A 72,089-nucleotide genomic window follows, 5' to 3' on the forward strand; every position below is an offset into this window, starting at 1 on the left:
ATATTAAAGAACAGCCTGCTGAATCCTCTGGTACTTTCTGCAATATTCCAAAGGGAATTCAAGTTTTCAAAGTTAAATATCTTAGGGGGAGGCTAAACTGTGGGAAAAGAAACACTGTGAGTAAACTGTTATTTGCACATCTTAAGTATATTTTGTATACCTGCTGTGTAAGTTATTATGGGAGATGAACTGCCACTTCTGTCCATAACAGTGGATCCAAAATTTAGGAACACAATTAAAATGGTATCTTTAAAATAAAAATTGACTGACTACTGAGTTAGAAAGAGAGAATGGCGATAGCAAATGAGCAATTGTCCACAAACCTTCTTTGGAGCACAAAATAATGCCAAGACTGTTCCAGTAATATTGCACCAATAACAAAGACTATGATTTGAAAATAAACAGAAGGCTCTGATGTAAGAATCGAGAAAGCATATCCTTCCTCAGTTTAGAGAGACGAAAGAGTGGCTTGGTTGTAAGGATGAAATTATCCACTGTTTGTGAAACTTTGGCACCGTGGCTTCAGAGAAGTTTAAATTCTGGCCTGAGGTGATACAGAGAGCTTTCAAGTGGTGACATGTTTATCTCAATCTTCAGAGAGTATTATTCAGGAAATCAAACTAGTAATCCCATCAGATGAATCTTTTGAAAACTTTTAAATACTTATGCTTCTTGCTGGAAAGAAAGCCATGGGTGGATCCAAAGCCCAAAGCAATAATTGGGAACCACTGTTTATGAATGACTTCAAAGGACTTTGGATGAAACTCATTGTGACAGCAGGCTTTCCCTTGGTATTTTAATACTTCCATACCCAGCTTTATCCAAAGCAGGCAGTGAACTGAAAGGCAAAAGTAAAGAAAATGTTTTTCTGGTCATGAAGGGAATCTGAAGAACAGTGTAATTATCAAAGAGAATGACTTTTGACATGAATAGGCATGAGAAAAGAGAAGCTGTAAAAGGAACTGATGCATGATCAGTAGAAAGTGAATAGTAATAAGAATGAGGTGCCTATGCTGCAGGTCAAACTCTCGAGACAATGGCAGTTCCGCATCTGTTCCTTTCTGTGTCTGGAAGTAATTCTGGAAAGTGAAACCATATGGGGCCTTACGATGTGCAAGCCCAAAGGTGTCTGTGGAGTGGTTGTGTGATTCCCTGATCAAAAAAGACAAAAGCAAAAACTAAAAAAGGAACCTCCAAGCCAATATTATTTATTTTAATCATTTTTATAATCCTCACCTGTCAGTGGAGGAAAATAAATTATCTATAAGTATTACATGAAGTCTTCAGAGCAGTTCTGTAGTACTAAGCTCATTTATAAACGTATAAACTATAAACATTTATAAACGTCCCAAGAAAGACGTTCATTGCTGAAAATTCTTGAAGTTGAGTAAAAAAATGCATAATTTTGACAGATTTTTTTATTCTGCAGAAACGTTACGTGTCTTTTCCATAATTCATAAAGGTTTTGAGAAACCACATAATGTGTTTCCTTTGCTTTCTATCTATTCAGCACAAATGCGGTTGTATATTCAGTTCTAGTTAGCCACCTTCTTGGAAACCTTCTGTGGAAAGCAAAAATAGTATGTAATCGATAGCCTCATGTTCTGAATCTTCAGAGACTTTACTGAGAAATACCCTTAGCTAATCCACAGTTGAGGCATTTAATATATGTTCTGAAGCTGACTCTCTTTTGGAGTTGCAGTAGGAAGAGAAAACCCTTTGAGACCTAATTACTGTAAGGACTATTTAGCTCTTCTGATTTCAGATAGATGCTTAACAACCACAATTATAGTTGCTAGTCAGACAAATGTTGCCATGTATCATTATGAAACTCGGGTCCTTTTTCAAGGAACCATTATAGCAGCACAAAGGCATGAGTAGATACTGCAAAGGCAATGAGATGGTTGTTGCTTCAAAGGGTATGCAGCATCTCCTTTTTCTTCTTAGCCCTCGTGCTATTTATGAGGCAGGGGAAATTACTGTGGGAAATGGAGCCCCCACCACAGGCTCTGAAAAGTTAGAGGTGGAGAAGGTTAATTTGATGATCAGCCACATAAAAAGGTTGTGCTGGACTAGGAATGGGAATTTTATTACCAACACGTGTATTGTCATAAAGGAACAGGCAGCGTGTTGTCCACCATGGAGGGGCAAGCAGTGAGATGAAAACAAGTCAGCCTGACAGATTAAGAGCTACTCCTAGTATTTTTGTTTGCTGGAGGCAAAATACATGCTGATGGCCTTGATAACTGATGGGCACATCAGTCAGAAGGCAGAGAGTGAAAGTAATATATGTGTAATCCGAACTAGCTCTAGATTTATTGCTCCTTTGAGGGAATTGACCTAATAACACTGAGCCAAAAACTGCACATGTACAGGAAAATGGCCAGGACTAGCCTTCTCTTTCTTCCTTCCACACATTTTAGCATTATATTCTTTAAAAAAAGAAAGGAAAGGAAAAAGTGAGCTGGAAATCAGAAACGATGTTGCATCTGAAACTGTCTCTTCCTGTCCCGCATATGAATTTTGAGTCTTTCAGAGTGGAAGACACTGTAATTGACATTCACCAAGTCACCTGAATGCAATAAACACAGTGAAAATTTCTTGGTTATGTCTGTGCCTAAGAGCTGGAAGAACCTGGGCTCCAAATCTACTGAAGGTAAATCACTTAAGCATCTTGTTTCTCCAGTTGTGAAGCATGGATGATAATAGTGTATCTGTGGAAAAAGAAGGCTACAGGACTCTATTTTTGCTTCTGAAGACTCTGTACATTTATTAAGCTTCAGTTCCTGTGCAATCTCATTAGTCTTGGCTGGAACTGCAGTCCTTACCTCTTCACCCCACACACCTCCTCCTCACTTATGTTAAGATCCTTTCCCAGTCTTTGTGCCTGTTCCTCCCAAACCAGGATTTCTCGTGTCAGTAGTGAGTGTGTTTTTCATTTCTACACTCTCCCCCCTTTTCTCATGTACTCTGTGCATTTCATTTTGCATCTTGCTTTGCTTTGATTACCTTTGGGGACCCCCAGACTTGTCACTTGTGGAAAATGGATTGCACTGCAAATAGAGCACAGGCTGGGATAGGCAGCAAAGGAAAGATACATCTGGTGAGGTAAATGCTGGCTCAGAGTCCAGAGGAAACCGCAGAGTAGCATTCACATTTCCAGGCAGCTGGCTCAGCAGTGATGTGTGCTCCTACTGGTTCTGCAGTGATTGTTGTTGGTGCTCTCAGAATGCGGCTCTCCTCAGGAATGAAGGGAATAGCAGGCTGGCGGGGCTATGAAAAACATGTGTTTGCTTTGCTTGTGGCTGGGACAGGATGCACAAAGCATGGCTCCCAGCACCTCTTCAGCAGCACCGTCTCCTGCTCCATCTACAGAAGCAACCACAGCTCAGAACAGCCCGTCCTCCTGTTCTCTCTCCAGAGGCAAAGAACATGATTGCTGCTCTCAGGCCTGTATCACAACCAGCAGCCTTGTGAAGGCGAATGTTCAGCAGCAATTGTGCTATACAAACCTCTTCAAACAAAGCGTGTTGCCATGATGAACACCAGCTGAAGTCAAGTTTAAGTGCTGACAAAGGCAACCTTGTAACTGTAGTTTACAGCCATGAAAAAATGATAGCGTAGACAAACTGAATGACTTTTTCTCACTTGGTATGTTAAATTCAGCAGTGTTACGCTGCTATAAAGGAAAGAATAGCTAAATCTGTGAGGTCTATTCAAGTTTAATTGAGGACACTCTTTTTAAAGGGCAGCAGGCCAGCTCATGGCTTAGACTCCATGCCTGTGTGGGGCAAATGAGGTTGCAAGACACTCCTTGCCTGCACACTCTGTCCTCTCTACATGCTTCTTGACCTTATGTCCAGGCATGGCAAATGGGCAAAGGCAGCTTCCCAGTACTCGATCTCTCCCAGTTCAAAGCCCATCGGGACTGGATTCAGTCACGCTTTTAATGGGGAACAGACAATGCCTGTCATGCTTTACAAAACATCCACTGTACTGGGCAGTGACAATAGGAGGATGCAACTCATTTGTCTTCTTTCTTCCAGAGAGTAAAATCCCTGAATCTTTTTAGGGGAACAGCACAAAGAATAACCATCTGCTGCTGAAGAGTCACAGGAGAAGAAGCAGAGGAAGCTGAGGGTAGTCTGCACTGCTACCAGCTAAATCTGGGTGAGAGCAGTGATGGACATCGGATGGTACTCTGCAGCATGTGCACTGAAGTATGGCTGACAACTTATACCCACTACCTCAATACTGTAGTGTATTTTTTTTCAGGAAAAAAATCCTCGTATTCAATACCATGGAGATCTTGTTGCTTTGCAGGATATTTTGTACCATTTGTCATATTTCTTACATTTCACCTCTTGCTGCGGCATGGGAAGTGACAAAGGAAACAAGCACCTTTGCTGCTGCCTCTTAATCCTGGCAGGGTTTCAAATGCAGCATCTATTTAAAGTTGTATCAGTGCTGCCTGAAAGGAAACCCTCCGGCAGGAGTGAGGCTAAATGTATATGAGCTTATCTGGTTTATGTTCTTTTCTCTTAGTAGGGCTTTTCCTACAAGTGTCTATATTCTCATTGATTGCAGCATACCATAAAAGCCTACAAGTGATCCAAAAGCTTGAAATGTAGGCTTTTCAGGGATAGAGTTTAATTGCTTATAAAACCTCCATGCACGCATTGAGCTTCAGGAGGATTCCTGCAGACACACCATCAAAAACTTGTTTGACTTTTATTTGCCAGCTTTCCTGAAAATACCACATTCCCACATTAATTACCTTCTTAGAGGACCAAACAAGAACTTACAAGAGAAGTGAAGACATATTCTTCAAGCTTTTTAAACATGAGTCATTTATAGAGGAAAATGTCACAGAGCAAATTGTGAACATGCAGACGTGCAACTAGTTATCTTATGGAAAATCAGCACTGATGTTTCATAGCTTCTATTTTCATAATTATTTAACTTTTAGATTGTTGAGGACAAACTATTCTCACACAGCTGTCAGCATCTGTGAAAAGTTTTCTTTAAAGGACTAGTGATATCATGTCAATGCTCTTTGTATTTTTGGTTTCATTTTTTGTGAAACAAACTTTCTAAGCAGACAACGCAACACTGCCAGATACATGTTTTCATGATTTAAAGGAATGCTCAAGCAAACTATTTTGACCCTGTTTTCTAGAGTTCTTGTGTTCAGAGAGGCAAGGAGTTATCTGGCAATTGCAAATGATGAACATCAAATTATCGTAAAAATGATTTACTACTGGTGTAGAGAAGACATAGAACTGAAATGTACCTATTAGGTTTGGAGTGAATATGTTCATAATTGGGAAGAAATAATTGCTTAGATGAAATAGAAGGTATGGGGATCAGATTTTGGCTTCTGTACTGGGACAATAGATGTTATCCTGTAGGATTGATAATATCCAGAATACTTTATTGTTTAATGCTCTGGAGATTGAACGATCTCTATAATTCCTCCTTAACATCCAACAGTGAGTACAGCTCAGCCTGCAAAACCTCATGTCACCCAATTCTGGGGATTACTGTCTGAAATCATTACAGCAAGTTGTTCTTCATTAGGAAACTTGACTACACACACTGATTTTTAATTTTAATTTCATTCTCTTGTCCAGCTGAGAGAAATGTCACATCTAAATAATCTATTAAGCCACAATATAGAATGTACCAACTCAGTTGTAACCCTACACTTTGTGTTCAGAAACACCTCTAAATTTCTGGAGTTCCTCACGATGCTGTTGGGTTTTGGACTGGAGACAGTCGGATATAAAACTAAAAAGACCCAGGAGAAAAAAATGAAGATATTTTTCTCTCTTTCTTCTCCCCATTTAGAAGCTTTAGATACAAAGAGTGACTTGCGTACAGAACTCCATTTCTAACCTCTCTCAGTTGCTTGATCTCCAACTTAATCTCCCATCCAGTGCTTGTATCTCATGCTCCCCCTGGGCCATGGCATCCACTTGAGAGAGGTCTAAGGACATTCCTACACTCAGTTGCTGCATCTGCCATGTTTGGAGGCAGTAGCCTTCATACAGCTCAGTGCTTGATGATGATGTATGACCTTCTTCACAGTGATTTGCTGATCTTCACCACCTGATCAAGGAAGCTTTCTGTGAGGGACAGTTTCAAATGTGCAAGGTACAAGAATTGTTGATGTTTGTTCAACTTGTACATTTTGCATATGTTTATAGATTATATTATATCTTAGTCTTGAATGGCACTGTTGGAAAATGCCTAATACACTTTATTAGAGAAAATAATGATGTGAGAGGATAAAAAGGAGACGTTTCAAATACCACATAAGCTCTTTTGCTTAGAGCTGTATTCCAAAGGCTAAAAAAGGTACAAAACTATGTTCAGGTTGCTGATGAAGCTGCAACATGAGACAAACTCTTAAAAGCCAGAGAGAGCAAGAAACAGAGAGACAGAGAAAGTGAGAAGGAGATTTAAACTCCCATGTCAGTTAACAAACTCCTGCTCTCCAGACTGAACATGGCAGTCCCGTCCATTTCTTCAGCAGTCCCATCAGTTTTCATGTGAGCATAAACCAGCAGACACTGCTCACAACAAGAGAAGAAAGCTTGATCAGAAGAGGGGGGAAAGACTTCCCAAATGTTAGCACACTCATTTTCAGTGTTGAGAAACCTGGCAGAGGTCCCTACACAGCCCCTAGTGATCTCAGTGGAACCCATCATCGATTTCCCTGCCATCTGAACTGAGACAATAGAGGAGAACTGGTGTAGTCAACATGGAAAGTAGGGTGAAATCTAAATTCCTGTAATCTGCAGTATTTTGGGGAGTCTTGGATAAAGTCTGTACCCTTCCACTCATATACGCACTGCACAGACAGGATAGTCAGACTTACCGACTTTCTAAATATTTCTCAAAACCTCTGGAATGTTTTGGGCAAGGCCCAGGAACTGGAAAAATATAACTTGGGAGCTTCTTAAAAAAAAAATAAATAGTACTGGTAGTCATGTGAAAGAGCATTAATTCAAAGTGACTGAGGGAACCCGAAAATTGCTGAATGGGCAGAACAGCTGCATAGGATTCCCAGCATAGAGACTTGTGCTGGGAATTAAAGCTGAGATGGGAGCTGCTGGTCTCATGCTATCCCTCAGGTTTGTAAGGGCTGGTAACAGCCATACACAGTGCCATCTAGTGGGTTTGGGGGCAAATATGAACCGTTAGTTTGGGGTCCCAGAATAACTCTGAGGTTGTCTGTCCAAAACTTACACTAATGCTTTCGCAGCTGAGAGGTATAGCATCTTGATTTTCTCATTGGCACTGTGAAATGTAGTGATAAAGACTGGGCAACACATACAACATCACAGCTTACTGAGGACTGCACAAAGCTCAGAAATAGCGGAGAACTGTAGCAAACAGTCTTAATAGGGAGGGAATGTAAGTTTTGTTTTTTTTTTTCTCTCCCAAAATGACAAAAAGGCAAAAAGTATGTGCCTCTCTCACCTCCCTACCACACCTTGTGGGTGGAAGGACAGATTTCTTTTATCTCCTTTGCCTCTCATTTCCTCACACTGTGACTATCTGTCAGTGAGGGCTGAAGAAATTTCTCTCCTCCCTGTCTGCTCTTTCTAGCTCCTGAAACAAGAAACATGCTGACCAGTGTGATGGATTCTGGAAGGAATTTCCCCCAGGTCAGATTAGGAATGCTCTTTGTGTTTTTTTTTTCTGAAAGTACAAAACCTCTAATGTAGGGAGATGCCAAAAATATTGTTTTCAGCTAGTAAAAGTCTGAAAATTATTATGAGATGTTGGGAAATACTCTGAGGGTTTCGCAGTGTGGGAAAGAGTAAAGTTCTTTGATCCAGCAGTAAGTTACCTGGTTGTGGACAGGGTACGCACTTGATGATTCATGTAATCTCTTCTAGTCCTTTGTTCCTCTCTGGCAGCTTCCTCTGCCTTTTTTTTTTCTTTCTTTTTTTTTTTTTTTCCCAAGGAAAGGAGTGTAAGATTTAATCCCTTGGGTTACTGCATTCTATTTCCTCATGTAGTTTAACAATATGGATAACTGTACAGTCTATGAGATAGCTCAGCCATGTGAATTGGCCAGGAGATGCAAAGCCTGGTCTTGCTGTGCAATATGTGCTTTGGAGCAGGCTTTCAAACCATCAGGGAGGGCTTGTTCACTCTAAATCATCATTTGCATCTTGAGTCTGGTGGGCTGTGAGAGTTCATGTTCCTGATATGTAATGAAATGTTGCTTGATATGTAAGAACACAGTTTCCATAGTTTCCTTAATATATGCATACAGGATCCTTCAAAACATGAAACAAACACCAATGGTAAATCAAATGTACCCAGAAGAGCAAAATGCTGCAAGGAATCGGTGAAAAAACTCAGATTAGTAAACACTGAATATTTTGAGTTTCAGGAGAGCACATGAATCTGACAAGGGACATCAAAGGCAAAAAGAAGGATTTCTGTGAGTAGGTAAATGACAAAAGGAAGGCAAGGGAAAATGTGAGCCTGTGATTCATTTTCTTCTCTAGAGAAATATGACATGGAAAAAAATGAGTTACTTAATGAATGCCTTCTTCACCTCAGTTTTACTAGCAAGGCTGGCCTTCAGAAATCTCAGGTCCTAATGACCAGTCTGTGATTCTGTGAAAGAAAGCTGTTTTCATCCTTAGGCTGAAAGTAAAGTTTTGGCTACTTTCCAGGATTCTGCCTGGCAGATACACTTTTTTCATTGCTGTCTTGAAATATAGTAAGATATTTTGAGGGACTAACCTAGCACTATATTTTTATATAAACTCCAAAATCAGGAGCTCATGTTGACTTGATCCTGTCATAAGCCTGTACCTTCAGTTTGCTTTCTAAATACTGAAGAAACTAAGAAAAGATGGTCATCACACATGCACACTTTGTTCTTAATAGAGCTACACATTGAAGAACATCTTCCAAAGAACATGCAAGTTCTGCAAGATTCACAGTATCCAGCATGACTTGACTTTCATTTCTATGTTTTTTGGTTTCAGTTTTGTTAGAGTGGTATTTTAAATACTCATAACTTGGATTGATTTCGTGAAGGACCTTGAAGCAAGTGCATAATGACTGCTAAAGGGAAAGAGGATAAAGTTATGACTGAAATAAATATTTTTGCTCTTTATCAGGCTCTCCAAATCTTGTACAAATATGCACATGCAAAAGCATTTATTTCATTTTTTCATTTAGCAAAAAAAGTCAGAAGATATATAAAACCTTATAAATATATATAAAACTTATAATATTACTAGAAACAAACAAACAACAACAAAAAACAAACAAACAAAAAACAGACCCACAAGACACAAGAACTTTTTTTGTCTTCTCATGGTAGTAATTCCCTGTATACTAATACGAATTCTCTAAAGTCCTAAGAGAAGCCTGATTTACTGCACTGAGGACTTCAAATGGTTAAGGAGACATTATGACCTTTATAACAAGAATTTCAGTAAAGTCTTTCAGCTATGGAAAGAACAAATCTGAGAGTCAGAAAGGAATGTTAATAGCATATGGGACTGAATGTACAAGATTCTACTAGCCAGTAAATGAGCCAATAATTAAAGAACACAGTATAGTGAGTTATAAACACCTATTAAACATTTAGTTCTTTGAATCCTGATCCAGGAAAACAGTTCAGCCTTTGCTTAACTCCAAGCGTGTGACTGGTTCCTTTGAAGTAAATAGAATAATGCAAAGTGGGATTAGAGCCTTAACATCGGGGTTCTCCATTTGTTTGCTTGAGGATCTCCAACACAGCTTTTGACTCTGCTGCTTCCCCTTCTCTCCCTTGGCACAACAGACTTCACTTCTTTGTCTCACTTTCTGCTTTCCTAAACCAGAGTTTATCTCCTCTCACTTCTTCCCCGGTCTGAATTATCATGGGGTTACCTGCACGCAGGCAAATACCACCCATCAGCAACCCAGAGATTTAATTGGTCTGTGGCTTTTGCAGCTACCTCCACATTTCTATGTGCAACCAACTGTAGGGTGCTTGCTTTAGCAGGGGCCTTGGACTTGATATTCTCTTGAGGTCTCTTCCAACCTCTGTGATTCTGTGATTGGCAATTAGTAACGATCAGCTGGTAAATGCTTGTGTGTACGTGTTTCCATAGACAGTCTTGGTATAGACAGAGTTAGATCTTCTCCCTTGGCTGCCACCAGCAAGCTGTACTGAATCCATCTCAAGCAGGATTCCACAGTTGATTGATTTGGGGATCATCATGAGCAGAGCCAGTCTGAAATTGTTCCAACACCACTAGCAGTATATACAGCACAGTCTGGGATCTTCAGTCTGGAAAGATGGACATTTTACTGGAGAAAACCACGATCCCTGAATATTGCATACCTTCCATCATGAGCCATCAGACATATCTTTCATTTAGGCAGGCACAGAATCAATAATTATTCCAGTAACTGATAATGACTAATAAGTCAGAAATGTCTAGGTATGACTCATTCACTACTATAATTTCTTCTGTTAGTTGATGGTCCAAAAAATTGTGAAATATACACTGGAAAGAAAAAAAAAAAAAGAATGTAAATATGCACACTGTGTGTAGGAAATCTTTGATGACTCTATGTGTTTGAAAACCTTCATGCCTGTTTTCTCCAGGACATACTCCAAATATGTTTCATTGCTTCTAGTTTCAAATACAATTTCACTGTAGAGCTATACATTTTTTTCTTAACTTCTTGTATTTTCTTGACTTCTTTCCATGTAATTTTCCTCTTTTTGCCTTTGGCTACGCACAGCTTTTTCTGAAAGAACAGCTTGTTCTTTCCCAGTCTCTAAGCAGGTAGTTTCATGTGCATGGCTGCTGATAGTGCTGAGACTGACAGCCCCAGCTCATGGGATTTGTAGATCCTCTCACACTGCTTTTTGAAAATTTGGATTGGGGTAGTTTATTCCTATCTAATTTCTATGAATATGAGTCATGCTGCCAATTTGTACTTGCTGTGCTGGAAATGTGCTGATAGAAAACTTATCCAGTAATTGCTAGTCACAAAAATTATTTTGAATCACTTGCCTGTATTTTTTCTGTTTTCCACAACACATCCAGAACTGTTCAGACAGGTGTCCAGTTCCTTCTTACTGTTCTCAAGAGAGCAACTCCAGCCAAAACAGTGTTAGTTAATGGCTGATTTCCATTACCAGCATCACACTGTGCATCCCTGGAAACATTTTCTTAAAAGTGTGCCTATACTGCCCTGGTAACTAGCCTGGGCACTCTTACTCCTCATGGAATCATAGATCAGATGCACAGCTGTGACTGGGTGTCAACGGTTTACGGGCTGGTTCGGTCCGGTTCCGTGACTAGAAGGGCGGAGGGATCCACAGATCCGCGCCCCCGGAAAAGGAAAATAGGGGACCCCAAAATAATTGAAAACAGCGGCAACAATCTGAGGTGAAACAAACTAATTTACTAAATATAGTATCAGCAGAATATAAGGAGAGAGAGAGAGTGTGTGTCTGGAAGGTGGATCGGCCTCACCACAACGCTGAGATGAGAAGTGCAGTCCAGTTGAGCCGATGAAGAAGCGCAGGCGAAGAAGCGCAGGCAGAGAAGCGCAGGCAGAGAAGCGCAGACAGACAAGCGCAGATGGAGAAGCGGAAGCGAAGAAGCGCAGGCAAAGAAGAGAACATCAGGTGACCTTGCCAGGAGTTACATCTCCTCACTGACTGCAAAGCCCCCTGAGGAAATGTAGCTCTTCTTCTCCTCCGGACAGGAACTTGAGCATCAGCAGTCAAACCCCTAGTGCATTACATGATGTTATGATGTGGAATACTGATAACCAAAAGTCATGAAACCATGACACTGGGCTGATCTGCAATGGAACAGAGGGCATGTGAACTCAGGTTTTTCACTGATGATTCCTTTGTCATTCTTTTCCACTTAATTTACCAAAAGTGATCAAACAGCCTATTATCTGATCCTGATATATCCCAAAGAGGCCGAGATGCAATTCTATGATTTTATGATTCTATGATTTAGTTCTCCTTATTCTTTGATAGGAAAACTTGGCTTATGTTATCTAGACACTGCTCCATATTAAAATATATGCTGCAGATTTCTATCTGTTATATGCCTTGTTTCTATCTTTCTATTGTACACTTTTCAGGAAAAGAAAAAAGAAAAAAAGACCAAAAAGAAGAAAAATCAAAATGCTCAACATTTTCATCTGAAAGAATGCCAGATCTGAGGAATTAATTCATGAAAAGGAAAATCATAGATTGACTCTATGATATTCACATACAGAATCACAGAACGGCCCAGGTTGGAAGGGACCTCAAGGATCATAAATCTCCAACCCCCTGCCACAGGCAAGGCCACCAACCTGCCAATTTAATACTAGACCAGGCTGCACAGGGCCCCATCCAACCTGGACTTGAACACCTCCAGAGATGGGGCATCCACAACCTCTTTGGGCAACCTGTTCCAGCACCTCACCACTCTCTCTGTAAAGAACTTCCCTTTGACATCCAACCTAAATCTTCCCTCTTTCAACTTAAAACCATTTCCCCTTGTCCTGCTGTTATCTACCCTTTCAAAGAGATGTCTGCCCTCCTTTAGGTACTGAAAGGCTGCAATGAGGTCACCATGCAGCTTTCTCTTCTCCAGGCTGAACAAGCCCAGCTTCCTCATCCTGTCTTCGTAGGGGAGGTGCTCCAGCCCTCTGATAATCTTTGTGGCCCTCCTCTCGACCCTCTCCAACAGCTCTCTGTCTTTCTTGTATTGGGGCTCCAGACCTGTACACAGTACTCCAGACAAGGCCTCACAAGAGCAGACTAGAGAGGGACAATCACCTTCCTGCTCCTGCTGGCCACCCCTCTTCTGATGGAGCCCAGGATACTATTTGCTTTCTGAGCTGCAAGAGCACACTGCTGGCTCATGTTAAGTTTTTCATCTACCAGAGCCCCTTGGTCCTTCTCTGCAGGGCTACTCTCAAGGACTGCTCTTTCCAGTCTGTATAAATGCCTGGGATTCTTCCAGCCCAAGTGCAAAACTTTGCACTTCGCTGTGTTGAATCTCATTAGAATCACCCAGACTCACCTTTCGAGTCTGCTGAAGTACCTCTGAATGGTCCCAAGACAGACCTCGGGGGGACACTGCTCATTACTGGCTTCCATTAAGCACCACCTTCTGCCTTTGGCCTTTCAACCAATTCCTTATCCATTGGGTGGTCACCCATCAAATCTACATCCCTCCAATTTGGAGATAAGGATGTGGTACGGGATCATGTCAAAGGCCTTGCTCAAGTCCAGGTAAATGATGTTGGTGACCTTCCCTTTGTCCACCAATGCCGTTACTCCATCATAGAAGGCCAGATTGGTTAGGCATGATCTTTCGCTGATGAAGCTGTTCTGGCTGTCTCAGATTATGTGCTCATTCCTCATGTGATCAAGCATGTAGTCCAGGAGGATTTGTTCCATGATCTTCCCAGGTATAGAGGTAAGACTCATCAGCCTATAGTTCCTTGGGTCCACCTTGCTCCCTTTCTTATAAATGGGAGTGAGGTGACCCTTCCACCAGTCATTTGAGACCTCACCTGACAACCACAACTTTTCAAATATGATGGAGAATGACTCAAGAACCATGTCAGCCAGCTCCTTCAGAGCCCTGTATGCATTCAAAAAATGAGGCAGTCTCGAACTTTTCCTCATACTTTTCCTTCTCATAAATTAATTCTTGTGATTTTTTTTTCCTTCTTCTTCTCTTATATAACAATATTTTTATGAGACATTTAGGAGAATTTATAGCCTTGTTCTGCACTCCTAACTGACTGGTAAATACAATAGTGGAGAAGTGTACGATAAAAAACAGAGTATTAAGACCTAGAAGATTATCTAATTTTTATCTTTCCCAGTACATTGATTTCTGTATTTGATACGAAATAACACAGTCCTTTTTGTCTGACTAGTTTCTAGAATTAATAACTTAAGGTGTGTTCTGAGCTTTCTATTTTCTTTTCTTTTTCCTGGAAACTACTTTTCAGATCACTCTTTAGTAATGCTAGAATTCTAATACTATAGGTCATCATTTATCACTGAAGAGAAAACAGCTGTATATTAATCAATGGGTTTTTTTGACTTGCTTGCTGGGTAAATGGAAATGTTTAAGACACTCTAGTGTACAAATCACATTCTCTTTCTGAAATGCCTCATTGTTTGCATTTGGCTCACAAGCAGAGTGATGGAATGACTGGGATTTAGGAAATCACCCATGCTTGAACAGTGCTGATAGGAAGATGGGAAAGGGGGGCCAGGTCTGAAACTTTCCCATGAAACGGCAAATGTGGAAAAAAAAAAGATTCATAAATATCTGTCAGGTGAACATGCCTTAGTTAAACTATGGATACCAATGAAATTTTTGTCGACATCTACAGAGATGAAGTTTTAATAATTTAATTGAATCACTACCTTATATAATTAAATTGAATCACTGCCTTATTTGTGTACTTATTTACAGTATTTAAAAAGTCAAACACATCATGTAGTGAAACAGATAAATATACATAGCACAATTTAAGATCATCTTACATCATGGCTGTTTGCCAGTGTGTTGTTTTCTCCTCCCAAGAGAAGACAGACTGAGAAAAAATTCCAAGGCAATTAATTTTCCTTCTGCAGCCCAACCTTAATTCTCTGCAATAAAGATTCAATAAAATTTTTGAATATGAAGATTCACAGCAGAGAGAAGCACCATTATCTTATCTGTCTTACTTAAGACACCTACTGATGATCCTTGGGTATTTTGCTTGCAACTGCCATGCAATCAATTTTTTTGTTAGCCAAGCTGTGCATGTAAATATTGATCTTATTTACAATAACACATCATAAATAACACATGATAAAGCATAATACTTTCTGATTTTATTTATATTACAGATTATGGAAACTTAATAATGAGATTTTACTTAGGTGGAGACTTTTTTTAGATCATACTGGATAATTAAATTTGGTTTCATAGTGAGCCCTTGATAACTAATATTTTGATTTAGTATTTCAGCTGCTTATTCATTCAATCTATGATGACTTCATTTTGACTAGCAAAGTACCAGTGACCAGACTTACTTTGGCTGCAAGAGACTACTCACAGACTGGTAATTTTTTGAAACTCAAACACTTTAAAAACAACTGCATTGGGGTTAGGTTTTTAGTCCAATTAATGACTATCATGACCTGAAGTCAGGTTGTGGCTCTGGTTTTGGAACAGCTTCTCTAGTCTGTATTTTCCCTTTTTGTTTATGAGGCTGTTACCTGAGGCACTATCAGAAGCTTAATAAATTCAGGTGTCATCATACCATATCATATCAATCTTCAGCTTCCTGTCTACCTCGTAAGCCAGTTATCCTGTCAGAGAAGAAAATTTGATTGACCTGACAAATGTTTCTGGTTGGCATCCTACTAATTATTGGTGGGGCTTGCCAAGATTAGTCTCATTAGCCTCTCCCATTGTATGAAAGCTGGTGTGCACAGAAAAGCAGATGGTGTGTTTACTGTAAGAAGTTATTTATAATGACATTATGCGTTATGCAAGACTGGAGGAAGGATTTTGTGACACTTTTCTTCAAGGAAAGAAATGCAGGAAACAAACACACACACACACACACACACAAACCAAACACCAAAGAACCTCAGATCTGTCATATTTTATCATTGTGAATTTTGAACACTTTGGATCTAGTTTTTCAAATGCAAGTGAAATCTGTATCAATTAAGGAAAATCTTTATTAAAGAAATTCAGGAGATTTTTACTTTCAAAATGTGGAAAATGATTTCTTACCTTTGTTCTAGAGCTGATTAGTCAGTTATATTTGAAGATATACAAAGAGAGGTATCATAGGAAAGCTGGTTTCCATTTTGGGTTGATACTGTCATTAAGAATTTTGCCAGATAGATAGACAGATAGATATAAGTTGAAATGATTAATGAAATGATCTTCTTCCATTATTGTACTGCACCACAGTGTTCTTAATTACAGAGTCCCACAGCCTAACAACCACTTTTTAATATCTATAATAATAAATAATTAATGGGCCTCAGTTCTTCAAACAAAACAAACTGAATTGAGTTTTACAAGAAAATATCACCATTCCAAAATTTATTATTATTATTATTATTATTTTGCTTTTTACAATAATGGTCTATAACAGAGTGGTCCATCACATGCCTACAATAAGTTGTTATATTGTTTAATTATACAAAGCCCAATTAACTGTACCAACTAATAAGTCATTAATAGTGCTGATAACTGGAGCAGGTAATAGTTCTTTTAGGATTCTGTTCTTGCTCAAATTCAATATAGACAGTGTGAATTTTGGACAAGTGATTTCCAGGTGTCAAGGGATAAAGATACATCAGTTCTTAAATTTCTTAGAGTTAGAGAAAGATGGACTAGATCCTGAGAACTGAGGAATAGGACAAGAAGGATCTGCACTTTACTACTCAGAAAGGTGTTGGTGTTGGTGCAGCTGATTTGTGAATGCTGAGGTGATCATGCAACAAGACTGAGACAAACAGCTCATATAGCTCTGCTGTTGGCGAGCCATCAAAGTAGATGATCCTTTGACTAGATGCTACTTTTCTGTAGCGTCTAAAGAAGGTGGAGGGTAGGAGTAGTGAGTATAGCAGAATATTCTTTAATAAGGTTTTTGACAGCCTTTTATAAGAATGATATCTCATACAATACCAAAATACTGCGAATTGGATGCATACTGTGGGCAAAGGCAATTATCACTGGTGCACTGTGAAACTTGAATTGGCTGGGACTCTTCAAGAACTCATGGGAAAAGCAGCATACAAGTTTATAGTGAAGTACCACCACCTATGTATGGATAACACTTGCCTAGGTAAGGTTGAAGTTATTTCATGGATGAGATAAATTTCTAGATAATAAGAGGGTGAATTCCAGAGAGTTGTCTGGGTCCCTTACATGCAATTTATCATCCTGATAAATAGTTTCCAAATTATGAGTATTATCAATCACTGACTACTTGATCTTGAATGATTGAACAATATAGGAGCTTCATGAAGTTTATGGGAGCAGGAGGTCCTTAAGTGTTCATAATATGAAACGGAAAGAAAGACTTCTTCAATTTAAAATATTATGTGGAAAAGTTTTCATTCAGTCCTTTCCTTTTTAACAACAGATATGCAGAGGCACCATTTCTGTAATTGCCTCCTGTGTACAAGTTGCAGTTTGTTATCTTCCACTTCACTGCATTCACTTCTGTTTCAAAACTGTTGCTTGCCTTCTCACTTAGAGTTGAAGCAGAGAAGTGGAAAGAGCACTCTGGCTCCACTTCTTCACATTTTGAACAATGGCAGAAGGATAATAGCAGAATTCATGCAACTAGTCAAAGTATTTGAGATTGGACTGTAACATTTGATTGTGGAATCAGAAATGGAAATGTAATGCAAACCTCCAAGAGAATTAAATTTCAGTATCATTTACTTCACCCAAGAAACTGGCCAATATTTGGGGCTTTGTTTTTTGTTTCTATTAAGAAAATTGTATAAAGGTTTATTTATTTGATGTTATAAGTTACCAAATCCCATACGTAAAACTATTTTCTAGAAAATAGTAGGAATAAGATGCCGAAGGAAATTTCTCTATCACTTTCATAACTGAACTTCCAATCTATGGCTCTACATAGAAACTCCTTTTTCCTATTCATATATTCTTTCAAGGTTACATTCTCAGAGATAGTTTTGATGCCTCTTCAGTTTCTCTATGTTCACTGTCTGCTTTTTGGCTCCTTCAGATTAATACAAATGGCTTCACTAATTCCCAGCCTTTGTGTTTTCATTCAGTTCAGTTTGGGCCATGGCTTTCATTATATCTTTTTTTTTTCTTTTTCTTTTTTTCCATGCAGCCACGGACATTTAAGCATTTGCACTTTTAGTGTTACTGGAAGGAAGAGAGAGTGGTATCCTGCAGGCTTTTTATTTGAAACTATGAAATTCAGACTTGTTTTGATGAAAAGTTCTTTTCTAGTCTACTCTTAATTACTATTTCCAGGCATTCTTGAAAGATAAGCTGTTGGTATGGATCCAGGAAATTTTTTATACTTTTCTTTTTCTTAGGTGTGGCAACCACAAAACCACAAGCACAAAAATTTCTCCTAGTGTCAAACATTCGTATTGTGCAAGCAGAAAATGGAGCGTGGGAGAAATGGATCAAAAATCTGGTTAAAAGAAGACTGAATGGCAGCTACAATTTCTCTGTTCAATTGTAGATACCATGGAGGAAATAGACTCTCTACAATTTTTTTCACCGTTCTTTGATTTTCTTTATTTTCTTTATCAGACTGAGATGAGCCTTTTTGCTAGGTATGTTAATATTTTCATGGTGTTCAATATGTTCTTCTCTTTTCTTAGTAGCATCATGGAGGAAAAAAGAAAAAGTGTGAATGAAGTAAGCTAAAAGCATTTTTTTAAAGTTTGACTTAAGATGACTATCCGACTGGGAGAGCGAAGCAAAAGAATGTTGCAATCACTTGATGATGCAAATTGCTATAATAGCTTGTCTTTGGATTATTGGCTGCTCCTAAAAATGTATGGGGTCCAGATCCCAGTGAAGATAATCTCAGTAGCACATACGGTTTCAATAAATGGCTCCAGTGGCTTCAACAGCATATCTCTGACTTCCTCTGGTTCTCTTCCATTCCAGGTCTTGATTGTTACCTTAACTTTCTTTTCTTAAAAAGCTATGGTCTTTTAGAAATTGATTTCTCTGAGTTACTTTTAAAATTTGTGGAACTGACATTGACTAAGGAACAAATTTATTTCCCTTCTTTTTTAGGAAAATTTCCTCTGGTAAATTAGATACGTCTCTGTACTCAGCTTCATTTTCTAGAAGAGACATTTTCTCTATCACTGACGAAGAGAGCATTTCATACTGTTGCAAGGGATAGAAAAATATTTTCAGTGTAGGAAAGTACTATTAATAAAACCTCAGAGGGAGAAAGCCTTATAGCATTTTGTATTGTTTTAAAAATCAATTTGATTTCAATAGGTCTCTGTCTTATTTTTTTTCCCAGAGTTATTTGTTGGGAAATGAACTTCCCAATCAATTTAATTACAATATCTACATCTGTTTATATTTATCTAGAGTTTATGGGATGGATCATGAGTGTTGCCAATTCATGATTTTATTACATCTCTTATGGGGTTTGGTTGGATAGTTCAGTTGTTTGTGAGATCCACTGCCAATATGAAGTAAAATTCAAGGTTTATAGTGAAATTTCATTGGGAACTTACTTACATAACTTCGAATGCAAGTAAAAGTAACGGATAGAAATACACTAGTATGATAGGCAACACAGATTTCCTTTTTTTTTTTTTTTTTTTTTTTTTTTAATATAGCAGCTATTTAGTGAATTTGACACGGAAAAGGTCAAATATTTTTGGGTTGCTCTACCTAGCTTGTGAACTATACAAGTTTAAGCTTGCTTAATTATTTTTCTATAAATCTCTTACTGAAATTGATTCTTACTGAATTGATAGAAATATAGCTTGTCATAGTGTATTTCAGCCCAAGAAATGATACTAAGGGGAAAAAAAAGCAAACTGATAGATGAACTAATTAAGAAAAATACTTTGTTTAAATGTTTCAGTACTACTTTAGATAGTAATTTTTTTTTTTTTTAAACATCTGTATATTTTCTGCTTTTGTATTTCTCTAGAGACATAAACTTTTGTGGAGTGTATTTCAAGGTAAACTATCGAAAAAAATAAAGAAAAGAACTTAGCAGGCAACATAAAACTCCACATAAGCCTGAATAAATGGTCTTCATGACAACAACATTAACTGAGTTCAGGAACAAAAATATAAACAAAGAATGGAAACACAACATGCATTCCACATAAATGTGTCTAAGAAGACAATATTTTATCTATTCAGACAATATTTTATCTATTCAGAACTCTTCTGTGTAAATGAAATATCTTTCTGTTGACTTCCTATTATTTATGTCTTATTTGGCATAGATATTTTCTGCTAATGGCTAAATGTAGTTTGCTGTGAGGCAGAAATTGTTAAGCTCAGCAATGTCTTAGAAGGGAGACATCATCAGTAACAAAGAAACGAAATTATATTTTCCCTTTGAAGTTTGTGGCTATCAAGAAATCACAGGATGCAAGGAAGAAAATAAGCTGGGCCAGTATTTGTATTAAATATCAGTTCTGTTGTAAGTTATGGCATAAGATTTGAGTATGAGTCTCGAGCACAGTATGACTTTGTAAAGCAATACTCTCCTGGTTTCTCTCATAGATTGTGTTCTTGAATTTTACTTACTGACACTTTGATATAAAGCTGATGTCTTATATACCTAGGACGTCCCAGAAAATATTATCATCAAGAGTTGCTCTTTGATTTCATTTTGCTTCTCTGCTTATTTCTTTCTGCAACTGAGATGGAGGCTCTACCATACCTCAAGGTCTTCATAGACTGTGCTGCAGAATATTCTGATGAATAAAGAATTTTCCTAGAAATGAAGGCAATATAAAGCTTTTAAATAACTTCATGTATGGGCTTAAAATTTTAGAACACCTGTTCCTGTATTTCAGCTTCTGGAGATCATTTCGGTCTGAAATGTAAGATCTGATAGCCCTGGTTGGCAACTAATACTCTCCTGAATTTAAATTCCAATTGTGTTTTCCACTCCATTGTAGGTGCAGGAGGTAGTCTGAAGAATGCTCGAAGTTCCTTTACATTAAGCAGTCATTCCTTTCTGGTAACCAGCGTGTTTGTCTGTACTGACTGTTTTGGACTTTGTGGTATCAATCTGTAAATTCACACAAAGTGTCACAGATGTATATATTTCAAAAAATATCCCTATTCACGTCTCTCTATTCTTTTTTCCTAATTTTGAAGCATGCTCTTGATTTCCCAAATTCTCCATCTAAGTTTGCAAATTTTAATCAGGAAAAGAATTTGCTGTCATTTTTGAACATTAGCTATCACCTCTGGGGTTATTGCACATGTACAAAAATCCTTCAGAATTTCACTTTTGCTTTCTCTTGTGGAATTGGCTTGGCAGCCACCTCACTTTTAGATTTTCTTCTGAAGAAAAAGTTCTCACTTGATTGACATTCCTCTCTTCTTATGCTGCTTGAGACCAATAAAATATATATGTAGTCAGCTCCAGAGTTCTTTGCACTCCTCTGTGGTTCATCTCACTATGGATTCCTTGTCAAGCTGCGAAGACTGGAAGGAGTCGTCAGCTATTTAATAATTTCCTTTCTTTTCTGAATTTTTCAGCATCAAATTCACATGCTAGGGAAAAGCTCTGGTTATGCTTTCATGTACTGTTGAGCATCGTGTCTCTTTTGTCTTCTTATCATGATTTGGCTGACATCCACATGCTGAATTGCAGGCTACCTATCCTATTTGTTTATCAGATCGTGGTAAATCTTTTCTTTCAGGAACATGAAAACCTTAGACTTCTGGTCTTCCGGGACATAAACTTGAATTTGACACGTTTAGCATCTTGTTTTATCATGAAGCTTGCTGTTGTAGTCTGAGCTGCTGATTAGGCTTTAGGATTATCCTCTACTACTTTGATATGCACTTTTTGTGGCTGTTTTGTTGCTTCAGAGCTGCGTTTATCTTCTTGAGAGTGCCAGCTTCTCACAAGTGTAGATGTCTCTGTTACTATGAGCAAATTTGTAATATTATCTTGAAAAAAAGATTCCTGTTATTATTATTTAGATCAAATTCTGACTCACTGACAATCTGGAAGAGGAAACAGTGAAGGACCAGAATGATTGGAAAGGTTTCATGATGTGGTGCAGTACATAAATGTAGAAAAAAACCTATGTTAGGAAATTTTGTTTCATATAATTCAGGGGATGAAAACATATATTCATCTAGGAAGCAGAGAGAAACTAGGAGACCCACAGTGTCAAAAAATATTGTGGGCATTATTTAAACAAAAGATGAAGGAGACTGTATATCTAATGAAATGGTCAGATCCAAATATTTTTTTCCTATGCTTTCTTACAGCTAAAGCTCCTACCTGAATTCCATTTGGTCTTGGATTTTTTTTAATTTGAAAATATGAAATCTTAATATCTCACAAATGCCCACAGGAAAAAACTTTCCAGCTGGTATGGCATGCAATTCTTATGAATGTATCTAAGAATTGTAAGTTTTAGTTCATAGGTCATGATGCTAAGATGTAACTCAAGATCTAAGCAAGTAGAAAAGAAAATTCTGCCTAGGAGAGTATATGGTTTACTACTAATACTATAGCCAATTCAGACAATATACTTCCTACCTACACAAATGCTTTACCCTAGAAAGACAGTAAAAGAAGCTGACTGTAAACCAACTTAAATAAAGAAGGAAGTTTTGTCCTGTGTCCAGGACTACACAGTGTTTCTGGCTCTGGTCAGCATTTTCATCAGTGGCACGAATGATGGAAGAAAAAATATCTTTATTACATTTACAGACAACAGATTGTTGGCGATAAGAGACAAGGAGAATGTGATTCAATGAAGACAGTTATAGAGCTCTAAATTTAGCCAAGAACTATCAGCTTCATAAGCACAAGATAGAAAACAACTGGTTGCTGAGAAGGATCCTAAGGTAGTAGTAGATCATAGGTAGATCACAGTATCACAGCATGTAACAAGGCAATCCAAATGCTGGACTGCATTAAGAGCCTTTGTAAGACATACAAAAAATTTCTGCTGAATTTAGCATTAACACCACATTAGCAGAAGAACTGTCTCCAGTTATAGAACTATACTTTAAGAAAGGTATAGATCAGTTTGAAAGAGAATACAGAATAGTCAGAGCCTAGAAAATATAATGGTTGAGGAAAGATGTAAATATTGCTGTTATTTGGTCTAGAGAAGAGTAGGTTGATGGGAGACATGATTACACTCTTCAAATATTTAAAAGCTACCACACAGTTGAAGGTAGTTTATCGGTAGTGGGTAATGTAAGAAATAGTTGGCTTAACCCACAGCAAGGAGATTTAGGCTAGACATTAGGAAAAACTTTGTAAAGACAGTGAAATACCAAGATAGATTGCCTAAAAATGTTGTGTAATACTTGTCTACATTGTTAGGGGCTATTAAAGATTGGTTAAACAGGTATCTGCCAGGAATATTTTAACTAAGCACTTAAAAGTGAAGAACACATGTAGTTGGAGAGGTTTATATTGAAATAAAGGTGTACTGATGGTGCTGAAATCATTCTGGTTCCAGAAACAGGTGTCAGGTACTCCACCAGTGTAACCTATTACAGTGCAATTAATCTTTCATGATGATTAACAGAGACTTAGAGTATGATTGAGTATCGCTGTGATTCATGCAGCCATATGAGCCATGTGCCAGACAATGCATATCCTGCCTATTGCCCTGCTACAGCTAGTGAACTCTTTTATGACCTTGGGGATACTATTGAGAATAGCCAGATGTTTTGGACCTATTCCTGGACATCCAATTTCTACAGGATGATGTAATCCTGCCTGGAATACTTCTCTCTCTGACACAGAATTGTGACCAGTACCTGGGTGGGAAGGTGAAATGTTGCTGCCTATACAACACTGCCTTTTATCAAAGATTTGGTCAAGAATGGCTTGATTGCCCAGTTTCCCTTTGTACAAGTGACCAAATTGGGGTCTAAGTATCACCCATGTCCTCAACATAAATCACACATGGAAATTCTCTTCAGATTGTGAAGAGCAGAAACTTGGGTTTGCTTAATTTGGTTGACTTTAGTTTAATATAAACTGTAGAGATGTAGTTACACAGATTGAAACAGAGTGCGTTACAAAGAGAGAAAACACGTCTGAAATAGTTATAAAGTGGCTGTGAGATCATCTGGGCAGTCAGAACAGATGCCAGAATCCTAACACCAACATCCCCTAGCTTCACTGATGCGAATATCAACTACGACATATCCACTAATGAGGTGACTCCACATCAGCAAGACAGGGTAGGTGTAGTTCTAAATTTTTGTTCATTACATTGTGTAGAAAGAATCTATAAAGCTATCACTAGGACCAACAAATAAGATTTACAGAGTGGAATGTTATATGGGCTGCTCACATTTTATAGTGGTGCTTACAGCATAACTGACTGAGTTCTTAAAATAGGGAAGAGTATTGAAAATGAGAAGGTTTTGCATTTTATTCTACAAGATACCCCAAAACCACAAGTGTGAAAATTTACTTTGGGTAACAAGCTATCCTTTTAAGGAGAGAGAAAGAGTATGAAAGCCTAAATAATGAGCAAAATGTTAGGTAAATGTGAAAGTATAACAATTTAAGATGTTTTTTTAATATAATTAATGAAGAGTGTGATAGCATACTGATGAATGGCTGAGCAAAAGACAATAGGAAGGCTTTTAAACATGAATTTCAGATGTGGAATGGAAAAACCTCAGGGTTTACAGTGAAATGTAGGTGAATAGGAAGTAGATGTTGTACTAAGAGGCATGGTTCAGTGGATGATTGGATAAGATGAACACGCAGTTCTTTTCTGATCTTGGTCATTCTATGATTCTACGACTCCATGTGTCCTGTGGGCTGCTCATTTGTGCTTTTAGGATGTAACATACAGTATTTTTGACATGAAAGATCACACCAATGTCTTTGAATCTCTATTTTGCTAAGATTAAATATTTTCGAATTAGTAGGCTCCCATAGACTACGTATGTAATAGCATTAATAGCGTTAGCTAATAAAGAATTGTTATCATACAGGTTGTTTTTTTTCTCCAGAAAAATATTTAAAAGTTAAAATAAACATTGTAAGGTAATATTTAAACTCAGACAAATATTTATGACTAAAATTCAGATTTTTATTCAAATTAATTCCAGCTTAGCTTATTGACTTGTAAAAGCTCAACTGTTCCTTTTTTCTTTTCCTTTGTTCTTTTTTCTAGTTTCAGATATTGTGTTTGTCCTGCTGTTTAGTTAGTACATCCTGTTCTTTGTTGCCTGCTGTCTATGACAATTCCTCTCCATATCACAAATTGCTATTATCTTATTTCTGCTAAGATCTCTTGCTTCTTCTAGATATTTTCCTGGCCAATTCTTGTTGCATACATACAGAACAATATTAAAGTGTTAATAAATAATAGTGCTGTTTTTGTCCAGTGGTTTTAGATTTGTTCAAAAACTTGTTATTGCCATTGAGCTGTTCGTTAAATCTCAAATAAGGACAAGCTCTTGCAGAACTGAAAAAAAAAAAAAAAAAAAAAAAAAAAAAAAGTGCTATCATAGTGTAAACAGTGCTTTATCACTATTTTCTCTGGCAAAGTTTTCCTTACAAAGTGTCACTCACTTTGGCCATCTGTGCTCATGTAAGTGAAACTGAGAAATTCCTTTTTTTGATTTGGATTCCAGGCCTCCCAACATTTTTTTATTTTCAGACATCATAAACATTGACTACTTTTTCACTTAAGCTATTAAATTATTTTCTGATTTTTAAACTTATTGATGCTTTCATTGAATTTTTCCTAAAAATTAGTATCAAGAAAAATTATGTTTCCTAAATTTATTTATTTTTTATAATTTACCCAAATACACTACTGTCTATGGGAAAACTTCTGTAAACACTGACTGAAAACTGACAAAATTAATCTTACATCATTGGTGGCAAAATAGTTGAGCTCTATAAAAGTGGTACAAGCAAGTCAAAGATGAAATTCTAGAATCATAGAATCATAAAGTCATAGGATCACAAAGTTGGAAAGGACCTATAAGATCATCTAGTCCAACTGTGCTCCCATTACCATTGCTACCATAAGCCACTAAACCATATCTCGCAGCTCCTCATCCAGACGTCTCTTCAACACTGCCAGGGACGGCGACTCCACCACCTCCCTGGGCAGGCCATGATGATCATTCTGTATGATCACTGAACTGTAAGTCAGGTTACAGAAGGAAGGGAAACCTTGTTTTCAGAGAAGCAAACAAATAAACACGTACAAACAAAAATCAAACAGAAACAAAGCCCGCTTTCCAAAAGGAAGAACCAGTGATCAATACAAATTTTGTTCAGCATCCTTCAGTGAGGCACCTGGGAGGCTGCTGTGTGCACTGCTGAGACAAGTCTGTTTTTCTCACGATGCTTCTGTCTTCAGTTATAGGGGTAGCACACTCTGTGATCAATGTCTGATGCTGTAGAGAAAGGTAAACCTATCTGATCAAAATTTTCATCTTATGCAACTACTTCTAACTCTCTGAACCAAAGGATTAAGTAGCGTCATTGGGCTATAAAGCCACAAGTCACAGAATCACAGAATGGCCAGGGTTAGAAGAAACCTCTTGAGATGGGAAAGAGCCATCTTAACCAGGAGCAGCCCACACCCAGCCACTGAACCACCCTCCCTGTGATGCATGTGGGGCTGTGAGAGGCACCCACAGCCTTCCTTAGTGAGATGCAGGCAGCAGCAGGCATGCAGATGCAGCTGGAGCATCCACGTCTTCCTAGGAGGGTTTGGTGGTTATTGTCATAGCTGTTGCTGATCCCAAATATACACTGATGACTGATGTGTCATTAACAAATCAACAAACTGCTTCTAATATGGTTTGTTTGAACACGGTGAGTTGAGCAGTTTTCCCTGTGACAGTCCCATGCATCTGACTTCTTTGTATTGTTGGTTTCCTCTCTGAAAGGAAAGTATCCTCTTGCATAGCTCACATGGTATGTTCCCCAAACATACTAATGCTTTTTGTTCATTTGTACTGAACACATTTAGTTGAACTCTAACAATTTCAGAAAATAGTCTATTTGCTTAGTGTCACTACATTTTCATTCATTATTATTTTTATTATTTATTTTTATTCATTGTTGTGTATATATTTGTTATGCATTTGATAAGATAAAAATGCTAGTACTTGTTCAGAAATTTTTCTTATTAATAATTTTTCATTCATATATGAGCTCTGTTAATTATATGTTGAGTTCTGTCAAAAGCTTTTGAGTTATTTGATTTTTGATAGAATAAAATAAAATATTGAAAATGTCATATAGTAATAAGTGAAGTACTTAAAAAGTCAAATTCAGAATGCACTACCTTCCAAATATACAATGTCAGCACCATTCCTGTTGGAAACCAGATCTGAATTGCTGTCAGTACAGACCTCACATTTATTTCCTACAAAACTTTTGCCTGTGAACAAGGTAAACTTATTTAAATTCCAGGTTTTATCTTTATTTTCACTTACTGTGAATGTCTCTACACTGCCTTGCTTTAGCTTTTCTATAAGTCAGGGTAACTTATTTGTACTTCACAGGATTATTCATTTTATCCTGTTTAAATGCTGGAACCATATTTGTAGTTATCCAATCATTTGGAATTTCTTCAGTCTCCCAGGACTTGTTAAATACCATGAGCTGATCTGAAAGCTCCCAGTTGGCTTTCTTAGGGCACTTGGGTTTCAGTTATCTTTGCCTGTTGATTTGAAAATGTCTAATTTCAACAGATGTTCATTTATGTCTTTTGTTGCTGCACATGGTAAATTTGCTTTTATAGCAGCAGCAGCATCTGGGATACATACATCCTCATGCTTCACACCACATACAGCACATAAACATCTCTTGGCCATTTCTGCACTGCAATTCATATTTTTGCCAGAGCCATCTGCATCTACATGTACCTGTAATCCATTCCTCTCAATATTAGCTTTCCTTCTGTTTCAGCAGGGATTCAGTGTCTCCTTTTTACTAGGTTGGCCTCCTACCCAGAATAACCTGTTTTTCATGTCCTTAGGACTGGTTTATAGAATACCAATAGTTCTTGGCTTTTATTAAAATACTCCACATTAAGCACATTTGCTTCACCAGTTATCATCAGCTGCTTCAAATTCAGTGAAATGGACTGCTTCAGTGTTCAGATATGCTAATAGATAGATGTTATGTTCTGTTCTTTGTAACTGAAATCTAACGAGTCTAAAATCGCCAACATCATTTTTTTAAGTAAGTCATTGCTGCATCTCTGCCAGTAGGAATTGTATCTAAACAACAAGTGATGTTGTGCTCTCTGCTCGTGGCTACTCAATATGTCCAGCAACCACCCCTTGAGTTGAAATCACTCTTGGCAACAACTGATTTCTTTCTACTCTATCTCAGCAGTGGTTTAAGAAGTTGTTTGCAATATGCATGTAAGATTAAGCCTATAACAAAAAATTGCTTCCTTAGTTTCGTTAACCAGAACTGCACTCCATAAAGTTTCATAGCACAGTATTTGGAGTTCTCTGTGGCTGCAGTGTCTTTCTTTGACATGAAATGTTACTTCCTCTCTTACATTTCTCTTCCAGCTCTTTTTGCAGTCCTCTTTTTCTAAGAGAATTCTTTTCATGCAGTAGGATTCAACTTGTCAGTTTGCAGTTCTACCTGCCCTTCTTACGTAAGGACATCTTCATGCCATTCCTCGTAGTGACTGCCTGTACTCCTAGAATTGCTACACAGATGATAAAGAAGGATGCCTTCCTTCTGTCCTTAGAGTATTACAAGGTCACAGATTTAAGCACATAGCTTAGCGCATATTCTGTAATGACAATTTTATTATACTGGTCTTTTTAGGTAAATGTAAAGTCTTTCTATCTTTTGCTGTAAAGAAAATCACCATCAGATTTGTACAGTGATCTCTTTATGACAAATGATACTCTTCACTCTTCACTCTCATAGAACAAGTTTTCATTTGTAGTAGATATTGATTTTTTTTCTTCTGTTACTCAAGAAACAGAAGGAATTTCTGAGAACATCAGAAGGTTAATCCATCAACTTCCTACCCAGCTTCTACTCCAAGAGGTGAAGGGGTTCATTTTCAAATTTGGAAGATGACTTGGTTGGTGTAAAATAGATGATACAAAAAGTTTACCATAGAGAGCTCCTTAACAGACAGGCTTGTACAAGATCACTTTTTGTATCAGAGTAAGTAGGGATACTCTAAGAAAAAACTTGGTATAGTATAAGACTTACATAAGGCTATTAGTTCATTTTGCACAATTTTAATGACCCCTGCAGTTTGGCAGGTTCATTGGACATGTAGACACAAGAATCTAACATTTACCACCCCAAGTCATGAAGTTGGAACTTTTTAAAGCATGGAAAGTTCTTACCATTACAAACATACCATAACAAATGTAAAGATAGTAAAATTTTGGCTCTTTATAGCCAGGAATTAACCCTAACTCTATATAACATGAAGACCACAAAATAAATCTACATTCAGGCATCTATCTGCAGCCTATTTACTTAGCAGAAATGCACTGTCTGTTTTTTATTTGGAACTAGTTTGATTTGATTTTACAAATTACTTCTCAGAAATGTGTTATTTTGTATAAAGGGTGAAAATTAGAAGAGAGACAGAAAAGGTATAATGTTAAGAGGCCTACATAATGATTTTAGTAAGCTGTCTTCACTCTTTCAGGATGGACATTTTGACATAATCATAGAGACAAACAAATTGCATTCGCGATCTGGCTCCATTTTGCAAAGAGTAAGTTGTCCATAAAGAAGAAATAGCTGGAGTACTGCAAAAGGAAGTCTGGTGTTAATGCTGCATGGTGTATCATTTGTCCAATTTCATTTTTGATACAGATATTGCAGATACATTAAATAAGCATGCAAAATTCATGCAAAGGAAGTTAGAAAATAGAAAGCAACTTGATTTATTTTCCGTGACATTTATGACCTCGTTGGGGAATGATTTTTCATCTCAGTTTTAGGAAGTTTTCTGGTAAGCAAGATTTTTTTCTTGCTTTTCCGTATCAGATTACAATTTTTTATTCTCAAGAGAACTAAAACCAGCTTCTTAAAAATGAATAGGCCAAGTAGTATTTAGATCATTGGTGTCTAACATTCTGGTTTGCTTGGACTGCACTGAGCAAAGAGGAACTGTCCTGGGCTGTGTGTAAAATACTCTATATGTACTTACTTAAAGTAACTTTTTTTTTTATTTAAACATTATTCTATTAAAACATAAAAAATAAATAGCAAACAAACCACAACATTAGTGGGATATTTCACCTTGTTTTTGTGAATGCATTAGTGTCTCATTTGGTAGAAGTTGCAATTTTTAGTGAATTCTCAAGGTGTTTATTGGAGATTTTTGATGAAATTTCCTTGAAATTTCCCTCATCTTTGAAAACAGTTCTTCACAAATGTACGTACTCCAGAAAGTGATTATGCAAATAAGACATGATTGTGAAGTGAGCGATATTTTTCTCTGGTAAGACAAGTCTTATTAAAGTCTGGTAAAGAAACACCATCAATTTTCTCTTTGAGTTGAATACCTGACTGCAACTCTATACATTTCATTTGAAAACTTGCTGGCATTATAGTTATGTAGACTGGAAATTGAAACTTAAAAATACCAAATTGATGATTTTTTCAGTATTCTCGAAACCTACTTTCAAATTTCTTATCAAAATGGAAAATAAGGATGCAAACTTTTTTCTGTTCAAAATGTGTTTAGCCAATGTATCAAAATGCATGAAATTACTTGTCATGACTTGAGCTTGCCATGCTTCGTGTTTCATTTCAAATACTGTTATAATTTGAAACATAGCACTGACAAGTTGATTTTCACTCTGAAGACACACATTTAACTCATTTGAATGGGGAGTCAAATCCTCTAAATCTGTGAGCCATTCTTCATCTTCAATTTATGGCTAAATTTTTTCTTTTGTTTCCATAAAATGACTTGATTTCATTTTGCAAATCATAAAATCTTTATAGTATTTTTCCCTGACTGAGACACCTTATTTCAGAAAAGTAAGTGATGTCCCCATGATCAGCATCCATATTAAAGAGCTCCTGGAATCGCTGATGATTCAGTTCCTTGCACTTAACAAAAATTCACAGCTCTGATGACAATTTGCACGTTATCAATTTTTAAAACTTTTGTGCATAAATTTTCATGATATATGATGCAGATGTTTCATAAACGTGAGTTGCTGCCAGCAATTGCATGTCAACTGTACGCTAGATATTTTTCTTTTGGAAACATGATATGAACACTATTTCCTTCCAAACTGATTTGCTTTGTTTACAAAATTTGCAATTATGTCACTTCGTCAAATGAGTGGGCTCCTAAAGCATTTACATTTGGTAAAAATGTCAGTAAGATTTAGAGTGGGAATCACTTCCACTTGCTCAGATAGCTGTTCTTGTTGCTTTGTTTATTTATTTATTCATTCATTCATTAACTTGCAGTTGCAGAGGACTTCTATTTGTTTCGGTTACGAAACTAGCTTTTGGAACCAAAAAGGTTAAACTAACAAAAGTAGTATTTCACTCTTAATTTTACAATTGTTCTAGAAAATAGCAGTGAATTTTGGATTTAATACTTTAGAAAAATTAAAAGTGCTGTCTCTCTTCATGGATGAGTTCAAAATTGTCTTAACTTCACTTTTTAAAATTTGCATTTTTCTATGGATCACCTTTTTGTGATCTCTCATCTGCACTTTTAATTTGACTTTGTGCAGTCTATTATTTTCTTGCAGAAAAAGTTTCTCATTTCCTAAGATATGAAGGTAGAGGATATTGGCTTAAATGTTTGAACTGAGAAATTGTGGCTTAATGCTTGATCCAGCAAAACATTTCAAACTATGATTAGCTTTAAATACCACTGATTGTTATGTGATCAATCATGTGATAGAATGTACACATGCCTTTCTGTGCTTCCCTTGAGTGTCTGTGTCTGAGAAGGGTGTTGGTGGCAGTGAGAGCTCCATGTGCTCTTCTGCTCACAGGTGTCCATGTGCCAGGACTTCTCAGGTGTCTGGAGGGGACCTAAGTGAAGAATGAAAATGGGGAACACCAATTTTAACTCAGTGATGAACACTTTAGTTGTGTGCACTTTTGAAGGTCAGTTGATGATTTTGGTTTGTTAATCCTGGCAGGAAGACAAGATCAAAAACCTAGACTAGTGCACAGAGCCTGGATATAGAAACTTCAAGTAGTGTATGAGTTCAATTTACTTTACTAGCAAAGGTTCTATTAGGACTACTTCACAGCACCTTTGCAGCCATTATCATTTCCTAAACAACTTTTGCTACCACCAAGTACTGGATAAAATTAGCCTTGCTGTTAGAAGGCTGACTTATGTTTATAAGAAGAATTTAGCTGAACTTTATATCTCTTATGGATCATCTCTCCTCCCAAGGAAAGATTAATACCATTACATCAGAAAAGAAGTACTTTAAGCATACACATCTAAAACTGCAAACTAAAACTCAAATGCTACTGTTCTAGTGTAAAAAGGCACTGGTGTACCAACTCTGAGATTCAGTATCTCTTCAGATTCTCAAGGATAAATTCCCCAACATGCACTTTCCACCTGAAGATCTCTTTTGCTTTGCCTTGCCTTGCCTTTGTCTTGTCTTCCTTTCTCTTACTAACTAATTCCCTTTCAAATGAAGACAGACCTGGAGTTAGTGAAGAAAAGGAATGCCTCTTTCTGGTGTAATGCAGCCAATTGCACAGGGTTCAATCCGCTGCCTGTTATCCCCACTCTTTTTTTCTCCTTTCTACTCAGACTTGCTAGAGAACAAACTACAGTTTTACGAAACAAATGTACTGTGGAGACTTTTTTTTCAGTGAGCTCCTGAGGCTTACTGTAACATCTATAATAGTAGATAGTTTAATGTGGCAACTGTTCAGTAAAGACAAGAAAAAAAATAAATGGCATTTAGGTCACATTCCTAATTTCTGAGAAAATACTGAAGAGTAGAAGAAGGAAAAGAAATAGACTTATGTCTGGAAAAAGCAAACATACATAACTAAGTCCCTTAGCATGAAAAAAAGAACTGTGTCACAGACATAGCTGAGGTTAAGAATAGACATGTTACATCATCTTTTGCACAATGCAGTAGTGGGAAAAGGGAGGAAATGAGACCTTGGGAGAGGAATAAATAAATTGCAGCCAGATTTTAGACAAAAATGGCCAGACTGGATGCTTCTTAGGAAAAATCTGTGTTGTGTTTTCTGTTAGATACAGGTGAGGAAAAAATGAAAAGAGCTACTCTAAGACAGAGAAAAGAGTGATTTGGGCTACTGATGGCATGGAATAAATTGTCAGAGGATATGAGTTTGAGCTTTAGGGAACAGTCAGTTTGTTTTTTTCATTTGGAGATCCTATAGCTGCTTCTGGAATGTTTGCCATGGTGGCAAGCTGTGCTGATGTCTTTCAAGCTCCATCCTTCCTAAGCACAAAAGGGAAAATATATACAACACTGAACAGATTTGATCCCTATATTAGACTTAATCCAAGATTGCAATCAAATTAGGTAAGAGAAGATTCTCATGAGTGTTCCCGCGACCACGTTTCTGGCACTTTGTCTATAGCACACCCTCTGTAAACTCCTATCAGCAGTAGCAACATCCTATTCTTGGAGAAAAGAAGCACTCAGAGGGAATGACGGTACCAGTTGAGGAGTGCAGAGGATTTCCTAATAAAGGCAGTTCATATGCTAGAGGAACACTAGGTTTCTTAGCATGGAACAAAAAGTTCATGAGTTCTTCCTTTCTTTCATTTGTGGTCCTAGTCATTGATAATGCAAAAATCGATACTTAACCTAATAAATTATAATAGACAAATCAGAGCTGCGTGACCTATCAGCATCAAAAGAAGTGTAACTAGCAGGTTGAGGGAGTTGGTTCTCCCCACTCTTGTGAGATCCGACCAAAAACACTGTATTCAGTTCTGGTGTTCCCAACATAGAAAAGACATGGACATTGTTGTAGTGGGTCCAGAGGAGGGCCATGAAAACGATCAGAGCACTGAAGCACTTCTCCTATGAAGACAGGCTGTGAGAGCTGTGTTTTTTCAGCCTGCAGAAGGCTGTGGGGAGACAAAATTATAACAAGCTTCTTGTCTTAAAAGGAGCCTACAGAAAATCTGGAGAGGGACTCATAATCAGGGAGTGTAGTGATAAGACAAGGGTTAATGTCTTCAAACTGAAAGAGATTTATATTAGATATAAAAAAGAAATTATTTTCCTATGAGAGCAATGAGGCACAATTATAACAAGTTGCCCAGAGAAATTGTGGATGCCCCATATTTGCAAGTGTTCAAAGCCAAGCTGGATGGAGCTTTGGGAAACCTGATCTCTTCGAACCCAAGCCCTTCTAGGAGTCCATTATTTGAATTTCAGGGTAGGATTATGTAGACAGACTTATTTTGTGCTTCCATTTCTAGCCTGAGCAGAGAAATAGAGAGAAGGAGAAAAAAGAATTGCTTGGCATTTCTTAGTTCAGCTGGAAGAAAAGAAACATCCCAGCTCTGAAAATATAGACTGAAAATCTGAAAGCAATTTAAACTCTTTAGATAAATGTTTGGAAAAATAAACAGAGTATACAGTTACATGGGAAATATGCTGGATACTAAAAAATTAAGTTAGAAGCAGGTGTCAGACAAAAATTGTTAAAGCTATAGCCTCGGAATAGAGATGAACTGTGGATATTCAGATATGTCTGTATCAATGCATGGGAGAGGCCGGGATATACTTACCGGGACCTCTCTATATCTCTATATTCTCTGTCAAAAGATGAAAGTGTATTCTGGAATATCATGGAATATAGTACTTTTAATTGCTCTGTATTTTTATTAATTATACTAATTTCTGAATTGTTATTTAAAATTCTTCAACATACAGTGTCATTGGTTTTGTTTTGTTTTGTTTTGCTTTTTTCAAAGAAGCAAGCAGATTTGAGAAAGGGTCTAAAATAGAAAGGGATACAGTTCCTGATTGCTCAGTCATCTGGAGCCTATGTATAGGAGAATTTATGTGACATTAACAAAGGAGCAGATTGGAAGAGATTTGCATTCGCATTTGCACATGTATTCAAAAGTAAGCTCATGATGCTCTAAGATGTTCTCCCTTTGTAAGAAGGCTCATGTTGTTCATGTTATATCCTCCTTTAGGGAAGCAGCTCTTAGATTATAATAGTAATTCACAATAGACACTAAACTAATAAGACCTATGGAAAGACACTCTGAGTCAGAAAACCTTTTTGCCTCAACCAAAACCACCTGTTTCAGGGCAAAATTGATCCTTTGCTGTCCTCCAGGAGATGAAGTAATGGCTTTCTTCTTTCCAGTGGCTTCCTCACCCTGCTGGCTGCCTTTCACAAACTTACTGAAGTAAAGTGCTTGGGAGATGTTAGGCAAGTTCTCACTCACAGAGAACTGGCAGATGACACTGCATACATGTACGACAGGAATAAGTTAAGGATGATTGAGTAAAATTAACTGACATTCTTCAACTTTTGCTGTTCAAATTTATAACTGTTCAAACTATAGCACTTTTTTGAAGAATGTTATTAATTAATTTCCTATTTAATATAAAGTGAAAAAATTATCTACTACTTAATTTTATCCAAAATTAAAGTAGAAGTTTGTTTTTTAACTACAGTACAGTTGACAACACACACAACATTACAGGAACTGACAACAGAAATTTATGCTCTTTTATATATTTTTAAAGGAGAAGAAAATAATATCTATGCTTTGATTTAGTTCTTATTAATTCAGAAGACACAATCTTCAAAGGTTGCTTCACATTACAATTTTAGATGATCATTTCCTGATTTCAGATTACTTACCTATCTCAGCCCTCCAAAGTAAAGCAGTTTTTTAACACAACAACACAACAACAACATAGAAAGCAACCATCTAAACACACAAAAAAAGAAACCCAGAGCTACAGGGGATTAAATTGTCAGAAATGTAAGTATAAACGTAAGTAAAATCTGCTCTGCTTGCTATTTTAGTCCAATCATACACTACCTCAATCTGCTCATAAAAAAAATTTGAAACAGACATCAGAAAGTCACATACTTTACAGGTGCTCTGCCTGGAATAGCCTAACCAAACAGGGTCACTATGGTTGAACTCTAAGTCTGCTTAAGAATGAGTTCCAAAGAGAATTGGCATATTATTGCAGACTTCATTGTTTCCATTATTAACACTGTTTTATAGGGTTTAGAATCCTTCTGCAATTTAAAATGTCATATCTCAACCAAAACTCAATGTGGTGATATTCTTGCCATAAGTCCTCTCAGAAATAATTTTTTTAGCTTTAATTTTGAGTTTGGCAAATGTAAAAAAGAGAAAACATCGTTTGGCCTGTAGTTACCAGACAGTCCCACAGAAATCTACTTTCCCAGCAGAGCAATCCAAAGCCTTTCAGCACTGGAAGCAAAACTTAAATTCTGCCACCATGCTTGGACTGAGAAGCTCCTGTTTTGGGAATGGGGCAGAAGGATAAGTGTTGGAAATGAGACTGGAAATGAAAGCAAATATTGCTGTGGCTCTTACATTATCATATACATTCCAGACTATCTCTTGGCAGTTGCTGCTGTAGACAGCAACCTTTCCAGGCTTCTAGCATTGGCAAAAAGTCTCCAATTAATCCATTTTCCTGCTATTCTGTGTCACTATTTTTTTTCCCATGCATGCCAGTATAAATGTCACCATTCTGTAGCTATATCTCACAAGGATAAGGTAAAGACTCAATGGGTAAAACTTCTTCTGTGACTACCTGATGATTGAATATGAAAATCTTTGTCAGACACTACTAGTAGAAATGCTGTCCATTATTCTACAGTCTAGGATGAAAGACTTTAATTTTCTTTTCAGTACATCCTTCCATGTATCTTCATTTTAAATGGAGGCCAAAATTAGGCTTAATGGTCCTTGATTCTTTGGTATAGTAGAGAGCCCTTAGACCTCTCTAAGATAGGGGAAGAAAGAAGGAGTAGTAATTGGGAAGTGTCTGTTACCCTAGAAATGAGCTGAGGCACTCCATTTTCAGGAACTAACTGCACAGGTTTTGCTTAATTCAGATGGAAATACTACACAGAATTCTAAATAGCTTTGTTTTCACACGATGTACAAACACTGAATTTGAAATCTGCTCCTCCAACAATGGTGCTGAGCTATTCTGCGTCTTTGTACTTGCCTTGATTGTCTGTATGTGATAACACTGGAGCTCTAAGGGCAATTGACTTGATTCCACTAGTATGATAACGAGTATCAAGCCAAACACAGATATTTGTCTACATGCAGTTTTACAATGTATTTTAAATTTGTATCCCCTTCCAGAGAGATGCTACACACCAGAGAAAAGTAATGGAATTGGAACGATATGGAAGGGAAGAACCAGTGTAGACTTGATTTTCACATTGGAGTTTTACTTACCAGTCTCGATTTTTTCTCCTGGAAGATATTTTGCCTTATCCTGTTTTCAGACACCCAATAGTAAAGCATCTCCTTGCTGACATTAAGCCTTGACATATTGTAAGTATACTGGAATTAATGGCTCAACAGATCTGTACACTGATTGCTGATTATTCACATGCATATAAACCTCAGTTAAAAATAAACAATTACAGTCTGTAAGTAAGTATTAGAAAGAACTAACAAGGTCTGTAGAGTTCATTATTAGCTCATGAGATATGTATATTATTTATTTTATATTATACAAAATACTTTTAAGAGATCTATTGGCAGCTCAGATGCTCATTTTAACCAAAAACTAAACATTTAGCTGGAAGCAGCTTAGTTCTCTTTGTTCCATTTTTATTTTTTAGTGTACACCACGTAAAATCCTTTGGTCTTGATACAAGAAATGGAGGAAAATATTTCAAAGCAGGCCACAGAAATAAAATCTTGAAATTCAGTTGTGATTTTGCTTCTCAGTTATTCATGAAGTGATAATTCAGCATAACTGCTTAATCAAAATAACAGTGTAGTTCAGCAATGGCTTTCTAACACCAAATGCAAATTCATTATTTTATATGTTAAGAATACAAATAGAAGAATTAGTCAATCACTTGCATCATTAGTTTTCTTTGTGTTGCCTTCCTTTCCCTAAGGATGGATAACATCACTAAAACAAGAGAGCTTGGTTTGTTTAAATTCATTTCCTTTATTAAGTGTAACTTTCCCTATTGCTTAAGAGAGCATAACAATACCAATAGTTTTCTACAAACATACCATCAACCAATCTGTTGAGTACTGCAAACATCTGTTGAAATTATGAAAAAGAAAACAAGATACTTAGATACCACAGAACTCTGTTATGACCACATTTTGAATTAATTTGTTTTCTGTCTCCTCAGTATTCCTTTTTTTTTTTTCTTTCTCCTTTTTTTGTTAAATTTTCTGGTCTTTTTGCTTATGTTTTTGCATTTGTATGGCAAACAGTGATGACTAAGACTGTGACTGAAAAACTAATCCTCTATTTCCTTTTTGCTTGAGTGAACAAAATTAAACAAATGATTACAAAGTTTAACTTTCCTTGGTACCTAGAAGATCATCTGGAGCTGTTTGTTTTGAATATGTACCTTTTTGAAATACAGATCCACAAAACATTTCCAGCAAGTCTCATGAGGAGCCAGTGCTCTGCTTTGACTTGGATAAGTCAGGAATTAGTTCATGTAGTAGAGAATGTTAGGTTACTGAAGTAATAAATAAATAAATAAATAAATCAGGTACATGAGAGTAGAAGCTTTCATCAACCGCATTTATCTTTTTGCTTTGTTTCAGATTTTGTGTTTGCTTGTGTGATGGATGACATGGAAGCTTCCCAAGTCTCTGACGATAAAAAGAGAACTATAACATTATTTCTTGTTCTAATAGCTCTGCAAATTGCAGAACTCAGGCATGACTTCCAGCTCCTCTCCGTGCTATATGCCCCACTTGTTTCCTGACAGCATTATAGGGATACCTGGCCCGGAATAGTAAACATCACCATCTCTAGTGTCAGGGCATGAAAAGACTAGCCAGGACTTACATACTTTCTAAATTTACATGTGTGAGTGAAGGTCACCACATAATTTCCACCATGGGAGTTTTTAAAGCACAAGAAAGTATAAACATCTTGATTAAATTTGAGGTGAACGTTGACATTCCAGCATAAAGATACAACAATTTCTCTTCACCGATGTCTGCTCTTGCTTCGCTCCTCAGCAACAACTGCAGTTTCCTCATTCTCACTTCTGAAAGTCATTTATGTGGTTCACTGTTACTATTATGATTCTCATAAACATTATTACCAAATTATTTATGATTATTATTATTTAGGCAGTAGGCAGGAAATCTGAGAAGCAGATAATTTGGTAGAGAGATAGGAAGAAAACACGTCCTAGACAGAAATAGGGACAAGAGCTTTCTAGACCTGCTACTTAGCTATCAGTTTATGTTTGCATTCTTATGAGTAAACATGATTATATAAACTGTTAATCAATTTCTTCTTTTCAACTGCTTGTTAGAGGAAATTAATGGATTACAATTTGAAATGCAAAATTAAAAAATTAATAAGTACAGTTAATTGGTATGCTATAAATCCAGGAAGACCTAATTGCGGCCTTTCAATAGTTAAAAGGAGCGTATAAACAACGCAGAGATCAAATTTTTGCACATCTTGCCCAGAGAAGTTCTGGATGTTCCATCTCTCGAGATGTTCAAGGCCAACTTGGATGACCATTAGATAACCTCATTTGTTAGGTGGCATCCCTGCCATTTGTTATGATCTCTTTAAGAAAGTCACTCAGACTCTGTAATATACCTAAAATGCTATTTGTTACAGCTAAGGCTATGAAGAAAGAGGCGATAGTAAAAATTATTCAACTTCCCTTTAGACACTGGGTACATCAAGTTGTGCAGCATCAAATAAACCTCTGATGAATGTGCAGTGTGCCATTTGAAGCATTCCTTTCTACGTCTGAGTTATTATATTTGAGATATTCTTAGAGGAATAACTATGTTCATAACATCTACAGTCAAACAGAAAAGTGCTCGCATGAGAACCCTTTCTCTGCACTTTTAGATAAAGACAAGGAAACAGATGGTGCAATCACTAGTATCAAGAGGGATCTGCCTGCAGGCTGCTCTGTTCCAATAAGCCAAGTAATATGCACAGCACAACACAGGGCACGTAGCAACAGGTTGAGGAGAAATGTTTTTAAACTTGAAGAGAGTAGATTTAGACCAGATAATAGAAAATTCTTTACTGTGAAGATGGTGAGACATTGGAACATGTTGCCCAGAGAGAGTGTGAGTGCTCTCACCCTGGAAAGACATGCTGGATGGAGTTTTGAGCAATCTGGTCTAGAGGGACATGTCCCTGCCTACAGCAGGGAGTTGGAACTAGATGATCTTAAAGGTCCCTTCCAACTGGAACCATTCTATGATTCTATGATCATGATAATGCTTGCTTAATGAAACATTTTACCAAACCATGTAGTTTTGACTTCTGTTATTTGCATATTTGTGCTACATTCTTTGAGCACTTAAACATACATTTATTTTCTGATAGGAATGCCATGTACAGTCTGCTGGTATGGTTAAAAGAAAGCAGACTCAAAAGAGGGAAAGCAAATATTTTCACATCATCATTTAATGATCTTTGGTCATTCTTAAAATAAATTTTGTTCTATTGTTTGAAATTAATTTGTCTCACTTCAGTAAAATGAATTACTTTTTACTTCATTTTCCCAATGTAGGTAAAAAGGAATAGTTATATGAATGTAACCTTCAGATATTCTGAAAGACTAAATAAATCTCGGAGTTAATTCCAAAGATAAGCAGGTACTTATGAAAGAATTTGTATTTTGTAGTCAGTGCTATTGCAATTTGTAGTTTGGTTTTGTGTTCTATTTGAACAGAAAGGAATTGCTTCTTTTGTAAAATGGAATGGCATGATAGATCTGTGGGCTTTTTATAGTACTTACTAAACAGCAAATCCATTCTCTCCGTTGGCAGTGATATATTGATGCTTTAAGACTGAAAAGGAGATGTCTCAGTAACCTTGAATGTTGTACCTTCTTCCACTGAAGAGTGTCCTCTGCATTGGCTGGTCTCTTATTGAAGGTGTCATTCATTATTTGAGTACAGATACCTAGCTGACAGTTTATGATGGCATAGGAAAAAAAATACAGGACTGCCTTTCAACATATTTTTATTTGTGGAAGCCATATTGTGTCTTAACTTTAATCTTAATCAAGGCCAACAGGAAAAACTTATTCAGAAAACAGATATTTTGGAAGATGACCAATTGTCCCCTATCAGTCTGTGGGTCTTGTTGACAAGCATATAGTTGAAAATATTGCAGCATTTCACTGTCTACTTCAGATATCGTATCTCTACAACTACTCTGTTATTGTGACATGATTATTTTCAGGAAAGAGTTTTGAATCCCATAGGAGTTCTACATTTTTTAAAGATATATCATAATCAGAAAGACAATCTCCAGACAGGGACTACATCTTCCCTTTTCTGATACCAGATCCACAATGGAAAATGTTTATTTTAATTTTACAGTTTGGGAGCTAGATTTTCTTTCTGTAAGTCTGAGTTGCAAATGTTTCTGTTACCACATCTCTCTACTTGAAATTTTATGGATCTAATAAAATCTTCCTGAGGCAAATAACATTTATTGGTTTGCTGATCCTCCGATACATGCTGGTATTTAATACATGGAAGGAGCAGCATATCTCATGTTATGCTGGGAAGAAACAAATTACAATTTACCAGAAGAAAGAGAGTAAGAAACAAGTGGAGTGAAGGAATTTTGGACTTTCTTTAGCCTCTGAAATAAACTAGAGAGATTTGAAAATTTGAAGTCAAACATTATTCTGTTTAAAAACATATTATTTGTTTTTGTGTAGGACAAATTACTGGTATTATATATTAAAAAAAAAAAAAAAGATGAGTTCTTATCAAAAGTGGCTGAAATAAAAACCTTGGAAAATGATTCCTTTTTTCAGTACACGTTTCAAGCTGAGATTACTAATATAGAGAATAAACTTTTACATTGTGAATCACACAAATATTATAATGATACTTCAGAAAAAGGAAAGCCTTTCGTAGAAAGTCCACTTTATTCAAGAAATGACTCCATGAGAAAGGTATCTTTTACAAGTAGTTTCTAAGCCTGACTGACAAAAATATTTGGGTGTCAAGTGCATCTTGGGAAAACTGACTTATTTCCTTTATTACCCTTATTGCACCAAATAAATTTCTACTAAGCTCCAAATGGGCACATCTTTCCTGAATGCATTTGTGAAGCTCATTGGAACCAGGTGTCAGCAAACACAGACAAGAAGCAGAATTTGAAACTAACAGGGCTGGTACCCAAAGCCAGTGGCACAATATGTCCTGCTAGATCTTCCTGATTTAATGATGTACATGTTTGAAAATTTTGTTTTAGAGATAATGACTGTTCAAAATTATTATTTAGTGTGTAACTGTAACAGACTATATATTAAAAAGGCAATATGTGGTAAATTCTTATTCCTTTGAGCCTTTCTATACTCATCCATCTCTCTTTTAATCGTTTTAGTATACTTTTATCTGAGCTGATATTAGACTTTATCTCTTTGTGGATCTGTAATCTCAGGCATTTAAGAATTTGATTTGAATAAAATTCCAGTAAACTAATATAATTCTTGCAGAAATAGAAAAGAAGGGCATTTGATCCCACTGGTGAAAATGCTCTGATTAAGTAGCACAATAGTATGAAAATATCTTTCAGAAAACACACAGCCAAGGGAAATTCAGGAGCACCATAGGTTTGCAGGTAGCTAAGTAAGATAAATGATACAGCAGCAATATTTTGTTTTCTTGAAGGGCTGTGTTTACACAGTGACAACAAAAATCCATGTGGACAAGAGTATGGGAAACATCAGAGGCAGAAGAGTAGAAAGAGCTACATCTCATCACTCCCAGAAGAATCTGGTTTCTATTTTTTGTATGCTGTAATATTTCTGATTAGATCTTTGTGTAGAAGTAATAACAATTATACCAAAATTTATTTAACAGATACTATTAAGACAATGTTATTCCCACTTCAACATCTTTTTAAATTAATCTTTTCTGTAGAGTTAAAAGGGAGCTATATAAATATATCAAAAGCCTAATGTGATTTTGAGGACACATAATTGTGAGTAGACATGCAGGAAGAGTGATAAAGTAGCAAGCTTGACAAAGATGTTAAAAACACTTTTTCTTTCCTAAATGCTTAGAGTACTGTCATTTGCTATTGGTATGTTTACTAATACCTCAAGCTACTGGGTTCAATTTCCCCTAAAAAGTTGGCTTTAAATCAGATGAAACCTGTTTCCCCAATCCAGGACATTTTAGTTCAGAGTGTCTACATCTCCTGAATTATGAAGATTAGGACTGAGATTTGGATTGAAATCACAAAGCCAAACTACCAAAGTACCAAAGATAGAAGGTTGCAGAGGAGTCAGGTGTTCCCATTCGTTTGATACCAAAGACAGTGAGATTTGAAGTAGAAATTTTCAAAAGCACTCTAGAGATATAAGTCCAGAAATTACCTCTTTTGAACAAACTTTATCTTGCAACATCAACAGGTTGATGCTTAATAAATGCTTTAGTTAATGAAAAACAAATCCAAGAACACAAATTGAAGAATCACCAGTATTTTCATGAGATTCTCTAGGGAAGAAGAAAAATAAAGAAGACAGAGCTCCTGCATTCCTGAAGGATGACATGTGATCTTGCTAATTCAAGAAAGCAAAAATACTGGCAACTGAAAGTCCAATAAGGGCAGAATGGATTTTTGTGAGAGGAAACACATTCTATTATTTATATGGCCTTCTATATTTATTTTGTAGTGATATTTCATCTCGCCATATGTTCTTTGTTAATAGGAGTGTTGACTCAGGTTTTATAACCATAACCTTTTCAGAACTGTAAGATCTAGTGTTCAGTGGCCACAAGGGGACTCTTAGGGAAGAGGTAAGAAGCTTTGGAAAAAGGAAATAAAGCAAATCTTTTCATCACCCTGGCCACAGTATGTCTAAAAATGCCTGAATTTTCAGTTCCTACATTGTGTTTGCAGTCCTAGCAACTAGAAAAAATATTTGTACTTGCAAAGCAAGTGTGTTTGTACTGGGAGGCAATGGGATCCAGTAATGATGCCAAAAATGTCATCTAACAGAGTAAAAATTTAAAGTTGCAGCTTAATGTAAACAAGTGTACGATACTATATTTCACAGAAACAGAGGCACTCCCCAAATCCCCAGAACTCCAGAACTAGGCTCTTGCTTTGAGCCCAATTGAAGTAAGTGATGTTTATTGTCAAATATGAGCTATGTTCTGACACGTGCTGAAGCAGGACTGAGGACACTACCATGTTCTTTGATTTCAGTAACTATATCAGTTAATAAAAATTCTGACTCATTTACCAGTAATTTACCATTAAACGAATGATGAAGAAGTAGTGTAGAATCAGGTTAGAGTTTAGAATTATCTGAGGCATGCTTCTGCTACTCCAATAATGTTCATTCCACATATCCTGTATATCACGCTGACTCAATTTCACATTACAGTCTGCACTTAAGAACCATAGCAAAACACCAAATGATTCTTCTATCCCTTCTGTTAGAAATCTAAAGTTGGATACAGTTCTGTTAAAAAAAAAAAAAACACAAAAAACTACAAAAAAACTACAAAAACCCCAACAAAAATAACACTAGGAAGCTAGCTAGGAAATGCTAGGTTATCAAAAACCTTCATCCGAATGTAGAACACTAGCTGGTCCTCTTTTTTGTCAGAGAATAAACGGATGGCTGTACAAAATGGCATAATATTCCAGATAAGGCACTTGTTACTGGCCTTGGGTAAAATTATACTCAATACATACACAAAAAAGCCGAACCATAAAACATTTTTTCTCTTCTACCTATTGTTTCATTTGTGTGCTAATTATAATAAATATTTTCCTATGTTTGGCATCATGATAGGTATAGGAAAAGCTTTATGTTTTCCCTCACTTTATATCTTTTATTTCAACATTTGTATATGTACTTACATGGATAGGAAGAAAATATTAATCATCCCTGAGATGTTTTTTTAACAGAAAGAGCACTTCTTAGCATTTACACAAACAACATTACATTTAGGTGGCAATGTAGTGCATTTGTGAATTTTTGTCTAAAGACAATATCAGATGATTGTGTCATAGCTTGTTTTGAGATCTGCAAGAGCTAGTAACAGGAGTCAAAGTCCAAATGGAGAAGCATTCACAAAACACATAAGAAATGAGCTTTAGCCAACATCTTGCAAAACTACACAGCATTTGGAACAAGGATTTCAATCTTCACTTCCCCTCTACCTCTCCTTCCCTGATGCGTGAATGATAACGGAATAATTTTTGGAGGAAACTCATCTGCAGGAAGATAACCTTGAACTCTTCACTTTCTGATAGTAATGTATAAGGCTGCTGAGTCACAACCTGATCCACAAATTGAGCACCTGGAGAAGAGACCCAGTCAGCCCTTGAAGGCAATTCACCTGTGCAGTCAAAAGGGGTGGAGCCTGGCTGCATCTCTTTTAGACCTCATTTTAAGGGCTGATTGCCACTGAGAAAGGAACTCTTGTTGGAAATCCCTCCTTTGTGGAATTTCTTTTGAGCCTAGCTCTTCAGATACAAGTGAGCATCCTTTTTTTGTAACTCATTCTCATTACTATTATCTAAGACTGGTCCTGCTGCCTTTACAGCAGGTACTAGTCCAGGCTGCTCAGAGCCCCATCCATCCTGGCCTTGAACATCTCCAGCGATGGGGCATCCACATACTCTCTGGGCAACCTGTCCCAGCACCTTACCACCCTCTCAGTGAAAAACTTCCCCCTGACATCTAGTCTAAATCTTCCCTCCTTTAGTTTAAAACCATCCCCTCTTTTTATATTGCTGTCTATCCAAATAAAAAGTTGATTTCCCTCATATTTATAGTTTCCCTTTAAATAGAGGAAGGGTACATGAGGGCTCCCCACAGCCTTCTCTTCTCCAGACTAAACATGCCCGGTTTGTTCAGCCTATCTTTGAAGCAGAGGTACTTGAGCCCTCTGATCGTCTTTGTGGCCCTCCTCTGGACCCTTTCCAAAAGCTCAGCACCCTTCCCTAGGCCCCAGACCTAGATGCAGTCTCTAGATGGGATCTCATGAGGGCAGAGTAGAGAAGGACAAATGGATCCCTTGTACTGTTGGCCACCCTTCTTCTGATGTAGCTCATGATACGATTGGCCTTCCAGGCTGCAAGCACACAACACTGGTTCGTGTTAAATTTTTCATCTTCCAGGACCCTGAAGTCCTTCTCAACAGGCTACTCTCAAGGAGTTCTTCTCTCAGTCTGTATACGTATCTGGAATTATCTCAACTCTAGTGCAAAACTCTGCACTTAACTTTGTTGAACCTCATTAAGATCACATCAGCCCATCTTTCGAGTTTAACAAGGTTCCTCTTGATGGAATCCCTTCTTTCTGCTGTATGAACTGCACCACTCAGATTGGTGCCATCACGAAAACCTGCAAATAATTATTTATGCACTAAGAGGTACTTACCATTTAATTTTATGATTTATTGGGAGGAGAAATATCCTTGGCCTTGTTGTTTACATCTGTAGTTGTTAACAAGGAATCAATTTTTTACAAGTTAGTTTTTCCAAGTGTGATTGGTGTTATAAAACTGAAGCTTTCCTTACTGGTTCCTACATGGTCATGTCCAGTTTCAGGTGAGTTTATCTCATGCTTCACATGGAAAGGAGAACTGAAAAAAAAGGACTTAAGGCTCAAAGTTTCTCAAGGTTTAAAGACTATCAGACCAAGCAGGAAGTAAATTCTTTTTTATCTTTGTGTCTTAATTTTCCATGTCATGTCCTTTATACTAGCTTCTTGCCTTCCTAGGACACATTTAAAAAAAAAAAAACAAACAAAAAACAAACAAACAAAAAAACCCAACCCCAGTCATCTCTCTCCTGTGCTCTACCAAGCTACCCTCTATTTAAGTTCAAAAAAAGAAGTATATTTGTTGTTTAGATATAAGAATTACCAAGGATAACTGAAGCAAAAAAGACTTATTCTTGATTTTAGTGGGAGAAGGATCACTCTCTAAAATTGTTGCTGTTGGCAGTAAGCATAAAAATTTTATGATGCGTATGTTGGCCCTGGTGATGTTACTAAAATAGATTTTCAGAATCTCCACCTGAAATATGATGGGAAGAATTCGGCTTTCATACAATCATGCATCATTAACTGTGTTTAACAAATGCTTTAAACTCTCAGACTAAAGCAATAATTTTGATTATGACTAGAGCGATGTAAACCAGGCCTGAAATTTAACAGCAGGATCCCCTGGAGATCAGAATGAGCAGCGGAATGAGAAGCAATGTTCACTGAGGTGTTCCAGTGCAGGGCCTTTTGTGAATGAAATTCAACATATCATTTCTCACACATGCTAAGACAGGGTTGTGTACCAGGGAGGCTTCTGGAAGAATCCAGGTGTTTGGTTAAAAGCAGCCTGTGTGAGTAGTTGACAATGCTAGTGCCTAAGTGGGAGCGGTTAGCAGTTCTCTCTTGAAATGCCTTGTATCCTATGTGCTGCTGGCTCTTGTTCAGTGATGCAGGTGATTTTGTTTCTGAATATCACTAGAAGTATTCTGCATGTACCGAGTTCGTAAGAACGTAAATCTTGCACAGACTCTTAAAAATTTGACAAAATGGTGCAGCTATGATGATGAATGATTCAATTTTTAGATTAAAAGAAATTTTTTTCTGACCTAGATAAAAATTATGTTTCTCGAAATTTTAAACCTCAGACACTCGGAATCAAATTGCAAATGTTTGTAAATGAAAATCTAATGGGAGTTTGTACTCTCTTTCTCCCTAGAGGATACACTGAGAGAACTGGGACTGTTTGTATGGAGAACAGACTGAGACAATTCTTATTAATCTTCTTAAATATCTATAGGGAGTCAAGTGGATGGGGCTGTGCTTTTTCAGTGGTGCCAAGTAACAGGACAAGGAGAAACAAGTAAAGACTGGAACATGGGAAGGTGTATCTGAACATGAGAATTCCCTGTGTACTCCAGTAAAAATTTTGCAGTTTATCTACACTGGAAAAAGATTGCATACTACTGTCTCTGTAAATGGCAGCTTTGTTATTACAGTCTGCAGGAACTTCAGTTCACTTTTTATTTTCCCACTTCCAAGAGACTTTTGGCATGAAGATGCAATTTTACTAACTCAAGGAAATGGCTCAAAACAGAGAGGATTGCATTACGCCTGTGGAGAAAGATACCTAATCTCTAATTGTCACCAGTTCACCCAGCTCCTGTTGGGAAATTGTATTCAGATGGCAGGATCTACTTGAAGCATGTGCAAAAGTGCAGTTTAAGAGAACACTGAAAGGTAATAACATTTGTAAGAAATGATAGAAATTTTTGTCTGTAGTCAAACATTTGGCTTCAGTTAATACTGAACCGAAGGCAATTACTTTACAGTAGAGTATGTGTCACAGCCTTGTAGAATAATGAAAAATTATTTTCTCCTCAGAAACTGTGATTTGTATCCACAAACAAACAAACAAACAAACAAAAGCAATCAACCAACAAACACTTGAACAAAAGCAACAAAGATTTTAGTAACAGTCTGACTGGTTATGAAGTCAGATACTATGGTCATTTAATCACAGAAGGCCTCTACCTATATAATATTTCTAAATCCTAGAACCTGAAAATTGGCATATTTTATAAAGCTTTGTATATCCTCTAAATTAAGCAGTATATATACAGTGTATACTTTGAAAGGGAATAGCTGGAACTGGAGAATCTAATTTATCCTGCAGAATTAACAGTCTATGCAAGAATCAGAATGAAGGATGTGGAAAAAATAAAAGCTATCAAGAAGATTTATAAGGGTTTTTATTTTTGTGTTTAGTCATGTTCTTCACACAAGGAAATTATAATAAAAATTGAAAATATTTCCTTCTCTTGATTGCATCACATAAACAGATCTGACTACATTAAATTTTTACCAGGACTCAAAAAGAATACCTATAAGCAAAGATTTTGTTTGCAATTATCTGATTAATGTGCCCCATCTGTTACCTATATGCTATTTGCAGTGCCACAAATAGTAAGGTTAAGTAATGATCTATGCCTTTATAATAGGTTAGGAAATTAAATCTAAGATGATTTTTTCATAGAATCCTTTGAGTTGGAAGGGACCCTTAAAAGCCATTTAGTCCAACTCCCCTGTAACGAACAGGGACACCTACAGCTAAATCAAGTTGCTCAGTGCCTATTCCAGCCTGACTTTAAATGTCTCCAAATTTCTTAGGTGAACTTCTGAGATTGCCACGTGCTTTAAAAGAATCTTAATCATATCCTGTTTACTTTTTTCTCTGTGAGTGTCTGTTTCTGCAAACTGTCTACCACAAGAGAAGTGAAGGTGGCATGTCTTATATTCAGGCTGATACTGTATACAACCAGCCTACAGATGTGAATACTGGAAACACTACAGAGAGACACAGGTAAACAAAGTTCCTCCTTGCAAAGCAGAAACAAAGTCAAATCCCTGTAAAAATTTGTTTGAGCAAGGCCATAGAAAACAAATTCTAGACAGGTTATATGAAACTTTTGATCTGGAAAAAATAACTCCAGACAAAGAAGCTCTTAGATGAAAAACCTGAGGAATATGTACCATCTATACTGTTTGGAAAGAACGTAGCATTCACTGATAATGTTTGCAAGCTAAGTGCATAGTTCTTCATATGATTAGGCTTGAAATAATTACAAGAAAAGTCGAAGCACAGACAATTTAAATTTATGTTCTTGCAACTTTAATTCTTATTGTCAAATTCTTTAAAATTCAACACAAAACTATATTCCAGTGCCCTGAACACCTACTAGGCTCCATTTTGTTTTCCTAGGGCTATTTACATTGTCTATTATGGCTTTCAGCTCTGCTTATTAAAGGCCTACCGCCCACCTGGTGTTCCTGCCTAATTATACAATCCTATGACACAAGCTCCTTCAGTTGTTTATATGTTCACTAAGCATACCAGCAGTCAATAAAATGATACCACGGGGTTTGGTCTACCCACACCCTGGAGTAAATGGTAAGTGGAAAGGAACATGTTATGCCTGAAAATTGATCTACTTTGCATTAGGACAAAGAAGAAATCATTTTTACATCTTAAACCATTTGAGAGAAACTGACCTGTTTTGCATTAGCTTAACTAATTTAATTTCCACGCAGAAGATGAAAGTTGCTGTTGTGGTTTAATCCGGCAGGCAACTGAGAACCATGCAGCCATTTGTTCACTTCCCCTCTCTCTGCTGAGATGAGAAAGAGTACTGGAAACAAAACAGAACAAGTGGGTTGAGATGAAAACTATTTACTAAGACTGAAGAAGCAATAATGCTATGATAACAACATATACAGCTGCAATATGATTACTTACTGCCTGCCAATGGATGTGTTGCAACAATATGATGGCCTGTAAAGAATACAACATTTCACCAATGCCCGGAAGCCCCAAGCAGCGGCCCCACCACATCTTCTGCAGCTGTAAAGGAAGGGGCTCTTTCCTGGGGTGTGAGGGAATGAGGGAATGAGCCTTGAGTAAAGGAAAATTTAACAATCTCTACAGTGGTGGAATTGAAGGCAGATCTGGGAAGTTAAGATTAAGAACTCGAATCTTGGGTCTACTTTTTTTCTTACATTGTATCTCTGGTATTTTTGGTATTTAAACAAAGCTTTACCTTTCAGAAGATGATGATTGCTTATGATAGCTTGTGGCTGAACTGAAACATCTATTTCAGGAAAACATCAAATCTTCATTTAAAAGCTGCAAGTGGTGAGTAAATCTTTTTTTTTTTTCCCCTAGTTGTGAATTGCATTCCACTAAACAAAAAGGTCTGAAATAAAAACAGCCAAGATTGAAATAACCAACTAACTGAAAGATGGTCTTTACATGATGCTGAAGCTGTTAATAAAACCTAAATGATTAATATTGACTTTATTAATAAAATGAAGTTTTGTTTTAAAGACTCTCCAAAAAAAATGCTTAAGGTACTTATGATATTTCAAAACACAATGGGATATGCCAAATCTGTCAGTCTGGCAGGCAGATTGACACAGTTCCATATTCCAGGTCCAAATTGTAGCACTCTGAACCCAGGCATGCATTTTCAGTAGGTACACTCATGTACATGCATGTCCACAGATTGCATATAACACATATACACATCTGGCTACACAAATTAACATACAGAAACACTGACACAAACACACACAGCGCATGTGGCCTAATCATATTCCACTCATAGCATCTTCCAGTTATTCAGGAATATATGTGTATATATATGTATGCAATACTGTGGTTGCCCCAGTAGCTTGCCTTAGATGCTCACCTGTCTGGCTACTGACCTTCCAGTTAACTCACTTGCCCCTGCACACACTGGCACCCACAAATATGCACTGTAAGACTCTCCATAGGTATGGGCCATAACCCTGTTCCAGCTGTTGGTGCAGAACGCACACCAACACAATACAAATCTTTCACATGACTGGCTTCAGACTCTCTTTACTATGAACAAACAAGCAAATGGGTGTCTCTCATCCAGTCCCCAGACCCACAGACTCTAGTCACTGATCCTGATCCCTCTGCTAGTCGATCTGCAGGCCTGCTAGCCTCCCCAGTATCCAACACTGCCTCTAGGCTTCAGTAGCTGGCTCCCAAATCTCACACTTGCATACAGAATAGAGATCTCTTGACCCAAGAAAACAAAAATGGTGGTTAAAATGAAGACAGGACAGGTTACGCTGGCCGGGCAAATGGCATGGCCAGACAACTGTTTTGACCAGATTCAGTTTACTTGTGACTGTCCCTTGTAGACCCTCATCCTTCCATTCTTTCATGCTCATTTCTCCCAAAAAACCTTGATCTTTTCCTTTTTTCACTCTTCATTCTTCCCTCAGGCATCCCATAATAAGTCTTGTAGATCTCAGGATGTTTTTTCCACCACCTGTACTGAGTTCCACAGTGGTTAAGGGCAATAAACAATGAGGTGACTCAGAAAATCTCTTGTCTTGACTCATCATGAACCATAGATCTCCTAGGTTATCTCTGGGACAAACTGGACTGAGCAATCATTACTTGGACATGATTATTGGGGTTTCTCTACCTCCTCTGTACAATTTTGCAAATTGTGAGAAGTAAGATTCCACTTCTAGTACTGAAAATTTACTTAAAAGTTTATCTATAGTGTAAGATAATGTTGAATACAGTATCTGCTGCATTGTGATTTATGAATCTAAAAATATACAAGGAGAATATGAAGACTCAGAAATCTAACAAAACTGGCATCTTATGTCTTGTGATATCTTTGAAAAAAGTACTTAATGAGAGCTTTTATAGGAGATGAAGAGAAATGGAGGAATGTGGAAAACAAAGAGCAAAATTGGAGAATATTTGGTATTGATTTCTATAATGAATTTGACATCATTATTCAATCCAATATCTGTTGCAAATGTTTAAAGCTAGTATACATGGAAAAATTTAATTTTTTGTTGTGGTCACTCATTGAGACGATTTTAGCTCAAGTAAAAGGTGCTCTCCAGGACATGGCCTCTGAATGCAGAAGAAGGGGGAATGGAGGTACTTAACTTCTGCCAGGAATAGACTGAAAAGTCTGTATGTTCTGTCAAGCTAATGAATCTCATCCAAGATGCACTTGTTAAATTCTGGAGACTATAGTCTGTTTAACTGTAGGCCATAAAAATATTCTGTGTACATTTGTGACCTCAGACCTTTATGTTCTTGTGCTCATTGCCTTTAGAAGGACATAACCCCTCTACAGATGGATAGAGAGGTTCAAAGTGTGTTGCATTTTGAAAAAGTAGTCTTTTAGTGTTTCTTAAGTACACAGAAGAGAAACAGTGCAAAAGTGAACTTTGATCACAGACATTTGCTACTTTTTACAGCAATAATATTACGTTGTCTGTGACTGTCTAATGGATTATCAATAAAAATCACATGTACATTTAGTGAGTTTGTTTTTTATTTCTTATCATTAATAAAGCAGCATGGGGTCAGAATAAATACTCTTTGCCTACTGTTAGCAGAGATTTAATCAAAGTCTTTATAGGAGAATATCAGTAAGAAATAATAGCTTAAAAACTTTTATTTAGAGCAAATGAAACCCACGCAGCTGGGCTTGTAATGTCATTTGTTTATTATTTGTGTCATTTCAGGACAGATGAAAGCCAAAGATGTTAATCAAATAATGAAAATGTAACCATGTTTTATGTTATGCAAGTAGAAATAAGGGAATTGGAAAATGGTGAACTATTAGGACAGGAAATAAAAATCATGAATTTTTTGCCACACATGTCACATGCAACCAAGTAATAATAAAAACCAGTTCTCTGTTTTCAAGATTCTGTTCTCTGTGTTCATAGAAGATAGGAAAGAATGAATGTCCAATTATAAACGTTATTGATAAAATGTACAAGTAGGAGAAAATTCTGATAGTAGGAAGAAAGATGTAAAAGGACTGTATTTTATACCTTGACAGACTATTCAGTCAACTGAAGAATTTTAATGAAGTCTTTCTCTCTGTAATGTCCTAAATCCTTGAAAAGAATTTGTTGAAACGTTGAATGTTCTTAGGAAATGTGAGTGTTATCAAAATTCTTGGCTTACTACAAGCAATCAAAAAAGCTTTAAATATATCAGCATTTTGATTTGATTTTTGATAAAAAGCGTATTCTGGCTTCCTTAATTGAGGTGGCACTTTCTTCTGAAAGTAAGCTAATTACAGTAACATTTAGTAACATATAGTAAAATTACCTAAGTACTACAGGAAACTTTAGATTGCCAAAGCTATTTTAAAAATATTTCTTTTATTGTGAGAATTGGTCAATATTTTTGCATTTCATCCTGTCACAATACAGAGAAATTATATGACGACATAGAGGCATCTTTTATTTTTGCCATGAAACTTTTTTGCCATCACATTTAACAGATGTCTAGTATTTGGATTTCAGGTTAGATTTTTTAATCATCAGAGAGATCTGCCTCCAGTTTTAATCTATTTTCCAAAAAGGGAAGTTATAAATCTCTAAGTTTAGTTACATCATCTAATCACCTTAAGTGGATACATGGTTTGTTCTGTGGTCTCAAGGGAGATAAATTGCAGTACATTGAATCATATAATCATTTGAATTGGAAAGGATATTTAAAGGTCATCTAGTCCAACTCCCCTGTAATGAACAGAGGCAGCTACAGCTAGATGAGGTTGCTCATAGCCTGATTCAGCCTAACCTTGAATGTCTCCAGGGAAGGGTTATCCATCATGTCTCTGGGCAACCAGTTCCACTGCCTCACCACCCTGATTGTAAAAATCTTTTCCCTTGTATCCAATCTAAATCTTCCCCTTGTTAGTTTGAAACTATTTCCTATTATCCTGTCACAACAGACCCTACTAAAGAGTCTGTCCCCTTCTTTCCTGTAGCAGCTCCCCTTCAGATACTGAAAGGCTGCTATCAGGTCACCTTGCAGCCTTCTCTTTGCCAGGCTGAACAGCCCCAGCTCTTTCAACCTGTCCTCACAGGAGAAATGTTCATCCCTTGGATCGTTTTTTGGCCCTTCTCTGGACATGCTCTGACAGGCCCGTGTCTCTCCTGTACTGATGACTCCTTATCTGGACGCAGTCCTCCAGGTGAAGCCTCACCAGCACAGAGTAGAGGAGCAGGAACACCTCCCTTGACCTGCTAGCCACTCTTCTTTTGTTGCAGTCTAAGATACAGTTGACTTCTTGGACTGCAAGAACACATTGCTACTCATGTCCAGCTTGGATCCACCAGTACCACCAAGACTTTTTCATCAGGGCTGTGCTCAATCCTTTCATTCTCCAGCTTGTATTGAATAGGGGCTTGCCATGACGCAGGTGGATGTTGAACTTTCCACTGAGAAAATTAATCAGCTTCCTAAATATTTAGCTTGCCATCTCTAGCAGATGCAAACTATTAAAGGGACTCACGGAAAGAAAGGTAGTGTTACTAATAAGCAGGTTAGAAGAAATACAAACACGAACATGATACAGTTCTGTGGGAGATCAAAGTTTGTGTGAGTATTAGTGGTAATGCACTTTTAATTCCTTAGGATGCCATTTTAGATAGATGAATCAATCAAGAAATGTTATACTACCCAGGATAGAATCTTGTGGCATTTATTTTGCACAGAAATGCTCATAATGGCTTTAGAAAGCAAAGTCTGTATCTTGAGTCACAAGCCATTGCTTCAGTGCAATTATATCTACTTTCAACTTGAGCATGACTCTGCAGGCTGAAATTTATTTTCCTTAACCTTTTTTTTATATGCAAGTTTCTCATTCATTCCAATTTTAAGGACTTTTAAGGAAGAGATGGGGAAGAGAATGATTAAAATAAAAACCTGTAGCTAACCTTAGAGAAACAGCTCACATCAACTTTTTAAGATGAATTGTAATTGTAATTTGCTATTTTAAGGAAAAGAGTAATAGAAACATCAAAATATGAAAAGAAGGCAAACTAGGACTTTATTCAGCTTCATCCACTACTTTGTATGTGCTGTAAAGAATGTGTAAAGTAGAGTTGAAAATTTACATGGAAATACTAGGTATGAGAATGAAGTTACTTGCTGGCTGTTTCAGTTCCTCTGAGAAGAAATTGAAAACAGACTCACTTTGCTGCTTGATTTGTAACAACATGAAAATTGCAAGACTTCCTTATGTCAGTTCAGTAGTGTCTATTCAAATCATCAACTTTTTTGCTCCCTAAGTCCTGCTCGGCACTAACCTTTCCAAGGAATGGAGGGACACATGTGGGGACCATGGATATTATTTTTCCTTCCCACTGAATCAAAACTGACTCTGTCTTCATTGTTTCAGAAAACTCTGGGAGAACAGAAATAATTTGTAGCACGCTTGGAAAGTCAATGTTTCTGTTGAAAGTGTTTGAGAAATAAATACCAAAACTTTCATGAAAACACACCTTGCAGTTCTGCTATTTAAAAATGAAGTAGTTTGTTCAACTCCATTAAATATAGCCAAATTATTTTGAATTTCAGGCATAAACTCTGCAGTTTCTTACTGGAGAAAAGCAGTTCTTATCACTCCCTCCCCTCACCTTATACTGGGCAGTTGATAGGTACGTCTTTACCTGCACTAATTTAGTTTCCCAAGCATGAACATATATTCTCTTTAAGGAGAATGGATATAAAACCCAAGAGCTTGCTTTTTGCCTAAATATGAATTATTTTTCATCAGTGGTTAAGATGAGATAGAAATACAGTCCAGTGAAGGCATATCCATCCCATCTTCCTGTCCACAAAAATGCCCTGGAAAGAGTATGAAGGAGGGAAAGTAGGAAAGAAGAGAACATTCCATGCAGACCAACTGTTTTGGAGTATTGGCCTCTGAAAAATTTGCAAAGAAAGACAGCAGATTCTTCAATTTTTTTTTTAGCCTTGTCTAGTATCTGTGCATTTAACTCTAAAGTCATGTGTTTGAAAATTGGAAAAGTAAAATAGTACTGTTAATAAACAGGTAACCAGCAGTTGTTATAAGGCAATTTTGGCACCAAACTTATCTTCAAAACGGAAAATAGCCAACACTTAAGAAGAACCTCAATATTACTTCAGTACATTACAGTCAATCTTTTCTACATTTTTAGCAAGAGAGAGTGATGCAGTTGGGAAAGATATCTGTGTAAACAGATTGCCTTCTTTTGTTAAGAGTTCATATATTACTTTCTTATTCATTATTCTGTTGTTGTATCATTCTTCTTCTGAGGGAGCCATTAATAATTATCTACCTGAAACAGTGCAAATTCTGTGAATTCTTATTCAGAATATTTCATGAAGAAAACAATTTTGAGTGATCATCCATGTTAATCTCTTCAAATATTTGCCGAACTTGTGGTAGATGAGAATGCATGTTTATAGTTCCCTTTTGTTTTCAATGGAAAATGAATCATACACTGTTTCCCTACTTTTTTCCATCTATTACCTTTGTATTTATGATGGAGAATGAAGGCAGGGAGGAAACTGGAGGAAGAGGGCAAGATACAATTAACTGCTTAGATTTTTGTTCTGGACTGAATTTAAGCACTCATGTTTGAGCGTTTTTTGAAACAATGTTGAAAATAAGCCCCAAATATTCCTCTCCTGACAATTAACGTTAATGAATTTAGGTGGCTGTAGTTTCTGAGGTGCTTAAGTAATTAGACAATGTTATCCCTTAGCTGTCCCTTCAGGATGTGTTGCTTCCTGAACTGTCACTCCACGTGTACTGCTACCAGCTGTCTTAAAATAAGGAAAGATTTGTCACTGAGCTCTCAAAGGAGGTGATGGAGAACACTCTCTGCTCCACTACAATACAGGTCTGTCTCCTGCCCTAGTTCTTTCCTGGGCTTTGTCAGTCTCCACTAACCTGAAAAATTCGATGACCTTTGGCTTTTTTCATCCCACAGACAGTGCATTGGCACTGGATAAATATCAGAAAAACTTCTTCATATAAGATGGAGTATCTGCCGTATCTCCTCAGTTACAGACAGTGCTTGCAATGCCCGAAATAGATTTGAGCCTTCCTGCAAATGTACAGCCGCAACCTCACAGCACAGCAGCTGTGGATTGACAGAGCAACAAAACGGCTCATATATTGATTCCCATATATAAAGCTGATATTTCAGCACCTGGAAAATCTGTGTCAGGTGGAAAGAGTTAGCATGAAACACTGGAATTTGTTGTGCATGCCAAGGAAGTGTATTTTGTCCTGGCAGTAGAAAATTTCCTGCTTCAAGATTGCAGCATGGGTGAATCATTGTGCCCATGAGGGATTTGTGTCTGGGTGCCAGCCAAGCATATTTTGTGATATATATAGGCAAAATACCACTTTATGAGCTTGAATGCACTTCCACATAGGCATACCTGTGTCTCTGTTTCATTATGTCAGTGATGCAGTAAGTTATTCTGAGAACAAATAGTTAAATGTACGTAAAGTTAACACAGAAGTTTATTTTAAAGATCTTTGAAGTAAGAAAAAAATTTTTTTTTTAGCTGTATCCAGTCAGTTAGATTATTTTCTGATTAGACATAATTATGTCTAAGAGACTGCAGATGACATTTGTCATCAAAATTGGATCATTCAGTCACCACAGGAAAGAAACAGCTTTCCATGCTGCTACTGGCGCAGGTGGAGCCAAACTGGACAGAAATCAGAACTGGCATTTTATATTATTATTATTATGTTAAGGGAAATACCACCATTTTTGTGTGTTCTTCTTTATCCAAGGAAAAACAGAAGGAGAGTTGGCCTGAAGCATAGTTTTCAGCTTTTAAGCTATGGGAGGAGGAGAAGAAATCTAAACATTGTAATGTCTTAATGAAATGATGTTTGCGCGCTAGGACCTCATAGCAGTAGATCTGCAAAGAAACTATCAAAAATTCTTCAATGAGAAAAAAACAGTTGGCATTACAAATCCTGAAAATTTACTTGAGAAACTTGACTCCAGTTTTCTTCTTTGAGGCCCTTTCTTACTTCTCTTACTACAATTGACTGTAATGTATACTGTGTAAAGATTTCTACGAGTAATTGAAAATCTGTAAATCCAGAACTAAGTGGTGATTTTAACTAGAACAGGATAAAGGCTGATATGTGTGGTTACACTTTATACATCTCTGTACTAATGGAAATTTATATTAAATGTTTGGAGCTATTTGTAAATTAAATATCTTCTTACCCCAGACATCTCATAAGAATGTAAGATTAACTCAGAGGATTTTTGTTTCATCCACAGTCTTGTTTGCATTGTAACCTTTAGTAAGCATTTTTTTTTTTTTTAAGTGGGAAGTATGAATAGAAAATGAAGAGGAAAGAGAATATGACAGGAGAGAAGACAATAGTAGAAATAATAAGGATAAAGCAGACAACATAAGTGAAAATTCTGAGTTTAATACCCTCATTTCTACAGGTCCTATCACTGTTTTGGTAGTGACATTCATTACTTGTGATGTCCTTCTGCCATCTAAAACTAGAAGGTAGTGGTGACTTTTCAAATATAAAAAAAAAATAACATCCGAAAATTATGTTGGGGCTGCCACTACTGAACTATACTTTTATATAATTACTTATATAAGGCTTCAAGTAACAGTCCCAATAGTTCAAATTTGGTGAGTACATAGGCTAAAATAACACTGTAATTGAATCTTTCTTAAAACTTCAATTGGACCTCTGATGATCTGGCTAACTTGTTAGATGCTTTTTCATTTTTATGTGCTCTAAACTTCCTGGTTTCCGTGGGCCTTAAAAACAGATGTGCTGAAATACAACCAATACTGGAAGGTTGCTATTGTGGTATTTCCAGCCTGAAAGAATGCCAAAGATGCTAGAAATCCCTTGAGAATGCCTATTTCTAGCCTATTTTTGCAGACAGATTTGTCTATCATTCATTTCTTTCATGACTGTAATCAAAGGTGGACAGGAAATTGCAGAACTCAAACAAACTGTCTGCTCTTGGGTCGCACTCTAAAAGGTGCTGAGCAGAATGGTGTGTAGACAGGTTTCCTGAAGGGCTTCTGTACTCTGAGGCTTGGTTGTAGGCTGTGTTTTTTGTTGCTGTTTGTTGTTTGTTTTTGCTTTTTGTTTGCTTGCTTGTTTCAAGAGAAGGCTCCTTGTCCTGTTCTGTGGGAATGCACAGTAGGCCTTGTTGGCAGAAAATTGAGAGGAATTTTATCTGAATTGGATTTGGTTTCATTCAGAATTTTATTAAAATTAAATAATCTTTGTGGAAAAGTGTGTCAAGAATGAACTTACAAATTCTTCAAGAACCATACTATTCAGGAATTTCTTTCACCCTACTGAGGCTCAGGTAATTCTTGGAAGATACAGGTTCCTCTCCTGCTTGTAAGCTCCTTTCAAGTACTAGAAGATCACAGTGCCTCTGGAGCCTTCTCTAAGACAAACAAGCCAAAATCCCTCAACCTTTCTTCATAAGAGAAGTGTTAATCTGATCATCTTTATGGCCTTCTTCTGCACCGGTTCCAAAAGCTCCACAACTTTCTTGTGCAGGGTGCCACAGACCTGGACATCAAACTCCAAGTGAGGTTTCACGAGAGCAGATTAGAGGGAGACAATTACCTTCCATACCTTGCTGGCCAACTCTCTTTTTGATGTAGGTGAGGATACTATTGGCCTTTTGGGCTACAAGCACATGTTGCTGGCTTTTTTTTCCACCAGGATCCCCCTAGTCCTTCTCTGTAGGGCAGATCTCAATGACTTCTTCTCACAGTCTGTACAAATACTGGGACTGCTGCACCCCAAATGCAGCACCTTGCATTAGGATTTGTTGAACCTCATTAAGTTCTCATGGGCCAAATTCTCAAGCCTGCCCACATTTCTCTGGATGACATTCCTCCCTTTTATTTTATCAGATGCACCATTCAGCTTGGTGTCTTCCACATAATTCCTGAGAGTACACTCAGTGCCACAATCTGTGTCATTGATAGAGATGTTGAAGAGCTCCAGTTCGAAGATGGGCCCCAGGTTGACACCAGCAGACACTGACCTCCACCTGTACATAAAGCTGCTGACCACAACCCTCTGGCTTCAGCCTTCCAACCAATTATTTATCCACTGAATAGTCCACATTCAAAACCATTTATCTCCGACATAGAGATAAGGATGTGATGTGGGACCATGTCAAAGGCTTGCACAAATCCACGTAGATGACATCAGTTACCCTTCCTTTGTTCACTAATATCATCACTCTATCGTAGAAGGCCACAAGACTGATCAGGTATGATCTGCCCTTGGTGAAGTCGTGTTGGTTATCTCAGATCAGCTCCTCATCTCATATGTGCCTTAACATCTCTTTCAGGAGGATTTGTTTCATGATCTTCCCATGTATTAAAACAGTGGACAATTCTGGTCATCAAAAGTAAATGATGAGTAACAGGAACAGTAGGAAGAAGAAAAAAACACAACTATGCAAAGAACTTCAGCAATAGAAAGACAGAGGTTCCAGGGTTGCACCTTTGCAAAAACATTCTGCATGTGAAAAATATAAATTTTGAAAGAAGTGTTTGGACCCTGCTTTCGTCCTTGAAAATAGTACTTGGAGCAGAAATATGGAATGTGGTAAAATCTTTTTTTGAAGCTGTGACCACTGAAAGTAAAGCAACTGGAAAGCTTAAGAAAAAATCCTGAAGTGATTAAAAGTACAAAGAGCAAATTACACTATTAGATGGGCTACATGCAATTTGCTTTTTGAAAAAATTATTGTCATCCCTTTTTCTGACTCATTGTCCCACTGTCTCCTATGTGACCTGTCCATAGTTACAGCAACTTGTTTTTTTAAGTAGTGTCACAAGACACTGCATAACCTCTCAACTTAGAAGGTAAAAGAGAGATGAAAAGACAGAAAGATGAGGGCATGTATGTAAATGCTGTAACACTCTCAGTGATACTTTCACAAATCTTACTTAACAGGTATGTTACAGGAAAGATGACAAAACATACTCTTGCTGGTGTAATTCTTGTAATTGGCATGCTTTTAAAGCCTTTTAGGTTGAAAGTATTCATGTTTAGATGAAGCTCAGTATTGGTTCATGTTCACTCATACAATTAAGTATATCTCTTTGTTTGTTTGTATCTATAACTTATCATGCTTGATAGAACAGTTATAAAACTTCCATGTTTACCAAAGAGAAAAAACCACACATGTTGTGGTTTGGCATATATTTCATTCATACATTCCAGCTGGGCGAGGTTATCAAGCCCATTTCAGCTGGCTTAATAAGTTGTTCTGACTGGTGATTCATTTTAAGTAGGAAACGTGAATGTGGCATTCAGAATAATTCTAAAGAATAAATTAAGGAGAGTGGAACGGGTGACTGATAATCAGATACCTTGTCTGTGAATTTTGGCATATGACTGTGTAGTGGTTAAAAAGATGTAACTGTATGCTGCATTTAGTGGACTTCACCTTATCAAGATGTCTACAGTGTAAGAAAATTTACTTTGTGAAAGAATCACATACAAGAGCAATATACTCTGATTAATGTCTCTTTAATGTTTTTCCATAGAGAAAATACAACTCACGAGAAATCAAACTACTGGAAGGATAAATAAACAAGTACATTTAGAGCAATGAAAAATAGTCTTGATATCTCAAAGCATAAATGAATGTTAAAAGCCTTACAAATGTGTTATAAACAGGAAAAAAAAATGCTTTTAATAAAATCTTGGAGAGTTTTATACTTGCCTACTTGTTTAGTGAAAGGAAAATAGCTATGCCCAATTCAGAAGCTGATTTCAGCCAAGAAGATTCTTATAAAATTAAAGTTCACAAAGCTGGAAACGAGCCTTTTGTAAAAGGAAATGGAAACAAATTCTTTTAAGTTCAAAAGGTATCTGTAAAGTGGGAAAACTGAATTGGAAAGTAACCTGAAACATTCTTTTGCACAGTATCTATCACTTATTTGTACTGATGTGCACAAGTCAGTGTATGTCTTCTACATTTATTGGGCAGAAATATAAAAAAATGCAGTCCTTTGTATTCAAATAATTAACTTTTATTTCTAGATTGTGATATCAGCATCTGTTTAGTGAATGAGCAATATTCAGTATTCCATTTAGGATTTTTGTAATAAGCAAAACAATAGCGTCACAGTTTAAAGTACAGGTATGCATGAAACAAATGACATCATGTTTTGAACTAAATTTCTCTCAGTTTCCAAAGAGCTAGTATATTACCTATCTCTTTTATCACCATGAAATAAAATTTGCTGTTCATTGGGCCATAGTTAATGATTTGTTAGAGCAGAAGTGAATATTGGTACCTTTTCTTGTAAACAAGCTCGGTGATTGTACTGGGAGCTTTGCTTATTGCACAAAATCGGATGTAGGAAATAGATGGGCATATGGATATCTTGGAAGTGGCAGTGTCATGGGCCAGCCTTAGAAGACACTTTCCTATGTTTGTCAATATCACTAAATGTAAGAAATAGAATGATTCTGAGTGTTAGAAATTATAAACAGTTGAATAACAGAATGAGAATTAGTAGTTAGCAGGAGTTATCTACTCAAAAAGATTATTGGCAAAAGAAATAGGAACAGTTAATTAGCAAATAGCTTTCTGGAAAGAAACAAGTATAGCCTTCTCAGTGAGAATGCTAATACACTTTGTTTCAAACAGTGTATCATCAAATTACTATTTGTATGAATATTTCTTTTTGACTGGGTTTTAGCATGTATGAGAGGTGCCAGACTGGGAGCTTTGGAAACCAACTTCATTTTCCAAAGAAAGCCTACAGCCTAAGCAACCACAGTAAGAACCAGTGTTCACCTCCTCACACTGAGAAGCCTGTTCTGCAGAACTACTAATAAAGTCAGAAAATAGGTCAGCTTCCATGTACATTAGCATTTGGCCTCTCCACAGAGGCTGCCAATGAGAATGCCAATTAATGACAGCTGTGTTGGATATTTGTTGACTAGGAACTAAACAGAGATTGCAGATTCCTTTCACACAGCCTACCAAAAGCTCATCAAATGGCAAGTGCTTTTTGACCTTGGACAACATCAGAAGAATTTTCCAGTGAGGGAAAACTTCTCAAAAGGGATACACTGAACAATATGAAGCAAAAATAATTTTTCCTGTTTAAGGAGCAAGTTCCTTTTTTAAAGATTAACCAAAAATATGCACATTTATAGAAAATTTATGTAGTTATATTAGAGAAATCCATTTGTGACAGAAAAGTTGTTTTCTTAAGATCCTTTAATCATTAAAATGTTATAAAAAATCTGGTTTGTTTAGAATATTTTTTCCAGAATATATTTTGAAACATCTGTTTTTTGAGGTTTGAAAATTTTTGTTTGAAACTATTAAAACTGTATTAAATGAGAATGCAACAGAAGCCTTAAAATGACACTTTCCTAAAATGTGGCCTAGCATTATGATGCTTTCAAAGAATTAAAGACAGACAAGCATATTATAAAGCAATCTTTAGAGGACAAAAATAATAAAAAAGTAAACAATAAAGATGTGAACTGTTTCAGAAGTGCACTTGTGACAACCTGGAAACATCCCAATTCAGTTCTTTCTTCAGGACTTAGGTTATATTCAGCCACTTCTTTGAAAGCCAAATCCTTAAGCCCTAAATGAGGACCATGATTAACATCTTTCCCAGGGGAGAAAGCGCAGACAAGACCAAGCAAAAGGAGGTCCTGACAGGATTGCATCATACAGTTTCCTTACTCATTTATCTCTGGGGCAGATGGGGCTGCTGATAAATGACATTTCCCAGAGTATTCTCTGAGACTTCAGTAGATTAATGAGATCTCTGCGGTTCCTGCAGTGACCAGAAGCTCATGAAATCACTTGCCATTCTTGAAGGCAACTCAAGAGCACAAGTAGTGAGAGGCTACTTTATTTTTACAGATTTATCTATTCATTACAAATATCTTTCTTTTCCAAGACAGTTCACCACATCTGCTGGGCAATCCAGGTATGGGGAAACAACTGCATGCCAAAAGATTCTTTCTAGGTTAAAGAACTACTATGATCAGTATAGGAGAATTCTTGCAAACAACTGAGAGAGAAATATTACATCAAAAACTCTTATTACACTATTTTCACTCTCATTAATGTCAGTAAATATGCTTCAAAAGCATCATTAAGAATTTACGTTATATAATGTAAATATGGAAGTCTAATACAGGAAGGTTGTTTCTAATTCCTAGCAACATTAATTAGCAGAAATCTTTTCAGCAAATTGTGCATTCCTATAATAATGCAGAGATCACTATTGCTGAACACTGAAGGAGCAAATTGCCAGAAAGACAAATTTCGAGAGTGTGAGGTATGCTTCTTGAATCTACTCACTGGAACATTAGCTAAATTAGTGCTGAAACGTTTTTGGCTGGAAAATTGATTCTGCATCAACAGAAGATCTTTTTGCTAACAACATGACTATGCAATAACTAACTTTCTCTTCTTACGCTTGTTGCCTGAATGATTTTTACCCTCTATCAAAAAGATGCAATATCTATTTTACTCATTAATTTTTCTTTGTCTACCATTTAACTAGTATGGAAAGAAAAAGATAGAAAAATGAACATGTGCTGTTTTATGATGGCAACTAAATGTAAGTAACTGACTGGTGCTGTAGTCTTTTTGATCACCTTTGACCTTGTTATAATTTTGCATGCTACCAGAGTTCTCTATATGACAGTTAAAAAAAAGAATATATTGAAAAAATATGCTCAGTTAAAGAGGTGATAGATATTTGTATATTGCTCTCAAGTTTTGTGCTGGATAAGGATAGTTTGCATATTAAATTCAGAATAAAAACCTGACAACATCTTTTGGTGAATCTGTTTTAAATTCATCAAAAATGCTTGATATCTAATGCTGAATTTATTGAATGTGGTAGAAGTATTATTGTTTTTAAAATTTTGCTAGCTTCTTTTGACTCTTTGAAGGAATAATACGTCTATTGTCTTTTTCTAATTTCTCTAATGACAGCTGCAAATTTTAGCAGTATGTAAAACACAAAAAGGAAAAATAAATGATAAATGTACATAATAACTTTCAAAAACCACACTGAGATTTATGGCTTAGCTGACAAATATACCCTTGTAATGAGATCCATGACAATTAGTAATTAATAGATTTTTACACGCACTAAGTTACGTAATTAAAAACTGAAAATCAGATAAAGTCAGAGGGCATTCTCTTACATGCTCTTCTTGTTTTCAGACAAGGAAGATTTTGATACTGCCATGAAGCACTGGACTAAATTTGGGGATTTTTTGCGTTAATGTAACTGCTAATTCTCCTAATTATCCTTTTTTTTTTTTTTTCTTATATTATGCTGCTATCTTGCATTTGGATTCATTGCCTCATCAAGCATCCTTTGACTTTTTCCTGCTAAGTGGATGAGAAACTCTAAATGAGTCTGGAGGAATTTTAAATTGCTGTTATTCATTCCTTATAGTAGTGGTATATCAAACTGTACTGCTGTGACAGTATCTTTAAGGATTTTTTTAAACTATTTTATATGTACATATATATATATGTATTCTTTTTTTCTTTTTTTCTTTTTCTTTTTCTCCACATACTTTTCCAAAATATTTCATAAATACTCATCAGTAACGCTGTATCCTGCATATTATTTCTCATCCTATAGCATGACTTCTCATAAAGAAAATGTCACAAGCTCTTCAGGAGCTATGAATTGTTTATGTATTGACTTGTTTTTCACATGTTGGAAGCTGAAAGTTTCTCCAACTTCGAAGTACGAAGGCATAGGACTTATCTACTATTTCAGGGGAAAATATATCTAAATCATCTCTGCTATTTCATGTAACATATTGAATTTATTGAAGCTCTTCCAACACATTGCCATGCAAATTCAATTGTATTTAGCAGGAAAGGTTGGATTGAACAGTACTTAATGAAAATGCTAAGAGTGAAAATTAAACTTTAGCACATAAATGTTTAGCAAATCACTGAATGTTATATTTTTATAGAAATTTGGATCTTAGGCTCAGATTCTAGAACTTTCTACTGACTAATCTAGTCTCATATTTCATGTTTCCCATTTTGCACCGCTTACCAGGTAAGGCTGCAAGACGATGTGGAGTTTGAAGAACTTCTTTATTTTTAGTTCACTGCATGGCAATCACTTTTCTAGGTCAAAGTTTTTCTTCATCAATGTGACTCAATATCGAGCCAGAAATTCTTTGTGAGTTTTTGGCAGAGGTATGATGTAAGCCATTTGGCTTTTGGAAATTTTTTTGATGGATTCACACCACTGATGGATATGGGAAACTGATTTGGAAAGATGATCAATTTCTCCCTAGACTACATCCAACTTTTCAAATTTCTAGTGGTTAATTGAGCATAGCTTATAAGATGGAATCTGTGATTGGCAGATATTCTAGTCTATGCAGAAGAGATTTTGTCAGCTGCAATGTATGTTTGGCCAAGAGCTTATTTTCCAAATATTTCTTGTGAAAAAGATTCTTCAGGTCCCTTTAAATGCTACTGCTAATCATTAACTCTTACACTTAAAATTACTGCAAGTATTAAGAAATATATTCTATGCAAAACATAATGCAAGTCATTATCATGCCACTAGCCTGTAGTTGCCCCCTATATCAGATGAAGTTTTTACAAGTGCATGTAGCTTATAGCAATGACCTAGGAAAATGTTTTAATATTTTGATCTTTTGTAATTTAAATCATGTAGAGTTGCTAGTAAGTGCATGATAATATGTGCTGGTTTCTAATTATTAATATTAAATACATATTTAAATCTTTACAAAGCTCTGATCTATAGAGGTAAAAATGAGGAGATTGCAGGATTAAGAGGTAACTTTTTGTAAATACATGAATTGCTTATAAAGACACACATACCACATTATGCCTAGTTACATTAATTTCCAAAAACTGAGAGAATTCACATCCTTTTTAATAATGTTCTCTAGAGAAATAAGCAGGAAGGTAATATACTATCTATATAAAATATAGCCCAGCAAAAATTTAAGGAGCTATAAGATGAAGTCATGAAGAGGTAGTTTCCAAATAATAGCTCAGATTAGACCTCTTTTTCATACGGTACAGAATAAAACGTTAACAAAATCACATTAACTGATGTAAGAAATACCTTTGAGAGGAAGATGCTACCAAAGGCAAAGACTGCAGTGAGTCTGCAAGTATACCACTGTTTGGTGAAGGGCAGCTGTGTCAAACAGAATCTGTTTTAATCTGCAAGAGAATAAAAGATTTAGGTTACACTGACATACATACTACACTTTATTTTAATATGTTTCTCTTAATATTTTGGAAGTCCTTTGGAGAAATCAAAAAGAAATTAGTTTCAGAAAAGCTGTTTTTCTTGTTAGTCATCAGTTGATGAGCCTGGCCAGAAGTGAAAGGAGTATTGGGCCTGCTGTGTTAGCTTTTGAGATGGAAGACAGAATGCAAGCCAGAGATTAGACTGAAGAGACATGTCTTCTGAGAAATGTCTTGAACAAGGAAAAAAAAAGTAGTCAAGAGCACCACCTGTTTTTAACTTCCAGAAAGCCAAAACCACAAGAAATAAGCAGAATACAATGATGAAGAGACACAGCTGATTGTACTTTATATTTTAAATATAGAATTTCTGAATTAGGAGGATAAACTCAATATTTGCCTGTATCTAAGGTTAAATATTTGTAATAACATTACCTTAACTAATTACATTTTATTTCCAATTCAAACTGTCTTAGATCTGATTGAAAACAGGCTGAGGAACAGCATTTGAGACAGCTGCAAAGTAAGCAAAAGCATATTGAGTTGAAATTAGGTGTTTAATGAGTTTGCACAGATGCTCTCCTTTACTCAACTGTGCATTATTTTTGTGTATGTGTTCATGTGGGCTGGGGAGCATGTTAAAATATATACAAGTCAGCTGTCCATCCTGTTTTCAGCACATATTTATAACTTCTGTGTAGATATTTGCACCAATCTGCAAAACAACAGGCATGATCAACACCTTTGCTTTAGTATCACCTGAATATTCAGTCTGTGTATACTACTTAAAAAAAAATCAGACTAGCTGAAAACAAAAATTCTCTTCTTATTAATTATATTGGCATCTGACACAGCATAAGATTTGCACTTTCCTGTAAAATTATCTTATTATCAATAAGATGTTTTTATTACCTATTTAATTAATAGTTTGAGCAACTCGTCACTTAGAGCTGTCATACCCCTGTGAAGCTCTGTGGAACTGTGACAACTTCTACAGCTGGGATATGCTCCTTTCATTCAATGGCTCATAAATCACAATCTATTTGCTTTTTTTTTTTTTTTTCTTATTCACCATTTCTTGCTCTTTTTTTTATTATTATTTTTTCAGCCTTATTCCTAGAGAACTTAAAAAGCAACTAGAAAACAATAAAAAGCTGGAATTACTCTATAATTTAATTATTCAACGTATCATTCTCACCTTTGTTAAACAGCAATAAATCTGAGAATTGTGAGTGTCATATGAGTACTTCCAGTAGAATACCATTTCTCATCATCAGGATTCTAATGTTACGTTTAATCTTATTCTCCTTATGTAGAGGCAAAATGCTGGGAACAAATGAAAAAAAGGATGCTCTGTCAGTACTGCAGGCAGGTCTGTTTAAGCAGCATACTGTGGTCCCTCGTAATCTACCTGATAGACCTCTGGCAGTGCTTTATGTCTCCCTGGCTGTGTGCCTGTGTTTCTTTCTAGTAGAAACTGGCATGTGTGTGTGAATGCTGGACACCCACACTGCATCCTGACATGCAGCCAGGGCACTGCCAAAGCGCCCATCTACACCAAGCAGCCAGGGAGCAGTCTCATTTGCTGAGTTTAGGCTTCCTCAGAGTAATTAATTACACTCTGGAGAGAATAAGAACAATGGCCTTTTGATATGGAGAGAAGAGAGAAAGGTCATATCAAAAGAAGGTTGCTGTCATTTTGATTGTGGAGATTATTTGAGGATGTTCATTTGTATTTTCTCATTGCAGCTTATTTATATCTCCACCAGTTTTTTAATTCATGTACTTTATCTTGTTAGAGTACAGACCTGCCAGAAATTCATTTTCATTTACTCCTGATTTTACTAAATTGCATACTGTGGCTTCTACTGCTTACTTCCTGCTCAGAAAGTGGGATTTTATATATAGAGCCTTTAATGTAATGGATGCCACGTGAACACAGCAGTACCCAGACGTGTGGACTCATTCAGCTGGCATGAAAATGAATGAAGTGGAATGAAAGCCTTCCCAAGGAAAACCTGAATGAAGGAAAAGGCTTTCTGCTATAGTCAGTTGGCATATTTTAAGCTCAGTTTGAAAGCCATTGAATTCTTTCTGAGGTGTTCATTACCTACACTTAGTGAATAACACTGCATTTATTTTGGCACAAATCTAGGTAGCAGAGAGAGTCAGAAGCCAGGATTTAGACAGCTTTTATGCCAGCAGAAGGAGTGTATGGTCTGAGCAAGCACAAAGGAGAAAACAAATTCTGAAGAAATTAGCACATTTTGTTTCCCTTCTGAATCACAGGTAAAGGGAATGAAACAGAGCCTGCAAGAAAATGTACTTTCTTCTTATAGGTACATTTTTTTTTTTTTTTTGTGGGGCTAGTTCTTGTTTATGAGGTCACTAAGAATAATTTAAACTTCTGCTTTTATAGTTGGAGCCAAATGTATTGTGAATAAAGGAGAACAGTGAATGAAAGACTTCAGTTACTCCTGTCTGCATAGGAGTGTCTTTTGCAGATACATGTTAAGTAATTCACCTTACAGATCTCTTTCAAACAAGCAAAATGCTCCCGTATCACATGACCTTGACATAGATTTCCAAATTGTAGAAATATTTTGGAGTAATATTTGTGTATCTGCAGAATTACAAATTCATGTTAAAAGTGAACATAAGAAATATGAAGCATAAGAAACATGCTAGCCAAGTCATCTACACAGTCCTTATTGTGTCTGCGAAAGAGCAACATTTTATTTTATACTTTACAGGCTTGATTGAAAGTTGACTGAAGTCAAAGTGAGTCTTTCCATTGATTTAACTGGAATCTGCATCCAACTTAGCATCCTTTAGGCTTGAGATGCAGTCATAGCCAGCATGTAAGTAACACTGTGTAGACAACTTCAGCAGACAACTGGTATGCCATGTTAGCCTTCTGCCCCATTCCACTCCCTTTCTAAAGGCAATTGGTGAGAGGTGCAGAAGATAACAAAGAGAATTATCATAGAATCATTATGGTTGGAAAAGACCTCTAAGATCACCTAGTCCTACCGTCAACACATTCCCACTATGCCCACTAATCCATGTCCCTCAGTGCCACATCCACACAATTCTTGAACACCTACAGGTACAATAACCAACCCCCCTTCCCTGGGCAGCCTGTTCCAATGCCTCACCACTCTTTTTGAGAAGAAAATTTTCCAAATATCTAACCTGAACCTCCCCTAGTGTAACTTAAGGCCATTACCTTTTTTCCTAGACTGCCACTGACACATGGCAAAAAAGTCTAAAACATTGGAAGACCGTTGTATGTCCTGAACATGTGTGCTTTAGGCTGACCATGTATCAAGTACAAAGTAGCAAGAAATAATACTCAGTAGATGCAATTGATACAAACTTTCACCAAGTTATAATAACGTATCTGGCTTCACCTCTGAGGTCCAAGGTGAGGCCAAGAATTCTAACTGAGTGCACTCTGAGAGACAAACAGCCAGCAGTGCAATAGTTCTATTAAAATACCACTGGACAGCCATAGGGCTCTGGCAGACTATGTCTTTTCCTCTCTTAAATCCACAAAAAATCTACTTCATCTTGCATGTGACAGCTTGAAAGTTGTCATAACGTCCCTCTAAGTACACTGAGTCAGCAGAACATCATGTTGTCTGAGCACTAATAATGAACCCAGAGCCACTTATGGTATGAAAACCAGACACTGTATGAGTGCAGTGTCAGGACACGCAAAATTTGCTCAGCTGAGGTACAATATTAAAATCAAACTGAGAGGTGAAGGAGAGTTGTGATTTGTATGGGTCAGGCCAGCAGTATCACTTTGGGAATGGCTGTAAATTTCACTTGGTTTTATTGGCAGCTTTCCTAAGTTTTATTGAAGCCTTTTACAAGATCTGACATACATGACACAGCACTTGCTATAACAGAGCCAAACCGGAGCAGCTGCCCTTAAATACAGACAAGAGTAAAGATTTGTTTTAGTTAGTAGAAGGTCCACAAACTATAGAACCATAGAATCATAGAATCATAGAATTGCTTAGGTTGGAAAAGACCTTAAAGATCATCGAGTCCAACCACAACCTAACCAAACTACCCTAATTCTAACAAACTTCCACTAAATCAAGTCCCTGAGCACCACATCCAAACGGTTTTTAAACACATCCAGGGATGGTGACTCAGCCATCTCCCTGGGGAGCCTATTTGTGCTTAATAACCCTTTCTGTAAAGAGGTTTTTCCTGATATTCAACCTAAACTTACCCTGACACAACTTAAAGCCATTTCCCCTCGTCCTGTCACCTGTCATCAGTGAGAAGAGACCAACCCCGCTCTCGCTGTAGGCAGCTTTCAGATATTGGAAGAGAGCAATAACATCTCCCCTCAGCCTCCTTTTCCTCAGACTAAACAGCCCCAGTTCCTTCAGTCTCTTCTCATAGGGCATATT

Source organism: Meleagris gallopavo, chromosome 2 (genome assembly GCF_905368555.1).
Source record: "Meleagris gallopavo chromosome 2, MGAL_WU_HG_1.1, whole genome shotgun sequence".
Taxonomy (NCBI): Eukaryota; Metazoa; Chordata; class Aves; order Galliformes; family Phasianidae; genus Meleagris; species Meleagris gallopavo.